The sequence below is a fragment of the Dicentrarchus labrax genome, unplaced genomic scaffold, assembly GCF_905237075.1.
Source record: "Dicentrarchus labrax unplaced genomic scaffold, dlabrax2021, whole genome shotgun sequence".
NCBI lineage: Eukaryota > Metazoa > Chordata > Actinopteri > Moronidae > Dicentrarchus > Dicentrarchus labrax.
Window position 1 is genome coordinate 1 of NW_026136959.1, and position 71,551 is coordinate 71,551.

Genomic DNA, 71,551 nt, shown 5'->3' on the forward strand with positions numbered 1-71,551 from the left:
CGAAATATCTTCAGAGAGTGTTTCACTGAAGGACAAACACAGTTCAGTCAGGACCACTTTTGTCAAAATACCTTATATTCCAAGCAGAATTTTACATTTGGCAGTATGGCTCTGTTCTGGGACCTCCTTGTCCTTGTCCTTGTCTAAGCAGACACTAGTTGAAGTACATGGCTAAGTATACTAGAGATATCCCCAGAAATTTGCTATACATTAATGAATTTAAGCCGGAAATTACAAGGCACTCATTGCTTTTTGAGCATCAAGAATTGCTTGGCCTCAGGCAGGAGATATTGTTCGTAAGCAGATAATGAACATTTACCCATAGCCTTAGCGTCGAGACAGGAGCTACGGATGCTGCATTGTTGCTGCTCCTATGCGAATTGAATGAGGAGTTATTTTAATGTAGATTAGCTAAGCCAGATCGCATATACTGAGCAGCAGATAGCCTGTAGGATTGCATGGTTGTGTTTGTCTAACACGGTTTGAGAAAATGGGGGGCAAGTCAGGCTGGATGGCGCTGCCTCCGGGCACAGCTGGCGAAATTCTGCAATTCAAACTGGGACAAAAATCAGCAAGGTTATCCAAGCATGGAATATGAGATGCTCTAATAATGAATTTACCCAACATAGATAACCAAGTGAGGCGTCTTACAAATCTATTAATGAATGGAACTGAAGAACGCCCTTGTAAATTATGTTGGCAGTTGCCTCAATGTCGCAAAAACATGATTGTTTCCTTGACCAGTCTTTTCCCCACAGAAACATGAAACAATTGGATACGTTTCATTAAAAAAAAAAAAAAAAAAGGTAGAAGAGGCATTTGCTGGCAAGGATGACATATGCCATATGTCTGTGAACCACTGATTATTAAAATACCCCCCAAACCTACGGAAGGGCAGTTATCATACAGGTCAATCATGCCACTTCTACTGTATGTTTGAATTAATTATATCTCCATTATGTCTGTACACAACACCGAAAAATTTGTGGATCCATTGCTCTTCCCTAAATTGCCCCTCATGTCTGCTCCCTGTCTTCTTAGCTCAGCAAAGCTGTTCATTAGTGATCTAGTAGATCATAGCAGTCACACTATTAGACCTTGCTGTTGACATAAAGCGCCTAGGTTGAACTGGCACACAGTGTTCGATTCATTTATATGTACTCAATATGCTGCATCTTTTTATAATTAATGGCAAATGATGATTCTAGCTGCTCATTGTAAAAGAAGGAGATGCCATACCATTATCACACAGAAGAGATCAGGACTGGGGCTCGGATCTGCAGCCCTTCTCCAAGCTGACCATATCATGGAGTTCTCTATAAATCGGAGAGGTCCAGAAGCCTGGATATAAGGGAACTTCCCTGGGGAATAACACACATGCCAATTTAAGATGTCTAAGCAAGGAGAGCAGTTCTCTTTTGGAAATTACTACTGCCTGCTGCTTTCATTACCTCTTTGATGCAATTTGCATCAGTACACTATCTAGAGTGAAGCCTAGAACTCTATAGCCTTCCCATGACGGTAAGCGACAACCGGATGTTGGACAGAGCTGACAAGCAAGACAGGTGGAGCCGGCCGCTGTGCCTCGGACCCGCGCTCCCCTGGAAGGCAGCGCAGCGCTGGAGCCGGAGCCGGAGCCGGAGCCGGAGCCGGGACCGCAGCGGAGCCGCAGGAGCAATTCCTCCCCCCTTCTGTAGACCCCCCAGAACCAGAGCAGCCGGACACAACTGTTGTGCAAAAGCGACACTCTCCCCAACGCCGAGATCGCTGCTGAGACTTCACAATGCAATCGACCCGCCATCATACTCACCGCAGACAGGACAAGTAGAAACAAACGACAAACCACAAGTAACGCACAGAACATCCTGGCAAACAGGCTTGTAGAGGAGCAGCAGAGATAGGCAGGCAGGCTAAAGCAGCTTCAGTAATAAGGCGCCATGTAGATGTTTGCCAATTGGATGCTTGAGGAAATCAGGTAAGCTGTCAGCTGACTGTGTATGGTATCCAATGGGAAGCTTAGAGGAATCAGCTGATGTATGTTTATGACTAGCTGTGCTCGAATGATATAGCTGTAACTGAAAGCTAAGCCTAACTTCGTGCCCTGCCTGAACTAACGCTATGCTCAATTTTATACATTCAGTAAAGACCCATCATGAATCTGATGTATTCAGTCAGCAGTCTATGATTCTATTAAAACATATAAAGTCAGTCTTATAAAGTTTAAGTAAAAGTGAAACTAAAGTGCTGTTTTCTGGAGCTACAGGAGCCAAATGCACTCTGCGGCTCACGTTATCGCAGTCAAATGCAGAGCCGAGTGGAAAGTGAAGCAAAGAGCTTAAAGAGTTCAAATGTGATCTTACCTGCTGATGAAACGTGACAGAAGAGAAGCAACAAAAATAACGTTTTCATCTTGATTTGATAAAGTCGGGTGGGTAAAGGACCGAGCAGCGAGGAGGTGAGAGAGAGATGTGTAGACAGGAGGACTGCCTCCTTCTTCCACAGCGTCAGTATGTGACCTCAGGTACTCAGGAAGTACTGCAAAGCTGTATCACCTGTCAAACTGGTACCAATGTCTCTGTCAGTGTGTCTGTACCCATTATGTTATGTTTAGAGCCCCATACATACACTGCAGAGTAAAAGCTGTGAGAATAAACTGTGTGAACTAAGAATAATCGAATTTTGTTGTGTGTTGTTCGATGCTCCGGACCACATCATGCCAACAATTTCTTCAGAAACTGACCTATAGTTTTAGTTTTACATCATTTTATTATTATGATTTAAAACATATTGCACTTGGATTGTGTTAGGGTTAAAGGCTGTCAATAGTCTACACTGTGTTCCAAATTATTATGCAAATATGATTTCAATTAAAGAAACATTTGAGTTTTTAGTTTTTCAATGAAGGTTTTTGATTCTGCTGCTTTGCATGTCTGTTGAGATCACTGACATCAATCTCAGACAGGTTTGTCTTAATTAGTTTTCCAGGTGAGGCTAATTAATGGGAAACTACTTAAGGACATTGTTCCACATTATTAGGCAAGACACATGTTTCATGCAATATGGGAAAAAGATCTTTCTGCAGATGAAAAGCGTGAATTAGTGCAGTATATTTCAATAGGTAAGAAGCTCCTGGATATTTTACGAAATATTAAGAGAGATCATCGTCCTGGGAAAAGATTTGTGTCTGATTCAGAGTGCAGACGGGTTCGTTCAGATGAAGGCGTGTTAAGGAAAGTTTCTGTAAGGCAAATTCCTCATATTAAGAGAGCTCCTGTGAAAAAGCCACTGATGAGTAGCAAACATGTATTTGAAGCTGCTGGTGCTTCTGGAGTCCCAAAAACCTCTTGATGCAGGATCCTCCAGAGGCTTGCTGATGTGCATAAAGCTGTATTTCGGCCACCCTTAAACAATGCCCACAAGGAGACATGATTGCAGTGGGCTTAAAATACATGAAGACTAATTGTCAACAGTTTTATTCACTGATGAATGCCGTGCTACACTGGAAGGTCCAGATGGATGGAGTTCTGAATGGCCACCATGTGCCAACAAGGCTGCAACGTCAGGTGGAGTGATGTTTCGGGCTGGAAACTTGGGAAGTGAGTTGGTAGGCCCCTTTAAGGTGCCTGAAGGTGTCAGAATGACCTCTAACTACCCATTTCCTACCATGGTATAAAAAAAGACAATACACCATCCCATGCTGCAACAAATAACATTGAGGCCTAAGCTGCTATGGGCATTAAGGGAGAAAAACTTAAGGTGTGGCCACCATCATCTCTTGACCTCAACCTTATTGAGAACCTGTGGAGCATCCTTAAAAGGAAGCTCTATCAGGGTGGGTGGCAGTTTACCACAAAACAGCAGCTCTAGGAGGATATTCTGGCATCCTATAAGGAAATACAGGCAGAAACTGTAAATGGACTAACTTTAGAATTTATCTAAATTGAAAGTTTTGAAACTCTGTTTTGCATAATAATTTGGAACACTGCATTTTGAGTTATTTTGCAAAAAAACTGCCATTGTCATCACTGGTAATTTAGTTTTAAAAAATCCAGATTACAATATAATTGTTGAGGAATAAAAAATCCTATAGACTGCCAATTATAAAAACAGAACAAAACCAGTATATGCATAATAATTTGGAACACAGTGCCTGTAAGAGATCTGGTGTAAATAACACAATGCTCTTTTGAAGGTATTGTAATTTCACACACTAATTCTGCTCTACACAGGAGCTCATGGGCCAAATGAAACTGCTGTAACAGAAAGAACTTAAAGGAAAGCTGTAAAATGTTGTCTTACCTGGAGATAAAAAAAATGACACAAGAGGAGCAACAAAAATAACTTTGTCTTTGTTTGAGAAAGTTTGTTTCCTGGTATATGAGGCATGTTCACCAGTTAATGATTCCTTATAGATGAACTAAAACTGTAATGAGAAGTCAACTTTATTATTACTATTATTACAATTGTTAAAATTATTATTATAAACTCTTATATGTATGGAACCAGAACATTTTTGAAAGGTTATGTGTGTTTAAATGTCAGTTACCTGTTGTTGCTGTATCTGTTATTACTTGTCTGCACTCGTCTGCCAGGTAAAGTCCAAAACACAGTGTGAGAAACAGAATTTGACACATCAGATATGAAGCAACAGCAGGTATAGGGGGAGGGACAGAATTCTTATCAAATAATCTGTTTTTGTTCATCATTCTTCATCTTTCTTTCCTTCCTCTTTAGGAGCAATGCTCTCTTTTAAGAGGAACATCCTGATCACATTCACACAGTTACACAATCATACCTGGAAGCTGCTCAGTACAACCACAGTCTGACCACAGTATAGTCTGTATTGGCCTTACATTGTTGACAATTCTCTTCAGTCAGGTCTACTTTGCCCAGATGAATCCTCTTTTACATAATTATTGAGTGTTCTACATATGTAATTATTAGTGCAAAGCATTGTGGAGCTCCTTTTTTAGGCCAAATGTTTCATTTTTACATGACAGCCAGCTTTGAGGTTGTTAGAATGCACTCTTTACACAGCTATTGGCTCGCTGTTTCCTCCCTAGAATTCATGCTAAGCTAAGCTAACCTTGTCTGGGAGCAAACTTTGTCCTCTGTGAGTATACAGGATGCTGAGCTAATATTTATGTTACTGCAACTACAGTCACAGATGTGGACAAAAAGAGCCAAACTTTTAAACATGAAATTCTGGATTTTATTGTGAAGTGAAACAGAAAGCAGAAAAATAAAAAGCATTACATTTGTTTTTAACATTCATTTGCCAGAAGTTAGGTGAATATTCCTATTGAAGGACAGTATTCATGTTAAATGTTTTCACCTATCATTAGCCCCTGCAGTGGGTATCAAGCTGTGCCGTCATTAATCTACTGACCCCTCTGACCCACATCATTCTCTAACTGACCTAACTTAACTTTAAGCTTTTATATTGTATCTGCTCAGGCTCATTTACATTAGTTGGCCCAACTGACTTGATAAGCAACTACATGTGAATGTGATGGCCCGCTCAGTAATCCAACCACCATCACTGTCTATCTGGTTCCACTAGTCTTACCATAGTTAGAAATCCCTGTGGTATGAGGAACTTTCTATGAATTATGTCCCTCGAGCCAAACAAAAGAACATGGCTTTAATAATCCATCACAAGAGGTGATTTTGAGTATTGTATTCAGTATGTAGTTATTCTAAAACCCATTGTTCAAGGTGTTTGAAAAACGAATGTCTACCTAATTAAAGCCTTTTTGAAAAGTACATTAGCGTGGTTTGCATTCTGTTGTTATGCCCCTGTCTAGGGGGAAGGAGCGCCACATAAATGTGTGATGAAAAATGAACCAATAATCCTACCCCGATTCCCAAACGAACAACTAACACAGTGTTAACAATCAAGTGATGTGATTTATTTTCAAACAGGTGAAACAAAGTGCAACAAAGACTAAACAACAAACTTTGGGGTGAACCAAGGCCAAAACAACAAACAAAACAGGGCTAACTTCCTTAAACAAAAATCCTTACTAATCCCTATGCAATAGAAATAAAATACAGTTATTAAACCTAACTCCCTATCCTAATGAAAAACAGGAGAAAAGCAGTACAAAGAAAATGGCAGCTCACCCTTACGATACTCACTAAACACGATCATACAAAAACACTATCTACTAAGATCGTAACAATTCACTCTATCGCAAAAGCACACACTCTACAACCGAGGACAGAAGGATGCTGCTGCTGAAGGTTCTGTCGGAGAGCTTCGGTGTGGTGCGGCGTTTTGAATCCCCGGCGGATGTTGCGGCTCCCTGGGAGAACCAACCAGCAGGCGACACTCCACCAGCCGAGCCCACGGCATGGACCAGTCAGCGCTGACCTACGGGTTGCCGTCAAAGATCTACAATCGACAGGCTGCACACTCCTGCAGAGGAACAGGGACAAAAACACCAACACACACCACAGACGAACCCAATACCATAACATAATACTAATAATACGGCCACGGCCGTAACATCTGTAAAAGTGGGTCCCGACATTATGACCATGTGAAAATGTGGCTCCCAAGGTGAGACCAGTTGAGAACCCCTGATGTAGTCTGTACTAATTTGATTGAAAATATGGGAAGTTTGGGAATATACACCACTAAAGTAATGAAAAGGAAAACTATGCTTCATTACAACTTGTTTTTATTTTTGTGTCTCTAGTCTGGACATCAGTTCATTTGGTAACATGTGTGATGACCCTACTCACCAAAAGAGATATCAGCAATAGGTTTAGTTTATTGTTTAGATATAGCTATAAATAGATGATAGGTGATGGGGCAATGATTCAGGTTGTAAAAAAGTTGACAATTTTGCCAGATTAACAATAATATAATTTTCAGTGGAGATGAACCATAAAATAAGTGCATCTGTAATGTTTGTAATTAAAGGCTAGTTAGCATGTTGTCATGCTGACATCAGCAATGATTTCCTTACCAGATCAAGGCAGCAGAAGTTTTTGGAGCCAGGTACAACTGTTGTTCTCCAACGACTGAAAAACTTTAGTGCATGATGGGAAATGCCTGTCTGATGTTTGACTACAAACATTATGCATTATAAAAAAATGAAATAACACCTGTACAGACGTCAGTCCAGTTACCTGACAGATCAATGAAGGAAATTAAGGATGTCTTATATTCCAGTTTTTCCTCTCCCTGTGTGTAATTATTCATGGAAGGTTTGAATTTCTTTATCTCAGGATGGGAATGAGTTTATGTTGGATAAGGACAGCAAACGAGTATAACCAGTGGGCGCTTTTGGCAAACCCATGTGATAGTGTCTTGATTATTATTATTATTATTATTATTATTATTAGCCTTTGTTGATAAGAACTAAGATGCAGAACAGTTTAGCAGTAAATATTGAAATATAACATAGAACATACTGTACCTCCACTTTGGTTTAAGCGCTGCTTCAAATAATAAATCGTGGCTTTGAAGTAGTTTGGCTCAATCTCGAAACAGGTTTGAGTGTAGAACTCCAAGTGTTGAGGATCTTTTTCAAATAATCTTTTCATCCATTCTTGTTTTGGTTCTAATATCTGTTTGTTGCTGTCGTAGTAACCCGCCAGAATGTCATCAACCACTAGAGCTCCCATATACTCTGGGAAGTTTGGGACTCCAGAAGATGCAGTTACAAAAAACTTCATGGAGTGTTTCACTGCAGGACAAACATTCAGTATAAATACAATGATCACACTCATTTTACCTTTAAACTTTAATTAGTAGCCCAAGCCTTTATTTGCTTCAATCACTGAACTTAACCTTCCTATATCTGAAACAGATGGGGGGAGGCCTTTAATTCCTTTTGCACAAAACTCTTCCTGAGCAAAGACGGTAAATAGTTTATTTAAACCAGACCAGTATTATTGTAGACCTAGAGAATAATACTTCTATTATTACTTGATCACTTTGGTGATGGTTTCAGTAAAATGAACTGAATAATGGAATTGTGGGCAATCTAACTACACACATCAACAAAAGTTTATATTTGTGTAGAAGGGGTTCAGGTTTTATTCATCCAAAGAGTTTCTATAAAATCCAGAACATGTAGCACACTAGGCTATTAAAGGAGACCTGTGTCTAACTGGGTCTTATCAAGTTGAGGTAAAAGTAAAACTAGATTAGCGTGTTCTGGAGCCGAGCAGGAGCAACATGTAAGGAGCTCAAAACGTTATATATTCTAAATGTAGGACAATGTCTTCGTCTCTTCCTCTACAAGAGACGCTTTATCTGTCTCTTAATTCAACAATCATCATATTACTTTGATTCTGTTCCATCAGGAGGGTTTTCAAGGCCTCCCTTTCACTTTCACGCTTTTTGACCCAGGAGAGGAGGTGAGACTTTGGCGCTGAGAAGTCTCCTGCCAAGGGAGTCTGTTTCTTTTCAGATTCATAGATGGGATCTCTAGGTATCAATCTTCCTATCCTTTTTCACAGAACAATGACTCCTCCACAGATCAGAACGACGCCTCGACACCCAGGTTCTGGATCCAAGCATCTGGAGTTAGGAAACCGTTGTTTTCTTACAAGAGAAGTGTGATCATTTAAATGCCTTTTTAGTTGTAAATCAGGATAGGAGGGCCATGAAATGTGTTTGCATTTCCTTTTGATCTAATAGACTCACCCCAGAAGAGAACAGACCCTGAAATTCACATCTGGCACAGGGACAGACTCCGGTCTCTCTCTCTCTCTCTCTTCTTAAATCTTCTTCCTTCTAAGAGTTTGGATCTACTCTTCGATATTTACTCTTGTTCCTACCTTTAATTTCCGTACTTTACTTCATTTTGTGACTGATGACCCCACCCCCTCTGGTTGGTCTGGGTCTTTTTCCCTTCTCTCCAGGAGACAGAGTGGCAGAGGGTGTGGCCATTAGATGGGGTACAGACTAAAGCCATTAAAATCAGAGAGGTGTTGTAGTACTTTGGCTCCAGTCGTGAAGGGCTGCTGTTGCCACCAGATGTCACTGTGCTGCTGCAAGCCTATCCAGCATTACTGATGATCTCAAAACTAACTGTTTGTCACTGAGGAGCTGTTCAGTAAATGGCTATTAAAGACACCAAAATGTGCCAACAGCAGTTTTCTACAGTACACGCATGATGAACACGCACACATGCTTGCTCAGATTAACCCCTCGGATCCCCCTCTAACATTCACACACAACAGGCCAAGCCTATTTACACATAATAATAATAATAATAATAATAATAATAATAATAATAATAATAATACATTTTATTTGTAAAGCACTTTTCATAAAAGAATCTCAAAGTGCTACAGAAACCAAGAAACATAATAACAAAAAAACACTAAGGGCAATAACACATTAAAATCAGCAACCAATAATAATACAAGTGATAAAATACATTAAGAAAAAACAAAAAAATCTAAGGACAACTTAAGAACGCCTGCCTGAACAAGAAAGTTTTAAGCCCTTTTTTAAAAGTGTCCACAGACTGGGGTTTTCGCAGATGTTCAGGGAGGGAGTTCCAGATGTGAGGGGCAGCGGAGCAGAAGGCTCGGTCTCCCATGGTGCGGAGTCTTGAGCGGGGCTGATGGAGGAGGTTTGTGCTTTGGGACTGGAGGTTACGGGTGGATGAGTGAGGGGTAAGGAGGTCTTTAAGGTATTGCGGGGCGTTGCTGTAGATGCAAAGGTGGGTGATGAGGGCGATCTTGTATTGGATTCTTGAGGTTATGGGGAGCCAGTGGAGGTTCTGAAGAATGGGGGTGATGTGGTCGTATTTGCGGGTTTTCATCAGAGTTCGGGCAGCACAGTTCTGAATGAATTGAAGTTTCTGAAGGTGTTAAAAAAACATAAACGCACAGATGAAACTATAGCAAACAACAAAGTACATCCAGTCCACAACCACAACCAAAACTCATCTTTCTGCCTTGAATCTAAATCAACATCCTAGTCATTATCATCACAAGTCAACACTCATATCAGACTGATGTGCAGAGCCGCACGCGACGCTCACACATGACGTAGTTGATAAACAATGCACACTCATTTCAAATCAAAATGCAGCAGTCAGTGGGAGTGTTTTATCAGTTGGTGAGAGTGAGTGAAGGTGTGTGGTGACTAGTATTGTTTGGCTCATAAAAACACAGATACAACTTAGGCTTTTATTCATATAATGATAATAATAGTTTTTTTCAGAGTACAAAAGTTACCCGGGCCATTGCCCCCCTGGCCTCCCGGTTCCGCGGTCTATGAGTCCTATACAAAAGTGCTTCACATAGCAAAACTGAAACAACACATAAAATATGTATTAAATTAAATAACAACAAATCAATCCTTCCAAGGCAACATTTTTTTGTAGCCTTTACCAAAAAAGTATTAAAATAAAGTAGAAATAAAATAAACAAGAAGGAGAGAAAAAATTTAAAACTTATGATTAAAACTATTTAATCTCATTTGAAAAAATACTATTTTCTGTAAATACTCCAGTAAAAAAAGGGTTTCAGCAAAGATTTTCTTAAAAGCTTACAGTTGTGGAATGGATTAGGAAACAATGTGGCTCTCTTATTTATAATATCAGGTGTTGTTTAACTGCAGATGTGAATAGTTCACGTCACAGAATGAATTGCTTTGCCGTCCCATTTGCAGTAATTCACTGTGTGCACAATGTGTTTGTAAATCAGGTTTCTGGATTCAGTTTCTCAGAGAGCTCGGAGCTGTTGTCAGGAGCTGCAAGGAAAAACACACAGTCAGTCCACTTATCCTGCACTGATCGGCCTTTAATAAACAGCTACTACGACCTGTTGCAGAGGGTGGTTGATCAGATCCACCACAAGGTGTTCAGTCCGAAACAACCTCTGCAACAAGCCCACCTTCTGATGTTTCATCCAGAGCCAAGAGACATGCTTCCTCTGTCAGAATCAAACCCCAACAGCTTCAGACTGACAGAGGCTCAGTGATGTTTAATGACATTTACCCCATTCTGTCTCGTTGAGGAAAGGTTAGTGAAGCTATTCTGATCTACTAAACAACCCATTATGTATGCAGATTCAATAATCTGCTGACACAAGTGTGTGTTAGAGCAGATAAATTAAAATAAAACAAGTTCTACTCACGACATGGAGGGCGTTTAGCTGAAACAAGAAGATTAATAATTTAAGTTGTCACAGTTGTAAATGCCAGAAAATAATTTTCTCCTACTTATGTTAAATAAATATCCTTTACCCCTCTAAAACATTTCTCTATCATCATCATGCTACAGTCTTTCTACTGGTTGCTACATAATAGGAATTGAGGCTTATTTTATCTTTTAAAAGTAAAGTAAAACATTTAATTAGAAAATATATTTCAGTTTGGTCTCTGACTTTTCTCCTTTTTGTGAACTATAAATCCAAACACAGATAACTTTTCCATGTTCCTGTCTTACCTTTCCTCTTTTTGTAAACAATGAATCCAGTAGCAGCCATAAGGACAACAACCAGAGCAGCCACTGCAGCAGTGATGGGAATGGTCGTATCAGAAGGCTTCTCTGTTGATCAGAAACAACCAGATACACAAAGCAGGTTAGAACAGATGTCCACCTATTTATTAATACCTACTTCATTCATCCAGTTAGGACCTAATTACTTGTGATGTTGTTGTGTCCTGTGATAGGTTGCTGCATTGGTATTCAAACAAAACAAAACACTGTCACAGATGATTCCAGTCTTACCTTCATTGGTCCTGATCTCTGCTTTGTCCAGTCTGATAACGATGTTCTTCACACCAGAGAGCTGAAACACACAGTCGTACCTCCTCCAGTCTTCAGGTGTGACTGATGAAAGGTTCAAGTCAACACTCATCTGGAAGGATTCATCGTGGTTGGGGGAGGATCTCTCCGTGGTCCACGTCCTCATGAATCTCCTCTCCATCTTTCCTCCAGATGAGTGTGGCACTGTTAGGGTAGAAACCTGTAGCGTGGCAGCTGACTGGAGAGGAGGGAGTCTTCTGGAGGAGAGACACTGAGGGAAGCTCTGGAGAGAGAGAGAGAGAGAGAGAGAGAGAGAGAGAGAGAGAGAGAGAGAGAGAGAGAGAGAGAGAGAAGCTCCTTATAACAACCACCACATTGTCTCCATATAAAAAAATGGGAGAACCACTGAAGAAACTCACAAGAAGTATCTGCCTTTGTGGTTCACAGCAAAGTACTCAAACACAGCGTCAATATTCAGTGGAACTATTTCTATTTTCATTGATGAAGATGTGTTCATGAAACTAAATCATGTCATGTGATTCTACCTTTTCTCTGAAGAGAGCTGTTGCCATAGTCCAAATACTTCTTGAGGAACCCCGGGAAAATCATAGTGAGGTGATTCTCATTGTATTTTATTCTAGCTTTGTCATTATCCCATCTCAGTTTGGTGGTGACAGCCTGAGGTTTCGGAGCGATCCATGTCAATGTCTTCAGGTCGAAAGATATGAAGTCTTCTCGATCATAACCATACTGCATAAAACCATTAACCTCTCCAGTCTCATCATCCCACTCACAACCAAACATCTCCTGTAAAATGTGGACACCTGAGAGAGAGACAGAGACAGAAACAGAGACAGTAATTAACAATGTACAGAATACAGATGAAATCTCCAGTGGAAAGATGATCTTATAAATATTGTGCATTGTGTGACACTTGTGTCTTGTGGTGTGATCATGATTCAAGAGCAGATAATCAGTGCACTTTATCTGAGTGATGAAACCCAATTTTGTAATAGTAGCTACTGTTGTATGAATTGACAGATGACTGTCAGTGGCAGTATACAAAGTGGGTATGTTGAATTATATGCACATTAAACACTTAAAACAAAGTCACACCTGTGTGACACCTGCAGTCTCAGATGCAGTCCAAGCTCAATTTCATTAAATATAATATACATAAATACTTTACCTTCACTTTGGTTGAGGCGCTGCTTCAAATTCTGAATCCTGACTTTGAATTTGTTTGGCCCTCTCTGAAAACACTCCTGAGTGGCCCACTCAAAGTGCTGAGGATCATCTTCAAATACTTTTTTCATCCAGCCCTGTTTTGGTTCTAATATCTTTTTGTTGCTGTCGCAGTAAATAGCCAGACTTCCATCAACCACAACAGCTGCCACAAGTTCTGATATGTTTGTGACTCCACTTGATCCAGTTATAAAATATTTCAGAGAGTGTTTCACTACAGGACAAACACAGTTTATACATTCATTAAAGACCCATCATGAATCTGATGTATTCAGTCAGCAGCCTATGATTCTATTAAAACATATAAAGTCAGTCTTATGAAGTTTAAGTAATTGTGAAACTAAAGTGCTGTTTTCTGGAGCTACAGGAGCCAAATGCACTCTGCGGCTCAAGTAATCGCAGTCAAATGCAGAGCCGAGTGGAAAGTGAAGCAAAGAGCTTAAAGAGTTCAAATGTGATCTTACCTGCTGATGAAACGTGACAGAAGAGAAGCAACAAAAATAACGTTTTCATCTTGATTTGATAAAGTCGGGTGGGTAAAGGACCGAGCTGGTTGAGCTGTTATGTCCTCTGTCTACTGTTTTGTCTTTGCGGAGCAAAGTGGGAGTGTTCCTGTTATGACTCAACTTTATTACGTAGGGGTGGGGGGTCAATCTCCTGTTCCATTAGATATAAAAGCAAGACCATCCAGCAGTACTAATGTTTTCTCTGGACCTACCTTTGAAAGACATTGCACCACACACCCCCAGTGTCTCAAAACAACCTATTTATGACATTGCTGGCCTGACCAATAAGTGTATAGGGTAGCGGTCACTCTTATGATCATGGCCACAGTCAGCTATGAGGTCACTGAGGTCCAGATCTAGGTCATTATTTCCTAAAAAACTAAATTTGAAGATATGATATATTAATGCATAATTGGGAATAGAAAATGTCTGTTTAAGTGTCTGCCTTTCAGCTGAACACCTCTGTGCACAACTCATTACATTATGTGAAATACATGTGACAACTTGCACATGTCCAACACCGTGCTGTCTCTGTTCACACAGTTTGAGGGGTCGTTAAATCCTTCACTCAACAAAGCAAACAGCAGACACTTTGACAAAACTTCTGGCTGGCCCAACTGGCTTAATAAGCAACGTCATGTGAATGCCATGGTTCAATGCTCAACAGTCAACCACCATCACTGTTTATCTGGTTCCACTCTAGTTAGCAACCCCTGTGGTATGAGGAACCTTTCATGAATTATCTTCCTAAATCTGTTTTACCAAACAGAACTTGGTTTCAATAATCCATCACAAAAGGTGATTTTGAGAACCGTATTCAGTGTCTTTGTGTGTTTACAGAAACCTGTAATTTATGTAGTTATTCTAAACCCATAGCAGTCATTTAAAATAGTCAGAAACTTGGCAAGGAAACACATTATAGCATCAGTGTAACGATACATTAAAAACTCATGAAAGGTTTTCAAAACAGATTTACAATATTATTTGTAACATGAAATAAACTATTAGTCCTACATTTTAGATTTACATATGAAGCACATTAATCACAACTACTACTGCTTCAATTTTGTTTTCACAAATAATTGGTTTATTTAAACCAGACCAGTATTATTCTAGACCTAGAGAATAATGTTTATATTAAAATCATTCATTTGATTTCTTGATCACTTTGGTGATGGTTTCAGTAAAATGAACTGAACAATTGAATTTTGGGCAATCTAACTACATACATTCACACAATTACATTAAATCTGCTAATTTCAGAAATTTTCCAATCACACTGTGACTCATATAAAATGTTACATAAATATCAACACTGAAGGTAAAATACAGGGTCTAAACTACACCAATAGGGTCAATTCATATTTAGTGGCAATTATGAATGAATGTACTGTAACATATTGCACAATAACAAATGTAATAATAACCTAATAATAATAGGCTTCTCTTGTTACATGTATTGTTTGCAGTAACACAATATCAACTAACACATAACCCCACAGTGACACTGGACCTAAACTACATTAGTAAAGTACATTCATATTTGATGTCAGTAACAATATTTATTATGTAGGCTTTTTGGACGATGCATTTATGAATTATTTTACTGTAACATATCACACAAACTGCTACATTTAATGCAGCACTTGAACAACAGTATAACAATTGTAATGATAACACACAGGCTTCTTGGATTTTATTGCTCACCTATGAGACTAAAAGCATTAAAATCAGAGAGGTGTTGTGGTGCTTTGACTCCAGTCGTGAAGGGCTGCTGTTGCCACCAGATGTCACTGTGCTGCTGCATTTGAAGCCCCAAAGCTTCAGACGGCTTCATCCACCTCTCACTAGTTCTGACTTCACTAAGAACGAGCTTTAGTGCCGACCTTTAAGGTACCAGAGAGCCAGGAAGTCCAAAATTGAGGAAACTATAATATTAGCTGTAAACTGCTTCTTCAGTTCCATGTACAGTGATTGCTAATATATATATTCACGTTTGGTATGTAACTCAATGTGGTGATGCTCCTCCCATAACGCACACACACACACACACACACACACACACACACACACACACACACACACACACACACACACACACACACACACACTGAGGCGGAGTCCTGACTAGCAGACACAGATTAAACCTGATCCTGGACTGAACATTAACACCCACTGAGACCCTGCAGCCAGTGGACCAGTCCAACAATATCCTCTTCCTGTGAGAAACTACAGACTGTCCTGAAGCTGCTCTAGAAGCTGTGTTCTCTCCACTGTGTGTGAGTGAAGAACAGCCTCCAGTTAATTCAGTGTGAATAAAATACTATTGATAAAAGAAGGGTGGTGTGTGTTTGCGTGTGTGTGTGTGTGCCCACATACAAGTGTTAATAGTGGAAGCTGCATGTGTAAAGGTAAAACATATAATCAGTAACATTCTTTACAGTTTGGTTTAAAGTATTCTTCAAACTGTAAAATTCTTCTTTGTAGAGTTGCTGGTGCACTGTACAGTCCCCTGTGTACCACTTTCAGTACTTTGGCTCTCTGTCTGTCTGTCCGTCTGAATTTTTCCATACAGTCCTGTTTGGGTAAAGCTGTCTTGATACTTTACACTTTTCTGCTCTACCAAGGAGCTCATGGGCCAGATGAAACTACTGTAACAGCAAAGAGCTTAAAAGGAAGCTTTAGGTGTTTTAAAAAGAGGAGAAACAAAAATAACTTTGTCTTTGTTTAAGAAAGAAGAAGAACCAAAGAGCTTGGTAGAATCAACTGATGTTAACTTTGTCTTCAGTCCAATAATGTTTCCTGGTTCAGGGACTGAGTCTTTGTTCTCTGGAAGATGAGACATGCTCAGTAGTTCATGATTCCTTATAGGTGAACTAAAACCTTACTCTGAATAATAAAAATGTAACTTTATTATTATTATTTGTTTTTTTTATTTATTTATTATATACTCTAACATGTATGGAACCAGAACATTTTTTGAAAGGTTGTGTTTGTTTAAATGTCAGTTACCTGTTGTCGCTGTATCTGTTATTACTTGTCTGCACTCGTCTGCCAGGTAAAGTCCAAAACACAGTGTGAGAAACAGAATGTGACACATCAGATATGAGGCATAGGGGACAGAATACTTATCAAATAATCTTCATTTCTATTCTCTGTCTAAATCTCTCTCTCAACGTTCCTTGTAATCAAAACCTGCTTAACCTGCTTCTGTCTGGATTTTGCTTCACAGAGTAGAGGTGGCATTTGTGTTGTAACATTAAAAAGTTTGCCCCTTATCATCATCTGCCTTTGTTTACTTAAGTTTAAAATCACTTGATGCAGAAATAATTGTAATACTGATATAGTGCATAATGTATAACAATATTACTAATTACTATTTATTATAATTTAAAGAGTATAGTATAGGTCTAAGAATTTTACAGTATTTTGAGAGTAACAGTAATCACTTAGGAAATATGTTGTAGATGAAAATTGTACCGTAGGGAACAGTGTGACATGGGTGTGGGGGTAGCCAGGCAGAGGTGGATTAGAAATGCAGTGATTGCTACATCAACCAAAAATGGCAAGGGAGGAAAGAAGTGTTAGACTTTTATTGGTCAGGTATCTGCACACATACAAGGAATTTGACTCTGGTTTTACGTTGCCCTCAATGTACAAACAAAGACTAAGCATAAATTAACAGCATAACAAGCTTAACGGAATAGGCATATGTACTATGTTGTTATAGTTATATATATATATATAATCAAACAAAAGAAAACAAACAAAATAAATGTGTAAATTGTTCCACAGATTAAAGGAAGTTGTACAGCATTGTTTGGCCTAATGTGTCTTTAAATTAAATATATATCAATACATAATATGCCAGTTAAAATAGAAATCAAATGTAAATATAATTCTTCATTTAAAAGTAAGCTCAGATTTTGAACAAACACACTGTATGACCATACTGTACCTGATGTGTATTGTTACATGTAAAGTAAAGATAAGCCACGCTAACCCTCTCCAACTCCTCTGTGAGAATACTGAATGCTCAGATAATATTTATATCACTGCAACCATATTCACAGATGTGGGCTAAAAAAATATATGTATTGTTAAGTTAAACATCAGCACAATAAGAAAGATATACACATTTGATTTTGACAAACAGCAGATACTTTGCTGTATGACATGGCTTTATATCTACATTGTGTCTGCTCAGGCTAAACTGCAACTTCATGTGAATGCAATGGCCCGCTCAGCAGTCCAACCACCATCACTGTCTATCTATTTACACTAGTCTTACCAATGCATTTAACATTTACATATACAACCATTACCACAGAACTACTACAAGACTTTGTGACAGGAAGGCTCGTTTTAGTCAGTCTAAGTTCTGTAAAGCTAAATAAAGTGACACGTGTTATATGGAGGAACTTCATTGAGTGCGTTTCACAATCAGGTCTCTGGATTCAGTTTCTCAGAGAGCTCCGATCCGTCGTCAGGAGCTGTAAGGTCAGAAACAAACAGCATCAAACAGTGAAAGTCCTCTCATCCTGCACTCAACTTTTATAAACAGTAAATACAGGAAACAGTCTTTAAAAGTTCATCTGCACAATAATGTGAAACCCTATTTAATCTACAGCATAAAGTGTGTGTCAGATCAGTTGAAAATAAATAAAAGCAGGTTTTACTTACGAGATGGAGGGCATTTGGCTGAAATCAAAACAAAAGACAAATCATTTCTTCACCTTATCCCCAGTGAATATGATCTTCTCTTCTACTCACTAAAACTACTCATCACTTCTCTCCCACATCATCTTGGTAAGGTCAAATTATCATGACTCACAGGCTCTGAGCCTGACACTGCTTACTGTTGGTTGCTTTAAATTCTGTGGTGCAGGGAACTGATGCTTGTTTCTGTTGTGCAACCTGGATAAAAGCATCAACTCAAAGACTAAAATATACTGAACTGAAATCTTTCCATTTTCTCTCTCACCTTTCTTCTTTTTGTAAGCCATGAGTCCAACTGCAGTGATGAAGATGAGTACAAGAACAACTGCTGCAGCAGTGATGGGCACGGTCATGTCACTGGACTTCTCTGTTGAACAAGAGAGCAACCAAATAAAAACAAGATCAGTACAGATAAAGGACAGAAGTACATCCATCCATTCATCAGTTTATTAATGCGTATGTATGGGTTTGTTCCTGTGGACTACTAGTATAGTATAAAATGTATAGACTAGTGTATTGATATTGTTATTGATCGTCCTGGGTTCGCCTAACTGTATAAACTTAATAAGGAACCAATAAACAATTTCTAATGTTTCTAAAAAAACTGATTTTCTGAAAATTGGTTCAGAATTTAGCAGTGCCTGAATTGTACAGAAAAAAGTTCCAGTGCCCTAATGCTGCACAACCCTAACCCTGATTCTTCTGGCCTTTTTATCCTTTTCAATAAAGGACATTTTCAGTTACTGTATTGTGATAGAACGTTATAATTCCATATACTGCGGTAGAGGATTTTGGCTATATCACCCACCATTATTGTGAGTCACCACAACCACGAGAGGTCCTTGAGCACACAGTCATACATGTGTACAAAAAATATGAGGCTGAGGTCCACTAGAATGCGAGGTTATCTGTAGATAGATACAAAAACAAACCACCAACAGGCATGCAGTCCCATTCAGCACACTCTAATGTCAGTCTTACCCCAGTTGGTTCTGATCTCTGCTTTGTCCAGTTTGGTGACGATGTCGTTCTTCACACCAGAGAGCTGAAACACACAGTCGTACCTCCTCCAGTCTTCAGGTGTGACTGATGAAAGGTTCAGGTCAACACTCATCTGGAAGGATCCATCGTGGTTGGGGAGGATCTCTCCGTGGTCCACGTCCTCATGAAGCTCCTCTCCATCTTTCCTCCAGATGAGTGTGGCACTGTCAGGGTAGAAACCTGTAGCGTGGCAGCTGACTGGAGAGGAGGAAGTCTTCTGGAGGAGAGACACTGAGGGAAGGTCTGGGAGAGAGAGAGAGAGAGAGAGATGACAGCCCCTCATAACAACCACCACATTGTCTCTATATAGACAAATGAGAGAACCACTGAAGAAACTCACTCCAGTCAGAGAAGAAGGATCTGCCTTTGTGGTTCACAGCAAAGTACTCAAACACAGTGTCAATATTCAGTGGAACTATTTCTATTGTGAAACACTGAAACTCTGTAAACTGATTTAAGTCATACTAAAACACTGACTGTCACAGTATCAGCTTTGATTGAAAGTAACCTCAGAGCACCCAAAAATGTCTCTACTGACTGGTTAGGACTAAATCAAATCTTACTGCACAGAAAACTGCTATAAGGTAATGTCACACTGATTGGAGTAATAATAATAATACAATGGCAGTTCAGTCTGAGCAGATTATAGGAACATTGTTGAGTTCATAAAACTAAATCAGATCATGTGATTCTACCTTTTCTCTGCAGAGAGTTGTTGCCAAAGACCAAATACTTCTTCAGGAACCCAGGGAAAAGCTCAGTGAGGTAAATCTTATTGTATTTTATTCTAGCTTTGTCAATATCCCATCTCAATTTGGTGGTGACAGCCTGAGGTTTCGGAGCGATCCATGTCAATGTCTTCAGGTCAAAAGATATGAAGTCTTCTCCATCATAACCATACTGATTAAAACCATTAACCTCTCCAGTCTCATCATCCCACTCACATCCACTCATCCTCTGTAAAACATGGGCACCTGAGAGAGAGACAGAGACAGAGACTGTAATTAACAATGATGTACAGATGAAGATGATCTCACAGATATTGGGCAGTGTGTGTTGCACTTCTATTTTCATCTTCATCTTGTGGTGTGTTCATGATTCAAGAGCAGATAAGTGTACTTTTTCTTTATATGAGTGATGAAACCCAATTTCTGTTACACATTCTTTTCTTTTGTCAACCATGAACTACAACATCCCTGGTCGGGCCAGCTGAAGACTTTTGTTGTGTCTGTCTCCCCCTCATTGTCTTTATTCCCCTAACTGCTGCTTTCTAATAAAGGCATACAATTAAAATAAAAGTGTCACCTGCTAAAACACCTGCAGCATTGAATGCAGTTGAGTGACCACACAAGACTGACCAGGAACTCATTGAAACATAGTTATTGTGTAACTTCTATTACTAACTGGGAAAGGTGGGAAGCTGCCAAACTTCAGGGAGCCTGAAAGCTCCGGGCTTATTGCAACCCTTGTTGTGTCATCTAGTAGTAAAAGACCTTTTAGAGCCATGTATGACGGTTGCTTTCTACTGACTGCAAAACTTTAGTGCTTGATAAGAATCACCTGACTGGCTAATGTTTAACAAACATTATAAAAACTTTGCATTTTCTAATTCAGTGTAAAGATTTAGTTTTTATTATTATTATTTCGATTTTGTGCTATGAAAGTTATATTTTGTGTGTGATGACGACTTTCATTGGTCTAGAGAGGTGGATAAAGTTAGTTCCAAATGTTCCAGATACAATATCAGAATCTTACGTAGTTAGTATATTATTATTACAACACAAAACTCGAGTGTGAAGGTGTGATTCTTGGACTGAAACCTGTACAGATGGATGTTAAGCCCATTCAATCAAATTATTTAAAGAAATCATGAAGAAAATGGAGGCTGTACTTTTCCTGTTTGTTTGTAATTGTGAGGATATTTTGACTATAGATGGATGTTTTGAATTTCTCAGTATGATGAGTAGTTTGTGTTGGACAGAGCAAACAAGTCTAACCAGGACCTGATTTATGGATTACATGCTGACTGGCAGCTAGTGGTTCCAGGTTTTCAAAGCAATGTGATGGCGGTCTATTTACTTTACAACTAAGATGCAGAACAGTTTAACAGTAAACAGTGAAATATAACATAGTGGGCTACATACTGTACCTCCACTTTGGTTGAAGCGCTGCTTTAAATTATCAAGTGTGGTTTTAAAGAAGTGCGGCTCATGATCTGAACACTTTGTAGTGTACCACTGCAAGTGCTGAGGATCATCTTCAAATAATTTTTTCAACCAGTCCTGTTGTGGTTCTGGTCTCTTTTTGTTGCTGTCGCAGTAACCGGCCAGAATCTCATTAACCTCTAGAACAACCACAAACTCTGGGAAGTCTGGGACTCCAGCAGATGCAGTGAAGATAAACTTCAGGGAGTGTTTCACTGCAGGAAAAACAAGGTTTAATACATTTATACACACACACATAATTTAAATATGATGTAGACTATTCAGTATGATTCACATTCCCAACATATAGTCTTATCAAGTTGAAGTAAAACTGAAACTAAATTCTTGTTTGTCTTTAGCAAAATGCAATAAAATAAATATGTTAAATGTGATCTTACCTGCTGATGAAACGTGACACAAGAGCAGCAACAAAAAGACGTTTTTCATTGTGTTTTTGGTTAAGACTTGTGGGTAAAGAGTGAGCTGGGTCCGCTGTGGTTTCTACTGTAATGTGAGCCACAGAGTGCTGAACCGTGATAAAGGGAGCTGTTGTCAGAATGTTTATTACGGTAGGCGTGGCCTAAAAGATACATATACGCGTTTTATATTATGTACAATTTGGACTTATATTACTGTACTGGTTGTTTGTTTGTTTGTTTGTTTGTTTAGATAATTAAGGGCAATTTTTATTTTACTAATCATGAGTTCCTCATATTGGGACCTAAATTAAATCAGTAAAGTACATTCATATTTTATGCCAGTAAACAGTATTACAAATGTAATGATAACACACAGGCTTCTTGGACTTTTATTGCTCACCTATGAGACTAAAAGCATTAAAATCAGAGAGGTGTTGTGGTGCTTTGGCTCCAGTTGTGAAGGGCTGCTGTTGCCACCAGATGTCACTGTGCTGCTGCATTTGAAGCCCCAAAGCTCCAGACAGCTTCATCCACCTCTCACTAGTTCTGACTTAACTAAGAACGAGTGATATGTATTGGAGCAAGAGCATCCATTACTAATGATCTTAAAACAATCTATTTGTGACAAACTGGTGAAAATACAGCCTCTCTTTTTATCACTCTCAAAGACACCACCTCCCTCAACATGCTAGTTTCCCCTTCAACCATCGTCCCCTTCATGCTACTTCCAACAACAATAACAACAACAACAACAACAAAAATCAGTCATAAAGTCATAAAAAAAAGTATTAAAATAAAAATGATTATTCATTTGTATGATGAATTGTTGTGGAAGAATTCAACAGCCTCACTGCCTGAGGGAAGAAGCTGCTCTGCAGTCTGGTGGTCCGGCAGCAGAAGCTTCTGTACCTCTTCCCAGATGGCAGCAGGGTGTGTCTGGGGTGGGTGCTGTCTTTTAGTATCCTTTGGACTCTGTGCAGGCATCTCACCTCAGCAGTATCACTGATGCTGGGCAGCTGAGTACCAATGATCTTCTGGGTGGTTTTAATCACCCGCTGCAGTGTCCAGAGTGCTGAGTTGACCGAGGGAGAATGTGTTGTTGAATGCTGAGCTGAAGTCATCCTACACCACAAACTGTACAGTGATATCACTCTTCTCAGCTGTCAGTCCTATAAACTGGCATCAGGACATGTGTGTGCTCACATCAACCTTGGACTAAAGAAAACTCGCTGTGCATAACTGATCATAAAGTTCCAAGAAAACAGCCACCGTCAACATGTTTCACACTACGTACAAAGTGAATGTCACATACAAATGGAAATAGTCTCAAACACAAGTTTAACATACTTTAAAGATTTCAACAAAAGCTTTAATTACAGATGAAAATAATATACAAGCAGAATATTTACAATAAGTTTTGATTGTTTTTATATTTGGAAGAAGAAGTTATGAATGAATGGATTATTCTGAGCAAACAGGACTTTGTCTGTTATCACAAATGCAAACACATCTACCTGCATGGTTTGATATCATTAGAGGTCATTTTGTGAACCACAAACCTGAAGAGACGGAGAGAATAATCACATAAAACAGAATTAACTTCATCAGAAATATTTGGAAAGTTCAATTCAACGAAGGTTATAACATTGTATCAGTACCTGAGTATTCTGATTTCAATGAGATCTAAAATATTCACAATTTTACAACATTTTAACAGATGGCTGCTTTTAAAGGATTATTTCTTGACTTTATTTTCTGATGTGAGCATCAATGCCTCATTTAGCTTGTTTTTTCTCTTTATAACCTCACTTATCTTTATCTACTGTTGGTCATAGGAAACCAGCTCTTTGTCAGATATTTTCTTTGCAGCTTTAAAGTGATTCAGAGGTTTTACAGTGAACGACAAAACAATATCAAACTGCTTTAACTGGAGGTGTTAGGTTCACTGTTTTGTTGTCCCACATGATGTCACTGTGTGCAGGGTGGTGTGTTTGCTCGTGATTCAGATTCTCAGAGAGCTCAGAGCTGTTTTCAGGAGCTGCAAGGTCAGAAACACACTGTTAGTCCTCTTCTCCTGCACTGAACTACCTCAGCTCACAATGTAAAGAACGTGTCAGAGACAATAGAATAAAAACAAGTTCTACTTACGACGTGGAGGGCGATTGGCTGAAATAAGAAGAAAAGATCAGAAGAGTTTAAAATGCCAGAAAACCTTTTGTCTCATTTTCCCTTCTGAATGTAATTCTTTCATATAAAGTGAAACTCATTTATATGTTATTAAAGGTTTAACTCGGCTCATTCTAGTCTCTCACCTTTCTTCTTTTTGTAAATGATAAATCCAATCGCAGCAATGAGGACGACAGCAAGAACAACCACTGTAGCAGTAATCGGGATGGTGATGTTACTGGGCTCCTCTGCTCGGCAAAAAACAACACAAATAAACAAAAATGATCACAACATGTGAAGATGAAGCAGGTTAAAAGATCTATCCATCTGTTCATCACACATTCACATTGTGAATAGAGTATAATACAGTAGTCACTGGTGTGTGTGAGCAGAAATATACAGCATTTAAAGGACACAGCTTACTTCATGAATCTCCTCTCCATCTTTCCTCCAGATGAGTGTGGCACTGTCAGGGTAGAAACCTGTAGCATGGCAGCTGACTGGAGAGGAGGGAGTCTTCTGGAGGAGAGACACTGAGGGAAGTTCTGGAGAGAGAGAGAGAGAGAGAGAGAGAGAGAGAGAAAGAGGAATGGAAAAGTGTTAGAGAAAGATGAAAGGGGAGAAGGGAGAACAGGGAAGGGAATAAAACAAGGGAATAGACAGATGAAGAAATTCAAGAGGGAGGAATCAAGATGAGTGAAAGAGAAAATGGGACAGAGATAAGCAATGAAAGACACACTGTATCTGTCTGCATTATGAGTGCATGGTCCTGTACTTGTACAGCGCCTTTCTAGTCTTCCGATCACTCAAAGGGCTTTAACACCACGTGCCACATTCACCCTTTCACACACATTCACTCAGTGATGGTAAAGCCCATCAAACGGAAACCTCGGGAGCAATTCGGGGTTCAGTACCTTGCTCAAGGACACGTTGACATGTGGTGGGAGGAGCCGGGGATCAAATCAACAACCTTCCGATTAGTGGATGACCCACTCTTCTTCTAAGCCACAGCCGCCCAACCAGAAAAATGTTACCCTGATGGTGGTAGAAGATAAGCAGTAATCCACCTCAGGTATGTTAAGCAGCCTAAAATAGTAGTACTGTTAAAATCCTAATGATACCCATCCATACAATCTGTGTAAACTTACTTACCTCATGTCTGGCTATCACAGTATCAGTTTTGATGGAAAGTAATGTAGAGCACCTACAACTGTCAGTCTCTGATTGGTCAGGGCTAAATCAAATAATACCTTCAACAGCCAAAAATAAGATAACGTCAAACTGATTGGAGTAATAATACAATGGCAGTTCAGTCTGAGCAGATTATAGGAACATTGTTGGGACTCATTCTCACAGAATCAGGGGCTATTTCACTGAAGCCAGAATGCCCCTGCGTATGAAAAATCCAACATGGGATGATGATGACAACCAAGGATATCAGGACTCAATAACAGCACTCTGCACAGAGATTCAGACCGCGTTCCCAGTTCCACAAGACATGACCGCTCTGGAACTGATGAATCAGGGCTCAGACGAGGCTGTGGGCGTATTCCTGGCGCGCCTCACTACTGCCTTTGACTGTCATAGCGGCATGCAGCGCCCAAATACAATGGGAGGCTCCCCACTCACAGCTTAAGAATCAGACTTGAAAAGCCTTTTTCTAAGCAGAATGCACCCCTCACTGGCAGATGCCTGTCGCCACTCCTGCATCACCTGGAAATCCTGCAGCTTGGCAGATATTTTGCAACATGCTGAGCATGAAGAAGACATTCAAAAACGTCAGGACGCGCTAAAAAAGAAGAAGAAACAGGAGAAACTGGACGAGGCCAAGCTGACTATGTACAATGCAATGACGAGTGAAGAACAGTAGAACTGTTAGAGAACAAACCACGTGGTTCATCTGTGTACTGTTAAGAAAATTAGGGATGAGGATCAGCCAACATAATGGCGTTTTGTACAAGATTTACAAGCAGTAAATGCTGCAGTGCATCCGCGCACGCCTGAAGTTTCTAACCCACATACCATTCTGTATCTCATCCCACCAGACGCAACTCATTTTCCGGTTGTTGATTTGGCCAATGCATTTTTCTCCGTACCCGTCCATCCTGAAAGTCAATATTGGTTTGCATTCACCTTTCAGGGGTGTAGCTACACCTGGACCAGATGTGCATAAGGGTACTTGGAAAGTCCAACGTATTTTCATCAGCAGCTGAGCCTAAATTTTCAAAATTTAGAATTTCCATCAGGTTCTGTCTTATTAGCTCATGTAGAATACCTTATGGTGGCCAGCCCCTCAGAGGAGGCATGCAAAACAGACACGGTTGCACTATTAACATTTCTGGCTAACAGCGGTCACAAAGCCAGCTTGTCTAAATTGCAGTTTGTTCAGACAAAAGTAACATACCTGGGACATGTGATCACAGCAGAGGGCAAATCCCTCTCTCCCAAACGAATTGCAGGATCCCTAATTATTCAGAGCGAGAGGCACCCCTCTCAGCTATGGTCCATGGCAAAAAATTGACAGCTCATGGCAAAATTACATGGACCCCAGAAGCAGAAAAGGCCTTTGTAGATTTGAAAAGTGCACTCATAAATGCTCCAACACTTGGCTTACCAAATCCAAATAAGCCATTTGTATAGTTCATCGATCAAAAGGGTGGATATGCCACTTCTGTCCTCTGCCAGAAACATGGAGATAAACTCAGACCTGTTGCTTATTTCTCTACAAAGCTGGATCCAGAAGCAACAACAACCCTCCCTGCCTTAGAGCTGTAGCAGCTGCAGAGAAGGCAGTGATAGCCTCTAGAGATTTAGTAGGCTATTCTGAGCTCATACTTATGGTACCACACGCTATAGCTCACATTTTGCACACACAAGATGCTGTCTGCGCAGCGCTGGTTGAGATAACACACCACATTGTTGGAAATGCCTAATGTCACTGTCAAACGATGTTCTACTCTAAATCCTGCTTCTCTCCTCCCAACACAGGAAGATGGCGATGACTCAGAAAACTTTCATGACTGTGTGCAGATTCTGGAGGAAGAGTGTTCACCAAGGGTTGATCTGTCAGACACACCTCTCCCAAACGCTGGCCTTGAGTTGTTTGTAGATGGTTCTGCATCAAGAGACAAAACAGGCGTCAACCAAACATTTTGCTGTTGTCACTCTGCATGCAATTGTAGCATCAGGCAAATTACCATCTAATTTTTCAGCACAAGCTGCAGAGCTAGTAACGCTCAACAAAGCATGCAAACACGCTGAGGGCAAAATAGTGAACATCTACACAGACTCTCATTATGCGTTTGGGGTGGTTCATGACTTTGGCGCCCTTTGGCGACACAGAGGTTTCCTCACCTCCTCTGGAAAACCTGTAGCTAATCACCACCTTGTTTCTGATCTTTTGGGTGCTATAATGTTGCCAGCAACAGTATCTGTGATGAAATGTGATGCTCACACTAATAACTCTGATCCTGTGTCTGTAGGAAATGCTGCTGCAGATGCAGCAGCAAAGGCTGCTGCTGTGAAAAGTGACATGTTTCACATCCTCTTTTCCTCCTCACAGCCTGACGTTAACCCATGTGCTGATCTCCCCACCATCCAACAACTGGCTACCGCCGCAGAGAAGGCGCAATGGTCAAAAGCTGGAGCCACATTTTCTAACAAAATTTGGTTCGGGCCTGATTTAAAACCATGTTGCCACATGCCCTCTTTCCATTCTATGCTAAACTAGCACATGGAAAGGACCATGTGGGCAAAGGGGGAATGAGTATAGCCATAAATGCTAACTGGTATACCAGAGGGTTTTCAACTTTTGCCTCTGATTACTGTAAAAGGTGTGTCACATGTGCAGCACACAATGCTGCGGGAGCTCCTAAGGTTATGCAGCACGGTCATGCTCTTCCCCAAGGCCCTTTTCAATACTGGATGATGGATTTCATAGAACTCTCACCATGTGAAGGAAAGAAATATTGTTTGGTGTTGGTCGACATGTTCAGCAAATGGGTTGAAGTTTTTCCTTCCTCCAAACAGGATGATTAACTTTGGATATCATTAATTTTTGTACCTTTTGCTGTTGCTCAGAGATGCCTATGTCTTCATTTTGTTATGAGATGTTTTCCCTAACGTGACTGATGACGTGGTATCTTAAATCTTGACTTGATATCACTGATGTTTAATTACCTGTGAGTTGTATAACCTTTAGCAGCATATGTTACTTTGATTACTATTGTCACTCTTTCACTAATGTTTATCACAACATTTAAAATGTTATTGCCAGTCACGACCAAAAATCTTTTATTTTTCTCTACTACTTAAGTGATCAGGTATGATCAAAAGAGGGGAGATGTAGAGGAAAAAATATCATTTAGTAAATAACCTTTGTATGAACTGTGATTTACTGTATTATACTGTTCTGTACACAGCATGACCAACTTTATTTCCTGTTGAACTGTACCCGACCTGATTACTATAAATGAATCAAATGAGGCATGACATGATGATAGGTTGAAGTATAGTCCAGCCTACACATGTCATGCTGACCTGCACTGGATGAATACAATAAACACCTGTGTAATGTAAGGTTGGAACATAGCGTGCTCTGGTTGAAATACAGCCAGGCCCAAAAATCTAAACTTTTATCCATTTTTGGTCTAAGACGGAAGCGGGCCTTTGCGGCCTTTATCTAATTGGTAGCGAGGTACTCAGCATCGATTCCTCGGCAGACGCTGACTGTCACTTTGTTGGTGCCGATGCTTCTGCACAGAAGCTGAATAAATATACAAAGACAAATTTCTCTTTGTTTGGTTTTCCTTTATTTTCGGTCAAACTTCCACCACACAATCTCTTAGCCACTTCCCACATAATAATAGCAGTAATGAAATGACTGTTCAGTACTGTTCCTCCTTTGTGGATGGACATCAGTCAAAGTGAACGTTGGGCCATTTCCATGTTAGCAGATTGGAACCCTGAAACACAAATGAAAGATTAGTATTATTATTATTATTATGCTCAGAATTTCAATATATAAAGTGCTATATCGAGCCCTATCACTGGAGATGTCAGAAATGTCATTTAAGACTATCAGAGGCACGTAATTAAAGAGGAAAGTAAAACTTGCATTGTTATGAAAATATTGTTCCTCACTATTATTTTTTCTTCTCCAGATGAAGAATCCACTGATGCCGACCCAACAGAAGCAGTACTACAGCAGATTTGATTAATAAAATACCAACTTGGGAAAGAAAACCTGGAAGTGAAACAACAGAACATTTACACTTGCATTGTTTGAATCTCAACAAGCCATGCTGTCTGGTTCTGAGGGTGGATATTGTTCTCTGTGTGAACTTTAAAGGATAGGTTCAGATTACATACAGATACATTACAGATATTATACTAGGTCCAAACTACAAAGCACAGTCTGATTACTATTGAGATTTTTACATACAATACACTTACAAATTATTACAATTAACATGTGTATTGCATTTGAATCACAATTTATATGATATACAAAAAACAAACTGCTTGTTGTTCTTCAGTGCCACTGCAATTACAGAGTTACAGCTGACTGCATTATTAAAGGATCATTGTTAGATGCACAGTATGTGAGGGAGAACTGCTTGTAATAGAAGGTTTAAGACAGCTATCTGATCAATCCTAGGTTAGGGATTACAATTTAAAGATCAAGGCTGATATAATTAACCTCTGTAGTTATTATCCAGGTCTTTTTTTAATGGACAACATAACTGATACCAGTCTTACCCCATGGAGAACTGCTTGTAATAGAAGGTTTAAGACAGCGAGACAAGACAAAGTGCTAAGCTTAGAACAGGTCGGATAGATGAGAGGAAGTAACACAGCAGTGTAGCACAAGACAAGAGGAAGTAAGACCATTGCTTAGCACAGCTGTGTGGCACTAACAACAGAATAAGGAGACGTTTTACAGCTACTGTTGGGTCAAAGAAGTGTGCAGAAATGCAATTGCTCCTATTATCGTATGGAAAGAACATGTAACTAGTGTAGCTGTAAGTATAAAGTAAGATTGTATGATCTTGTCCAGGCAGTCCAGAGGAATCCAGATAACCAGGAAGAGTAGGCAGAATTCTTAACACACCCATAAAAAGATGGCCCAGTGCAATGCATAGTGCGCCAAAGGAAACCACAGTTTCTGTTTAAACCAGAGTGAGAACACATCACAACAGTTTACCACGGTGACAGTAGAGAAAGTGAATTCTATGGGAATTAAAAAATGTCAATGTTACTGACAAACCTGAAGAAATGAAGACGGTCACATCAGGTCAACAAAAGTTAAATGCATGTGCAGCATATCGAGTAAAATAAACTAAATGTGGATTCCCACCGTCAATACTTCTGATCCCAGTTTTGCCCCAGTTGGTCCTGATCTCTGCTTTGTCCAGTTTGGTGATGATGTCGTTCTTCTCACCAAAGAGCTGAAACACACAGTCGTACCTCCTCCAGTCTTCAGGTGTGACTGATGAAAGGTTCAGGTCAACACTCATCTGGAAGGATCCATCGTGGTTGAGGAGGATCTCTCCGTGGTCCACGTCCTCATGAAGCTCCTCTCCATCTTTCCTCCAGATGAGTGTGGCACTGTCAGGGTAGAAACCTGTAGCGTGGCAGCTGACTGGAGAGGAGGGAGTCTTCTGGAGGAGAGACACTGAGGGAAGGTCTGGAGAGTAAACAGAGAGACAGTTTATAGACAGTATTTAGACTGTATTAACTTATATTAACATTATAATTCCTCTTTGATGTAATGTATTTTAAAGGTTTTAGTAACAAACACACAATATATACAGGCATGCAACACTATACACCGATCAGCCATAATGAGAATAATAGTTAATAGCCATCACAACTTGGCCTTTGTCAAAGTCGCTCAAATCCTCACGCTGTCCATTTTTCCTGCTTCTAACACATCAACTTTAAGGACAAAATATTATATCCCTATATGCCTAAAATATCCCACCCACTGACAGGAGCCATGATAACCAGATAATCAGTGGCATTCACTTCACCTGTCAGTGCTCTATTGTTATGAAGTGTAATTGAGAAAAAGCGGGAAGGACAGAGGAGAAAAAGACAGATGAAGAGAGGTCAGATCGATTACAAAGGGAGGAATGGGGGGACAGTGAGTGTGAGACAGACAGAGAGAAAGAGAAAATGGAGGTCAAGACATAGAGAGGTGAGAGAGAATGAGAGAAAGAGCAATGTGTGTAAAGTGAGACAGAGTGAGTCTCTGTATGTTGGTGATATTTATTGTGATGTTACTGTTGGTTAGAAACTGAAGAGAAAGATGAAGATTGTTGTGTCCATTAAACTACATCAGGTCATGTGATTCTACCTGTTCTCAGCAGAGAGCTCCTCCCATAGTCCACATACTTCTTCAACCAGTCAATGCACTCCCGGATGAGGTAGTTCTTATAAAGTGCTATCTCAGCTTTATTATTATCCCACTTGTGTTTGGTGATGACAGCCTGTGGAACTGGAGCAGTCCATGTCTCTGTCTTCAGGTCAAAAGCTATGAAGTCTTCTCCATCATAACCCCACTGATCATAACCATTAACCTCTCCAGTGTCATCATCCCACTCACAGCCGTACATCCTCTGGGCAACGTGGACACCTGAGAGAGACAGACAGAAACAGTATTAAACCAGAGTGAGATCACAGCACAGTCTTCTATCATAAGTTGATATCACATCTTTACCACAGAGACACACTGATCCACAGACACCAACACAGAGGATCTACACCTCCTGCTGTTATTGGCTCGATGGAAGACACTCACAGACAATCATCATCTGGACTTCATAGTTTAATCTACGTGAATAAAACACATGAAGAACTCAATGAAATAAACAAACCTCCAGTTTGGTTGAAGCGCTGCTTCGCAGTTTCAATATTGGCTTTGAAGGCCTGCTGTTTACCCAGACAGGCCTGAGTCTCCCTCTCCCAGTACTGAGGATCCTCTGCTGTGACTCTGCTCATCCAGTCCTGTTTGGGTTCTGCTCTCCTGGTGTTACTGTCATAGTGAACTGTCTGAAATTCATCAACCAACCCAACAGTAACAAACTCTGGGAAGTTTGGGACTCCAGAAGACGCAGTGAAGATATACTTCAGAGAGTGAGTCACTGTAAGAAAACATTAATGTAACATTTCACTTTTATAAATCACGTGCAGGACATTTATTGTCCTGCACACAGAATCGAAAAGAACTACAGTACATTTAAAACATCCTAATAATCTCTGTTGTGCAGTAAATAAACGCTATATATATATATATATATATATATATATGTAACAGAGACAATAAAACAGAAAAAAAATATAGTATTAAAAAAAAACAAAAAATGTTTTAAAAAAAAAAAAAACAAAAACCCCCCCCCCAAAAAAAAAAAAGAAAAATTTAAAAAAAAATTTTTTTTCCCCACCCCTCTCGGTTTTGGGGCCCCCCCAAAAAAAAATTTTCCCCTTTCCCCTTCCCCTTTTTTTTTTTTTTTTTGGGGGAGGGGGAGGGGAGGGGGGGAAAAAAAAAAAAAAAATATTTTCTGTTAAATTACACTTATAAGTTTGGTTCGCTAATATATTTATATATATATATTTTTATATTGTTATAAAAAAAAATATATATACTTAGTTCCTGCAGTCGTGTGTCTGACCTTCATTGACAGAAAGAACGTTTGTAAAAACAGTCGTCCTTCTTTCTGGTGCTGATATCTCGATGTGAAGTGAAACTACAGTTTAGTTTCCAGTTAGTGTTAGTCATTATCGTATTAGTTTGACTGACTCACCTGCTGCTGCGCCTTGTGGACTGATTCCCAGGAGAGCCAGAAACATCAGGGTCTTCATGCTGAATTCAGACATTTTGATAAATGTCTTTAATGTGTATTCATACTGATAAAGAGTCACTGTGGTTCCAGTTCGAGCACCAAGGTTTAAGTGAAACAGAGTAGTTGGTACTGTAGCAGTGGTCTGCAGGAAGGCGGTGCCGGATGATCTATACTACCGGTGCATGTCATTATAAATTATATGGTACCAATGTCCACTGAACAATTTATAAACCTTACAGTATCCATGTAAATTGTTTAACATATTAATGTTAATTACAGTTGTTGATTTTAATCATTTAATATTCCTTTTAACACTAAAATCTAGTGTAAAATAAAAAAGCACTTCTTTGTGTGATGCTCCAACACTTTGAGATGAAATGATCCTGTAAATTATTTTAATCACACACACAATATCACAGCGCATTATACTGCGTCTCACTATGTAGGTCTATGTGCTACTCCGCCACACACAAACAGAACCACAGCTGAGGTTGAAACTGAAAGTAAAAGGATCTTATTTTAGCCTGTGTGGGCAGACATGTAGGCAGGGCTTTATTCTGGTGTTTCAACTTCATATGAAAGGAGAATTAAATCTTCTGCTGCTCAGATTGTGTACAATGTTTTGTAGGTTAATGTGATGTAATGTGCAGAAATGTGTTATTCTCTGGGAGGTCAGAGGTCACTGTCAGCTACAGATCAGACACTCTGCAGTTTGTGTGGATGCAGCAGGGTCTTATTGCTGTTTCAGAGCTCCCTCCAGTGATGTGGAGCAGTACAGTTTCTCTGGACTGTTATTATCTGTTATTTAAACACTTTTGTGTTCAATCACACCATCTGGTTATTAAATGAGACGGAGGAGAACATATTGTATCCTTATTGGAGTCCATATGTAATAAGGTATTTTATTTATGTGTTAGTATGTTTCAGTTCAGGTCTACTCACTGGTCTTGGCACAGAATAGAGGACGACTATCAGAACAGACAGTATGATCAAACACACAATAGTTTATGTAAAGGTTGAGGTGCAAGTCAAACTAATTTCCAAGGGATAGTTTACCACTATGTTATAATTATTAAATTTAAAAGTTAATCTGCTGTTAAAACAAAAGGCTGAAATAAAATGTTCCCTTATCTGAAGATGCAATGTGACAAAAGTAGCTTGATCACATTTGAGCTGATCTTAAGTTGAACTTCAGTTTTAAGTGAGCCACGTGTTCAGTTTTGAATGAATGGATAGATGTCATGAGCTATCAGCTGAGAGATCTGATGGGCAGAGAAAGCGACTTCTTGTATTTCTTTTGCCATTATGTGATATTCAGATATAATCTCTCTGGGCAGATCACAGTCAGACAGGTAGCAACAAATAGGAAGACAAGAGCTGAGTGTGTGACACTTTTCTTCATCACTATTTGGACACATGCACTGAGTGACAACTGTGTGTTTATTTTATTTTGATGTAGTTGTTTTCACCAACTTTGGTGAATTGAAATATAAGGACACAGAACTAATGGTTAAACTAATGATTTATTGGCATATTTGTAACATATCTGCAAATATGATCACACTAGAGCTCCATATACTACACTATAAACTTACTCAGATTACATTGATATAAGTTAAACAACCCTAACTATCACCAGTTCAAGATAGAATGTGATTCATTCTAGTAACATACATAATAATCACCCCTTCATCCTTCCTCCATCATCATCTCATTTAATACACTCACTTAAATTCTGAAGGTGTGGAAACTCCTGACAACAGATTTTCTTCAGCAAATTCATTTCTGGTTCAGTTTTCAAGCTTATGTTGCTCTCTAGTGGAAGGTTACAGAAACACACATCTGGTCGGTGTGTAATGATGAATGAGTGATTCTATTTATGTGACACAGAGTACATAAGGTCATGTGATTCTACCTGTTCTCTGCAGTGTTTTTCTAATAGTCCACATACTCAATTTCAAAAATGTACTTAAAACCTTCTTCTTATGTCTTTACGTTGTTTTTGTCATTTTCCTCATTATGTCGGTCATGTGTGATATGCAGCGGTTTTGATGCAAAAAATAAATAAAAATCCATAATTCACCTTAAATGAATTAAAATTAAAGTAACAACTGTTTTTAAATTTTAAGCCATATGAAGTACAGATCTTTGGTTCAAATGTAAGGGGGGAATAAATACTCAAGTAAAGTGCAGATACATGAAAACACTACTTAAGCACATTGACAAAGTATTTGTATTTCATTACTTTGCACCACTGGATATTGGTCATATTACAATGTTTAAGCACTAAAAATATAAATGACCTTCAGTTTGGTTGAACTGAATCAAACTGTCAATAGTGGAACTGAAGAAGTGTTGATTAACACGACACTCGTCAGTGTACCAGTCCCTGTGTCCTGGATCATCTTCCATTAGTCTCTTCATCCAGTCCTGTTTGGGTTCAGCTCTCTTGATGTTGCTGTCGTAGTGAACAACCTCAACTCCATCAACCATCACAGCACCAATGAACTCTGGGAAGTTTGTCACTCCAGAAACTCCAATGAAGAAGAACTTCAGGGAGTGTTCCTCTGTAGGGGAAATAGGGTTTCAGCTTTCGAAATACACTTTTTATATTCTGTGTGTATGATTATCTAAAAGGAAGAATACACATTCATTTATGAGTTTGGTAATATTTATTCAAGGCTCATCATTTGGAGTTTGAACCAATTATTTACCCACAGTAAATGAGTAAATATATTATTTACTTTGAATCGGGTGCTCATTTATTGTGAACGGGTGAAAACTGTAGCAGGAAACCTATGTTCTGTATCTGCACTTTCTCTTTTGCGTGCAGATTGATTGATTGTGAAAAGGACAGTTTTCTGTTCCCAGCCACCCCAACACATCAGCAGTGAATAGTGCTTTTACTGAGCTGATTTCATTTACTGTAAACTTTAGTTAACCCTTACAAACTGTTCATATGCAGTGCCTTCACAGTATGGTCCAGGTCAAATGTGACCCGGTCCAAGAAAGTCCTATGGTATATGTCTACACCATATTTTGAACTACAGATCTATTTAGAATATGTAAATAGCTGATCTTACATTAATAAATTAATTATTAATCCTTAATTTATGCTTTAAGATAGCATGAGAGTGTATTTTTTAGGTCCTAGACCACTCGTTTTTGGAGAAAAAAACATCTATATCACATTATATCATGTCCTGTTTTACATAAGACATGAAAACATAAAAGGAAATTTTGCACTCTCAGCTTCTTCATCGTGGAAGATCTGATCAAGGACCTCTTGAAGAGTGAGTCTTGCTGCCATGACCTCTGTACCTCTGCCACTGAAAGGGCAGCTCTGGTACCTTTTATAATCTTAACACACGCACACACACACACACACACACACACACACACACACACACACACACACACACACACACACACACACACATTGATTTGATTCTAATTTGTCTATTTTCAGATTATATTGTTATATTGCAGGTGCAGTAGCAGGTGCAGATGCAGATGCAGATGCAGGTGCAAGTCTCTGTGTCAAGGCACCCTCTGACCTCTTTATGAACTTTGTTTCTCATGTGCACCATATATGATCACTCCTATGCTGTTTTACTATTTCACTGTTTCAAGGTTCCCCCATGGCCCCCAAAGACCAGCAGGGGCCTGTCCCTGCGGGAACCTTGGTAAACAGTTATTGTGACAGTGTCAAGGTCCTCCCCCCAACCCTGTCACCACTGTCCCATAAAAATACACACAGACATAGAATATATATCAAATGTCTGTGTAAAGATAAACACCAGGGAGACTAATTATATAAAAAACTAAGATTACAGTTTTTTCCAATTGCTAACACACTAAAATGACATGCATAGCACAATTATTTAAAGTGACACACAGAGAGCAAAACCTCTTCTCAAGTCTCCAAAACACATTTTCTGCTTTACACACATTTTTAAATGCACTGAATGTATATAACATACTCCAAAGTAAAAGCCAGATTAAAAAGATCAAAGATTAAAAGTTTTTAATTTCCTTTTAAAGATACAGAGAAAGCAGTGGAGGAACTTTAAACTCAATTCTAACAGAGACAGGCAGCCGGTGTCTTCAGCAGAGGAGTCATCCATTTTCCTGGTTCTAGTTTAGACTTGAGTCGCAGGGTTCTGAACTAGCTGTAGCTTTCTGATGGACTGTTTAGGGAATCCAGTAAAAAGCAAATTAATCTATACGACTGGTAATAAAAGAGTCAGTGAGTATTTCAGCATCTTTCCAACTTAAAAAAGGTCTGACTTTGGCAATATTCCTAAAAACAATATCAAACTACTTTAACTGGAGGTGTTAGGTTCTCTGTTTTGTTGTCCCACATGACGTCACTGTGTGCAGGGTGGTGTGTTTGCTCGTGATGTTTCTGGATTCAGTTTCTCAGAGAGCTCAGAGCTGTTTTCAGGAGCTGCAAGGTCAGAAACACACTGTTAGTCCTCTTCTCCTGCACTGAACTACCTCAGCTCACAATGTAAAGAACGTGTCAGAGACAATAGAATAAAAACAAGTTCTACTTACGACGTGGAGGGCAAATGGCTGAAATAAGAAGAAAAGATAAATAATTGAATTTGTCACAAATGCCAGAAGATCTTTATTTTGCCCTCTGAATCTCATTCTCTCATATAAACTGAGAAATAAATCCCCCTTTCCTCTCTGTTTAGATTATGTGTATTATTCTGTAGATTATTCTTATAATATATCTGAGCCTTACTCTGCTACTGTTGGTTACTTCAGATTTTGGTGCACTATGAAATGTTACTTAAGTTTTTCAGTCTGCAGAGCATCAACTCATTTCAATCGAGTCACTCACCTTTCATTATTATATGAATGATAAATTTAATCACATAAAAGAGGACAACAGCAATAGCAACCACTGCAGCAGTAATCTTGATGTTGATGTCAATGGGCATCTCTGCTCAACAAAAAACAACACAAATATACAAAAATCACACAATGTGTGGAGGTTAGAAAAGATCCATCCATCTGTTCATCAAGGTTACAAGGTTTGTGCAAATATTGAGTTTTATGTTTCATTCTTTCATTCAAGAGGCTGTGTTTGCATCTTTTCAATGAAAGAAATCACCAAAACGTGTTATTTGTCAAAGGATGGCAAAACTGTTCACATAATGAATACAGTGTAATACAGTAGTCACTGGTGTGTGTGAGCAGAAATATAGACTAGTTCAGTGGCACCATGTCAGTTAAGCAAAGTGCTACATGTTTCTGACTTTTAATCAGAGGTATTTAAAGGGAAGACAAGCAGCAAGCAAATCCTGCATACTGCAAACTGGTGGAGTGAAGTTTGATAGATGTGAGCATTTACAATAAAGTTCTGATCAGCAGTGCATGGCATGGCAAGGCGCTACATAAGTATAATCCGGGGGGGGGAGTTATACTTCAGAGAGTGAGTCAATGTAAGAAAACATTGATAGAACATTTCAGTTTTATAAATCACTGAACAATGTTATTGTCCTGCACACAGAATCAAAAAGAACTACAGTACATTCAAACCATCCTAATAATCTCTGTTGTGCAGTCAATAAACACAGAAATACATTTATAGATGAAGATTTTGTTCCAGAAACTCTTTACTTTTAATATTTCTGATGAATCTGTCTTGTAAAATGTTATTTATGCGGAAATAAAATGTCAAACGGGTCAAATATTTAGTGCAGGGGCGCCAGCTCTACCAGGTGAGCTATCCGGGCGCCCGTATATATATTTATTTAGTCTGCTGTGTGAATACATGTTGATCTCATTTATGTGTTAAGCTGCACTTTCAGAATTCTGCACTGCAAATACCAAAAATGTTTAACAAATCTGTCAGAGAATAAATCAATATATATCACACATCATATAAATATATATTTATATGCTAAAATATTGCTATAATATTTTTAGGCAAATACTGATATTGATGTTTCTAGATGATGGTTATAGAAATCAAATGTGATATTTAGGTATGTATAGACATTTAACTGTAAAACTTTTTTGTGACCTTTTGTGGCATTTTTGAACTTTTTCCAGTTACTTATTGACATGTACACAGATACAGGAACTAAACATCACAGGCCATCAACTGACTCACCTGCTGCTGCCCCTTGTAGACTGATTTCCAGGAGAGCCAGAAACATCAGGGTCTTCATGCTGAATTCAGACATTTTGATAAATGTCTTTAATGTGTATTCATACTGATAAAGAGTCACTGTGGTTCCAGTTCGAGCACCAAGGTTTAAGTGAAACAGAGTAGTTGGTAGTGTAGCAGTGGTCTGCAGGAAGGCGGGACCGGATGGTCTATACTACCGGTGCATGTCATTATAAATTATATGGTACCAATGTCCACAGAACAATTTCTAACCCTTACAGTATCCATGTAAATTGTTTAACATATTAATGTTTATTACTGTTGTTGATTTTAATAATTTAATATTCCTTTAAATCTTCTCATTAATGTACGGATCAGTCACACAACGTCACAGTGCATTATACTGCGTCTCACTATGAAGGCATACATGCTACTCCACCACACACAAACAGAACCACAGCTGAGGTTGAAACTGAAAGTGTGGGTGAGAGAAGAGGGGGGGCATGTAGGCATTTTGGTGTTTCAAGGTTGCTCACATATGAAAGGAGAATTAAACCTTCTGCTGCTCAGAGCTTGTACAATGTTCTGTAAGTTAATGTGATGTAACATGCAGAAATGTATCATTCTCTGGAGGTCAATTCAATTCAATTAAATGTTATTTGTATAGTGCCAATAACAGAAGTTATCTCAGCACACTTTTCAAATAGAGTAGGTTTAGACCGAACTCTTTATAAAAGGATTTACAGAGACCCAACAGTTCCCACCATGAGCAAGCACTTGATGTTACTGTCAGCTACAGATCAGACACTCTGCAGTTTGTGTGGATGCAGCAGTGTCTTATTGCTGTTTCAGAGCTCCCTCCAGTGATGTGGAGCAGTACAGTTTCTCAGTGTGGACTGTTATTATCTGTTATTTAAACACATCTGTGTGCAACAGACCATCTGGTTATTAAATGAGATGGAGGGGAACAGTTCAGGTCTACTCACTGGTCTTGGCACAGAATAGAGGACGACTATCAGAACAGACAGTATGATCAAACACAATAGTTTATGTAAGGGTTGAGGTGCAAGTAAAACTTCATTTTTATTGACTTAAAGTTAATATGCTGTTACAACAAAAGGCTGAAATAAAATGAGAGTGTATACTATTTGAAACATATCTGCAAATATGATCACACTAGAGCTCCATATACTACATCAATTTACATTGAAATAAGATAAACAACCCTAACCATCACCAATTCAAAATAGAATTTAGAAGAAATGATCACACCCTTTCATTCTTCCTCCATCTCACCAAATATACTCACTTAACACTCACACTGAAGGTGTGAAAACAACTTCCTGACAACTTGTTTCTCTATAGCAAATGAATTTCTGCTTCAGTTTTCAAGTGTATGTTGCACTCCAGTGGAAGGTTACAGAAACACACATCTGGTCAGTGTGTAAGTGAAACAGACAATAACACGATAACCAAAGAAATTGCAGGAGTCAGAGTGGAACTGACAAAAAGGATTTATTTACAGCTTACTGATGCTTGCAATCATACAACAGTATATAGAGAGGGTGGGACAAGGTGGGTGTGCTTAACAAATAGAAAAAAAAATACTAACTACATACTAAATAACTACAAATATACAAAAGACTAATCCTGTATACCTCTAAAAAAACTAAAAGACAATCAAAATACTCAACTTATCTTAAAACTAATGTAAAAAAAAAAAACAATACACAGAGTGTAAGTGTAAGTATGAAAGTCTGCTCTCTATGTAAAATATAAAGTGTGTAAACTTACCTAAAGTCCTCAACCTCTCACCACATACCCTTTTCTATTAGTTTTAACAAGTTTGCTCACAGAGTGCAAAAACAAAAGCTGATCAAAAGATTAATGTGCCGTGCTGAAAGTGTGATGGAACCAATGAGCAGCAAGAGCAGACTGCACAGGTGGAAGCACACTGAACACACTGAAATACAGCAAAACAAGCACAAATGGAAACAAACCAAGACATGTTCTAAGAGTTTCAAAGATTTTCTTTCCTTATTGCTCAAAAGTGAATAAATAAATAAATAAAAAATGTCACATCAGTGAATGAATAACAATTATTGATTGTGTGTATAGAAGCCAAATTCACATTGTGCTCAAAGACAACAACCCTATTTCCAGTTAGGGTGAGTTATTACATTATCATTATGACTCTTAAATAAGGTTAAACCAGTGAATCCAGTACACCCCAAACATTATTTTACAGTTTGTTGTTTGTTTGTTATCACTGATACTATGTATTTATCAAAAATATCTGACTAAATATTAAATATGGTAAGTATGACCTCAACACATGAGCACATGGCAGAGACAAGGATGTGAGGTTTGGTCTTAAATAAGATTGTTAGGACAGGACGGCGAGAGAGGCAAAAAGTTTCAGCCATTTAAGTCATAAAATAATGTTTTAAACAAGTTTTTTATTAAATTTCAGTTGTTTTTATGTCCTTTGAATTCTTATTTTCTGTGTCTGCACATCCTGGTACTTCCAGTGATTCTGCAGAGTTAGCCGGTTCTGTGGTTGACTCCACCATCTCTTCTCCATGTTTGCATGTCCACAATCCAACACAACAAGTTTGTATTTGAGCCTGTATGTGTATAAAATAAAAAACAGTGAAAAGAAGAATTTCTCCAATTGGGGATTATTAAAGTATATGTCAATCTATCACTAGAGAGGTTAAAAGTATTATCAAATACAATACTCACATTGGGGGTCTGTCCAGCATGACATTTCTTCCGCCAGATAATGATGAAAGCCACAACTACGAAAACCGCTGCAGCAACACCTCCAATGCCACCACCATAAGAGGATGCTGGAGAAGGAACTGGAACTTAACCAACAGAACACACTTTTATCACAAGCCCATTTATACTTTTGCAGCCTGCAGAAAGCCTGCGTGGTTCTGAAAGAGTTTAATAACAGCTAATTTCTGATTATGCTCAAAACATAATTATAACCCTGCTCAGAAAGAGATAACATAGTATAGTTTGACATTTGGGGAAATAAGCTTTTAGAGGTAGAGGAGAATATTGATACCACTCTCATATGTTAAACATTAGACTAAAGCCAGCAGCTTAACTTAGCCCAAGGAATGGAGACAGGGGAAACAGCTAGCTCTGTCTGAAGGTAACAAAATGTACCTACCAGCATCTTTAAATGTTTAACTAATGAACATGTCATGTTTCATTAATTTAATCTGTGCAAAAACTGATATGTAAAAACGACAGGTGGTGAACTAAAAGGATTGGTTAAACTGCAAAAACAGGGCTCAAAGTGTCGGCCACAACTGAACTCATTGTCTCCACAGCAACATCTTACTTTCATCAACCACAGCATGGTGGGAAATGTAGCTCTACAACTCACCACGTTACTTTCAGGCTTACCCCAGTTGGTCCTGATCACTGCTTTGTCCAGTTTGATGACGATGTTGTTCTTCACACCAGAGAGCTGAAACACACAGTCGTACCTCCTCCAGTCTTCAGGTGTGACTGATGAAAGGTTCAGGTCAACACTCATCTGGAAGGATCCATCGTGGTTGGGGAGGATCTCTCCGTGGTCCACGTCCTCATGAATCTCCTCTCCATCTTTCCTCCAGAACATCAAGGCACTGTCAGGGTAGAAACCTGTAGCGTGGCAGCTGACTGGAGAGGAGGGAGTCTTCTGGAGGAGAGACACTGAGGGAAGGTCTGGAGAGAGAAAGAGGCAAAAACAGATAGGGGGTAGAGAAAGACAAAAAAGGAGAACAGGGAAGGAAATAAAACAGGGGAATAGACAGATGAAGAAATTCAAGAGGGATGAATCAAGATGAGTGAAAGGGAAAATTGGACAGAGATAAGCAATGAAAGACACACTGTATCTATCTGTATTATGAGTAACTTTAAATTATAAAAAGTAAACTGCTCAGATAAAATGTTTCCCTCATGGTAGCTACAGTCCTGAGAACATGCAACACATAACCAGACAAATGTTACCCTGATGGTGGTAGAAGATAAGCAGTAATCCACCTCAGGTATGTTAAGCAGCCTATGCTAGCAGCTTAGAGCACACACAGAGTTAACTAAACCAATGATGAACTGTGATGACATGTTCAGCTGCATGTCGTTCTTCCACCGATGGCTCAAGGTGGGGTCCAGAAAATGATGTGGGCTTCGTAGGCAATCGGCTGACTTTCTGGGGAAAATCTGGTCTGATTAGGAGAGACGGCATCCATCCCACTTTGGACAGAGCAGCTCTCTTATATACAAATCTGACTGTTTATTACTGAACCTAAAACCTGACAACCCAGAGTTGAGAGCAGGAGGCAGAGCTGCAGTCCTACACGCTTCTCTGCACTTTAGTTAGAGCAGATACCCACCCAGAACCCCACAGAGACTGTGTCCCCTGACCACTTCAATTATTTAAAGAGGAAGTAAAGGGAAGAGGAGTTAAACACGTGAATGATTTTGATTTATTTAGTCTTAGTGAAAAAATAAAAATTGTTGTGTGAGTCAGGTCATGTGATTCTACCTTTTCTCTGCAGAGAGCTGTTGCCATAGTCCACATACTTCTTCAGTAACTCGGGAGAAGACTTAGTGATGAAATTCTCATTGTCTTTTATTCCAGCTTTGTCAGTATTCCACATCAGTTTGATGGGTACAGCCTGAGGTTTCAGAGCGATCCATGTCAATGTCTTCAGGTTAAGAGATATGAAGTCTTCTCCATTATAACCAAACTGCATAAAACTATTAACCTCTCCAGTCACATCATCCCACTCACATCCAAACATCTCCTGTAAAATGTGGACACCTGAGAGAGAGACAGAGACAGAAACAGAGACAGTAATCAACAATGTACAGAATACAGATGAAATCAGTGGAAAGATGATCTTTCATTTCCACAGCTAAAAGTTACAATAGTAGCTACTGTTGTATGAAGTGACAGATGACTGTCAGTGGCAGTATACAAAGTGGGTATGTTGAATTATATGCACATTAAACTCTTATTAAAACAAAGTCACACCTGTGTGACACCTGCAGTCTCAGATGCAGTCCAAGCTCAAATTCATTAGTATGCACATGTTAGCTATCCTATATCTGTGTGTCAAACAACAAACCAGGCTGCAAATCATTTTAGTAGTAAAAAGTATAAATATAATACGTACAAAAATACTTTACCTCCACTTTGATTGAGGCGCTGCTTCAAATCCTGAACCACCACCACGAAGTTTGGCACTCTCTGAAAACACTCCTGAGCGCACCACTCAAAGTGCTGAGGATAATCTTCAAATATCTTTTTCATCCAGTCTTGTTTTGGTTCTACTATATTTTTGTTGCTGTCGCAGTAAATGGCCAGACTTCCATCAACCTCTTGAGCTGCCACATACTCTGATATGTTTGGGTCTCCACTGGATCCAGTTACAAAAAACGTAAGAGAGTGTATCACTGCAGGACAAACACAGTTTATACATTCAGAATCTGATGTATTCAGTCAGCAGCCTATGATTCTATTAAAACATTTAAAGTCAGTCTTGTAAAGTTTAAGTAAAAGTTAAACTAAAGTGCTGTTTTCTGGAGCTACAGGAGCCAAATGCACTCTGCGGCTCACGTTATCGCAGTCAAATGCAGAGCCGAGTGGAAAGTGAAGCAAAGAGCTTAAAGAGTTCAAATGTGATCTTACCTGCTGATGAAACGTGACAGAAGAGAAGCAACAAAAATAACACTACGTTCTCTGAATGCTGGGCTACTTGTGGTTCCTATAGTCTCTAAAAGTAGAACAGGAGCCAGAGCCTTCAGTTACCAAGCTCCTCTCCTGTGGAACCAGCTTCCAGTTGTGGTTCGGGAGGCAGACACCCTCACCACATTCAAGAGTAGGCTTAAGACATTCCTCTTTGATAAAGCTTATAGTTAGGGCTGGATCAGGTGAGTCCTGAACCATCCCTTGGTTATGCTGCTATAGGCCTAGACTATCGGGGGATTTCCCATGATGCACTGAGCTCCTCTCTTCCTCTCTCTCTCTCTTTCTGCACTCATTCATGTCCCATTAATGCATGTTACTAACTTCACTTCTTCCCTGGAGTTCTTGTGCTTTCTCGTCTCGCAGGTTCTCATGGATCCTGGTGGAGCCTCCTGCCATGGTCCTGCTTGACTGCCATTGCTAATATCACTGATATTACTGTTATTATTATTATTACTATTATTATTACTACAGTTACTATTATTACTATTGTCACTGCTCATTGTCCCCCATCGTTGTTGTCGTCATCATCTCCTTCATGTTCATCATCATCAGTCACTATTAGTGTAGTTTTTGCTACTTTTGTTGCCTCTCTCTCTCTCTCTCTCTCTCTCTCTCTCTCTCTCTCTCTCTCTCTCACCCCAACTGATCGAGACAGACAACCACCCACCTAGAGTTGAAGGGTCTGTCCTAGGTTGTGTTTGTTTAAATGTCAGTTGCCTGTTGTTGCTGTATCTGTTATTACTTGTCTGCACTCGTCTGTCAGGTAAAGTCCAGAACACAGTGTGACACACAGAATTTGACACATCAGATGTTAATTAAATTCTGCTTAACCTGCTTCTGTTTTTATTTAGCTTTTGTTTTGGCCCCATAGATTTAAGATGGAGTTTGTGTTGAGTCTGTTAAGTTTGACTTATGAAGTTTAAAATCTTTTGATACAGAAATAGTTGGAACACTGACTTTCTCTGACTGACCTCCTTCTGCATTATTACACAACAAAGCATCAAGCATTTTTTCAGGGGTGATATAAATGATATAGGGTAAAGAGGTTAGAGAATGATGAGAACCATATTTACTTGGTAACAGTCTTCTTCTTCTACTTCAATGCCTTTCTTGGCATATTACCATTATATGCTAAAGGATGCTTCCTTGTGTATGTGCACAAGATACAAACAATCAGGAATCTACTTGTAAACAGAAATCTCAATAGTACTACTAGTGGTCAAAAACTCCTTAGAGTACCTTTAAGTGAACTAAAGACACAACAAATACATTAAACTCACAACATGTAAAATACTTGTCTTTCAGGTAAATGCACTACATGTACAGGTCCATACAACCATCTTAGAAACTATAAAAACATATGATAGTGCTACATAATACCCCATTTTTCTACACAACTTCCACATTGGCTGTATATAAACACAAAAGAGAACTACACCACCACTGAAGAAACTCACTACCTGTTTTTATGGTTCTCAGTAAAGTTCTCAATCACAGTGTCAATGTTGAGTGGAAATATTTCAGTGTGTAGGATTTAGTGACATTTAGTTACATTCAATTATTTGAATACATCATAGTCATCATGGTGACCCTATCTACAGCGAGTGTATGGTTTGTCTATTCTGGGTTACTGTAGAAACAGAGACTATAGCATTAGGATAGAGACAATGGAGGAAGAGGGAGTAAGAGAGGGAGAGGGGTGTAGAGAAAGATGAGAAGGGGCAAAGAGGAAAGAAATGAAAACGAAGTTGTGGCTGACGAGGACTTTAACACTGGACCAAGATCCAGATTCAAACTAACTGCTTTTTCCCCTTGACAGCTTCAGCAAATTAAGCTGCAACATTTTTTCTTAATCTTTCAGAAAACAAATATCATATGGGATATTTTGACTCATATTCTAAACTAAATTAACCTCATTTTTCTAAACAAATTTGAACAGAATATTTTTTAACAAAGCTGTGACAGCTGTTGTATTTTAGCATTACACACACCTCCAACCAACTGCAGTGCACTGTCTAAACCTCATGGGGGTTTTGTATGCCTAAATTGTCTTTGTTACTCTTGTTCACTTTTGGCAAAAGTGGAGTTCATTTCATTATTTTATAACGGTCCGAGAGGAGTGTTTGTGGGAACACACCTGAGATTAGATTAGATTAAACTGTAAAATAGGCCACTACAACTATGCACAATGTCAATTTGAATTTTGGACATTTGTTTTATCAGCCTTGTGTGTTTTTTTGAGAATGTCTAAACAATCCTTAACAGATAATAAAATGACTATGAACTCAAAAATGAACAAATAAAAAAACAGGAATTTAGTTTCCTTCACATTTTTATTAGTTTGTGGGAACCATAACCATATATGGATTGACAGGAGGGATGTAAAGCCCAACTTCATATCCACAAACACAGATTTTAAGGTGCAGTAATTCAGAAAAGAACGGATCCTAAAACAGTGAAAAGCAATAAAATGTATCAAATGTAACAGCAGATAAATATAGCTAGATAAAAAATTGGTGTGTATACATACCAGAATTTAAAAAGCAGTTCCACAAGACCTCAGAGGCCCAACAGTTTCATATTGTACAAGCAGCTCAGTGATACATGTTGGGGCTAAGCCATTAGTGCTTATTTATATATGAGGACTAAGATTTTATTGTTTGATTTTCTGACACAATAGAGAGACAATATTTTACAACAGGGTTAAGTGAAAAGTCTTCTTTAGTGTGTTTCAAAAGTAGAAACATGAAACTTACTACTAATCAACAAAGAATGATAAGTAGTGCCTCATAATCTAAACTAGATAAGGTCCAGGACCTCCTTTTTGGTAGCTGGACAGCAGCATCACTCCAGATGTTGTTACTCCTGGAGGATTTCCTCGACAGTAATGCTTCTGTCAGCTCTGACTGACACCTAAATAATCTTCTTTGGTGAGTAAAGGAATTCATACTTGTTCTGACAGGGTCTCTGACTTCTCATCTCAATGTTCCAAATATTTTCCTAAATAAATATGTCTTCTGTAAATGAGAATAAAGTGTTCTCTGGAAAAGAAAGAACGGTTTGGATGCCACGGTAACGTCATTGGAGTTCTCTTGTATCTTCAGTGGGAACCTGTAAAAACAGATTCATAAATGAAAAGTTGAATAACTGATTAGAAACTTATCAGAGTTCATGAACATTATTAACATACTTTATGTCAGTGATTATCTGTTTCTGACAAAGGTGAAACTTGCTTTTTTATTTTATGCTACTTTATACTTCTATTCCCTTTACAGGGGACTCAACCCCTAAACTGGGAACCACTGGACCAGAGTACCTAACTGTATATAAAGCAGTAAAAACTAGCTCCACCTGTAATATTATAGCACTCACAGAAGACATTCTTTTACTTTTGATATGTAAGTACATTGTGCTGATAGCACTATTAGACTTTTGAATGCAGGACTTTGACGATAACAGAGTATTGTCACATTGTTGTGTTGGTACATGTACTTAAGTAAAGAATCTGAATACTTCTTCCACTTTTGATTTCTGGAGTAGTATCATAAAACCCCAGAGCCATCTGCTTCCTGTAGTTATAATGGATGGACTGAGAAAATGTTTTCTCTTGCAGAACTTTTTTGTGAATTAGAAATATCAGCTGCATGTAATGCAGCCGGGAAGAATATTGTACATTATGTCAGTGTACATAGTATTTGCACAGCCTTGTTGAAACAATGACATACTCACTGTGATCAGTCAGGAGCTGAATTTCTGTCTGACAGCGATGCTGAAGAGTCTGAAGCTAGAAGCAGAAATTAAGTTCAGAGATGATTCAATTTGAAATCATATAATTATATAAGACAGGACTGGACATGATTTATTGATTACTAATGCTCAGGAGCACATAAAATTCTTCAATAAAAAAATATATAAATGTATATATTGTATAAAGCTAAACTTACTGTTTGCAGGTCTGAATCCTGAAATACAGATGAGACATTACAGTATTAGAAGTTATTCAGAATGTATGACAGGACACAAAATAAAATACATTTATAGGAAGAAATTCCTCATGAATGTCACAGATCTCTGCTCTGAATAAAAATGTAGGAGAGCAACTCTTTCACTTAGTATATACAGTACGTCTGCTGAGGACCTCTGGGTTCTTTTGGCAGTAAAGTTACTGAACAGTGGAGTAAAAATGGCTTAACTCACCATTTTTGTTCCTTCTCCAGATGAAGAGTCCAGTGATGCAGAGTGCCAGCAGCAGCAGTCCTACAACAACTCCAATAACAGCACCAGCAGGAAACTCTGAGGGAGAAACTGGAGCCAAAACAGAACATTCACACTTTGTCTCTCCCACTGGAAGGAGATAAATATGTTTAGTTTACAGGATTCACTTTAGTATTGAAGTATGAGGAGCAGATTGTGTGAATAAGACAGTAAAGTGAGAAACAGAATGTATTTCAGTCACATGAAAAGTATAGTTCTGGATTCCTTTGACACTTACATGTGTTTGAGAGCTCAGAGCTAAGAATCTTGTTTCCCACTTACATGCTTGTGTGTTGTACTGATGTCACTGTGTCCCCAGATATTATTGAGGACTTTGAAGAGTACAACGCTGTCATAACTGATAAAAATGACGGCCAAAACTATGGAAATATGACTCAAATTGTAAACCAGATTAATACTTAATCTGAGGATTAAGATGTAAAGTTAAAGCGAAGAGTTAACATCCGATCAACCCTTCTACAGTTGACAACAGCTACATAACAGTGGAGTTGACAACACAAGTTTTAGGACATAACCTTTGTAGTTATGATGGAGGTCTAGCTTTAGTGGATGAACAAAACTATTTCCAGTCTTACCCCAGTTGGTCCTGATCTCTGCTTTGTCCAGTCTGATGACAATGTCGTTTTTCACACCAGAGAGCTGAAACACACAGTCGTACCTCCTCCAGTCTTCAGGTGTGACTGATGAAAGGTTCAGGTCAACACTCATCTGGAAGGATCCATCGTGGTTGAGGAGGATCTCTCCGTGGTCCACGTCCTCATGAATCTCCTCTCCATCTTTCCTCCAGATGAGTGTGGCTCTGTCAGGGTAGAAACCTGTAGCGTGGCAGCTGACTGGAGAGGAGGGAGTCTTCTGGAGGAGAGACACTGAGGGAATGTCTGGACAGAGAGAGAGAGAGAGAGAGAGAGAGAGAGAGAGATAGGGGGGTAGAGAAATATGAAAAAGGGAGAACAGGGAAGGGAATAGACAGATGAAGATGAGATGGCATCCATCCCACTTTGGACAGAGCAGCTCTCTTATTATGAGCAGTATTGATAATAGTAGTACTGTTAAAACCTTAATGATACCCATCCATACAATCTGTGTAAACTTACTTACTTCATGCTAGTGGTGCACTGTCTGGCTATCACAGTATCAGCTTTGATGGGAAGTAATGTAGAACACCTACAACTGTCAGTCTCTACTGATTGTTCAGGGCTAAATCAAATAATACCTTCAACAGCCAAAAATAAGATAATGTCAAACTGATTGGAGTAATAATACAATGGCAGTTCAGTCTGAGCAGATTATAGGAACATTGTTGTGTTCATCAAACTAAATCAGGTCATGTAATTCTACCTTTTCTCTGCAGAGAGCTGTTTCCATAGGCCACATACTTCTTCAGTAACTCAGGGAAAATCTTAGTGAGGTCAATTTCCTTGACTTTTATTCTAGCTTTGTCAGTGTCCCACATCAGTTTGATGGGGACAGCCTGAGGTTTCAGAGCGATCCATGTCAATGTCTTCAGGTCAAGAGATATAAAGTCTTCTCCATCATAACCTAACTGATTAAAACCATTAACCTCTCCAGTCTCATCATCCCACTCACATCCATACATCTCCTGTAAAATGTGGACACCTGAGAGAGAGACAGAGACAGAAACAGAGACTGTAATTAACAATGTACAGAATACAGATGAAATCTCCAGTGGAAAGATGATCTTATAAATATTGTGCATTGTGTGACACTTGTGTCTTGTGGTGTGATCATGATTCAAGAGCAGATAATCAGTGCACTTTATCTGAGTGATGAAACCCAATTTATTTTCCACAGCTAAAAGTTACAATAGTAACTACTGTTGTATGAATTGACAGATGACTGTCAGTGGCAGTATACAAAGTGGGTATGTTGAATTATATGCACATTAAACTCTTATTAAAACAAAGTCACACCTGTGTGACACCTGCAGTCTCAGATGCAGTCCAAGCTCAAATTCATTAATATGCACATGTTAGCTATCCTATATCTGTGTGTCAAACAACAAACCAGGCTGCAAATCATTTTAGTAGTAAAAGTAAAATATAATATATATAAATACTTTACCTTCAGTTTGGTTGAGGCGCTGCTTCAAATTCTGAATCCTGACTTTGAATATGTTTGGCCCTCTCTGAAAACACTGCTTAGTGGCCCACTCTAAGTGCTGAGGATCATCTTCAATTAGTTTTTTTCATCCAGTCCTGTTTTGGTTTTATTATCTTTTTGTTGCCGTCGCAGTAACCGACCAGACTTCCATCAACCTCTAGAGATCCTACAAACTCTGATAAGTTTGGGACTCCACTGGATCCAGTTAGAAAATACTTCAGAGAGTGTTTCACTGCAGGACAAACACAGTTTATACATTCAGTAAAGACCCATCATGAATCTGATGTATTAAGTTAGTAGCCTATGATTCAATTAAAATATACACTGATCAGCCATAATATGACCAACTGGACACCCTGGTGGTCATAATGTTATTCCAACACACTGTGTGTTCTGACCCCTTTCTATCAGAACCAGCATTAATTGTTTCAGCAGTTTGAGTTACAGTAGCTCGTCTGTTGGATCGATCCAACGTTGACTTGAGGACAAAATGTTCACTTGCTGCCTGATATATCCCACCCGCTGACTGGGGCAGTGGTGTGAATACCAATGGTGCAGCCTGGGCTCAGCTGTTTATAAGGGCCCAGGAGGGACAGCACCAATTGTGTCTGTGTGTGGGCCCTTTCACGTCTTCACATACGGAGTCCAGCAGTGACTAGTAGCTCGAGCAGCATGGGACAAGAAAGACTCAGTGGATTGGCTTTACTCTTAATAGAGAATAGCAGAGCGAGGAATTTGGACTTGAGCAGTGTTGTTAATGACTTTGCTGAGTGAAAGGTCCGTAGGATGACTTTAAATGAGTCGGTGTCTGTTATGGAGTGGGGTCAGGGATTTAAATTACCTCTCAAATATCAGAAAATGCTGACTGTAATCTGTGTGTGTGATAACAGGCTGCTGTGTCATTGATGATGAATGAATTGTTTCTTCATTAATTGTGTGCTCAGATCTAATTATCCATTAATTCATACTGTGTAGGCCTATGAAGCGTTGCTGTGCTTTTCTTGATCGCTATTTGCTCTGTGGTTATGTAACTCTGATTTGCGTTGATAGGCCCGTGTGTACACGAGCGTGCTATTTGGGGCGGGGGCCACAAGAAAAACATTTGCACCGGGTCCAATCACAAATATGTTACGCTGCTGGACAGGTGCCATGATAACGAGAGAATCAGTGTTACTTCACCTGTCAGTGGTCATCCTGTAACGGCTGATCGGTGTATAACGGTCTTATGAAGTAAAAGTGAAACTAAAGTGCTGTTGTTTACTGGAGCTACAGGAGCCAAATGCACTCTGTGGCTCACGTTATCGCAGTCAAATGCAGAGCCGAGTGGAAAGTGAAGCAAAGAGCTTAAAGAGTTCAAATTTGATCTTACCTGCTGATGAAACGTGACAGAAGAGAAGCAACAAAAATAACGTTTTCATCTTGATTTGATAAAGTCGGGTGGGTAAAGGACCGAGCTGCGGCTTCCTCCTTGCGGACGGATGTGGGAGTCTTTCTGTTGGTAGGGGCTGTACGAGAGTTATTGAGGTAGGGAGGAGGGATGATGAATCATTTTAATATTAAAATATATGTTATACACAAAGTATAACATACTTGGATTAGATTTCAGCCAACCTTTTTTTTTTATCACAGATAAAAGGACAAGCAAAATATTCATTCAAAGTTTTAAACAATTTTATATTTAGAAGGAGTAACAAATGAAAACTGACCATATGACAAAGCTAAAGAGACAGAGAGAATAATCATATAAAACAAAATAAACTCAGCTCAGCTTTATTCATTTTCACCTTTTCTCTCTGCTTTTCCTTCCTTGGAGCGCTATCTGTAGTTACTGACCACTGCAGACCGGGAACACCCCACTGGAGCTGCAGATTTGGAGACAAACCCTGAAATCCTTACAAGGCACACCCTCATTATGGTTTTCCTGATATTTGAACTCACTCACACACTTACAGCACTTACAAGTCAAGTCAAATTTGATATTCATATAGATATATTTATATATTATATTTATAATCTGTGCAACTCAACACACTCTCTTTAATGAATAAATAAAAGAAACATCAATAAGATTACCAAAGGAGTTTTATTAGTTCATCAAAAGTAGAATAAATAACATCTGGATTAACAGGAGGGATTTAAAACACACACACACACACACACACACACACACACACACACACACACACAGAGAAAACAGACTTACCCTAACCATAACCCATAACGCACAAAATGTAAGGTGCAGTACTTCATGCAAGAACAGATAATAAAAAACAGTAAACATGAAACAAATAACCATAAAATGATCTGTGATATATACACATTCAGAGTGTTAAAAAGCAGTTCCAGAAGATCTCAGAGGCCCCACAGTTTGATATTGCACAAGCAGCTCAGTGGTATATGTTGGGGCTAAGACATTCAGATTGATAGATTTGATTTTGTGACACAGTTGAAAGACAGTAGTTTACAATGGAGTTTAATGCAGACAGAGGATTCATTAGTGTGTTTCCAAAGTGGAAACATCAAACAGAAATCCATCATGTGATAACTAAAGGGCTGAACATGACTGTGTCTCTCTCTACATTAATGCTTCTGTCAGCTCTGACTGACACTTAAAAAAAGACTTTTACAAATTAGAAACAAGTACTCTGTAGAAAATAAAAGGTTTTGATGCCGCAGTAACATCACTGGAGTCCTCTTTTAATCTTCACTCTTTTAATCTGTCAAATCAAATTAAACAATGAAAAGTTAAAAAAATATTAGAAACTTATTAGAGTTCATATTGGACATTATTCATTTTAATTTAAGTAAAGTCATTCATCTGTTTCTGGCAGCAGTGAAATTTGACTATCTTATGGTACTTTATATTTGACTTGTGTCTTGAAATGAATACAATATGTGTGTATAAGAACTAGATTTTTTCTCCTTTAACACTCCCAACCTAGGGTTCCCGGCCCCCACTAGGGGTCACCAAAGCTTCACAGGGGTTGCAACACCTTCAAGTTCAATCAGTGACCACCTGTATTGTGTATCTTAACACATGTTGACATATTGGACCTACTAGTATTTGTTTGATTGTAATGAGGAAAATGAAGCTCTGATACAGGAAGAGCCTTTAAGATCCATGGCCCTTTCCTACACAAGTCTTATTTCAACAGACCTGACCCAACAATCCATAATGTAATGATGCTGCATTACGTATTTGCTCAATAAAATGCAATCAGTTTTTCTCCATTATGTAATAACACGCACATTTAAACAGCTTGAACACAATATGTAATAATTTCCCCCACATTTTATAATAATGATTATATATTGCAGTTGTTATTACAAAATGCAGGAGCTGCACTTTTTTATGATGCAATGTAATAATACGTTGCATTACTGGATGTATTCCTCAGTACACATTTTATATTTTTAACATAAACTTTCCCCTGTTGGGATGTACTTGTTGTGCCAGTTGTTAAAACTTAGAATTAATCCCACCTGCGTATAGTCATTGTGAAATTGCCTGAATGCACGCTGAAGAAGGACATATTGCCCAAAGCATCTGTGTGGCAATGTTAAAGAGTTAGATGGGAGTGCTGTCCTTCATAACATACATTTCTCAAATACCTATATATACATATGACCTGTGGCACCCCGTTTGGCTTTACAGTTGACTCTGATGTTAGTCTAAATAGCCACATAAAGACAAGACCAGCTTTTTATCATCTTACAAATACAGACAAACTCAGGGACTTCAGACCATCAGAAAGCTTCAGCTTATTCAAAATGCAGTAGAGTTCTTACGGGGGCCGAGGTTAGACCACATCATCCTAGTTGTTAAGTCAGGTTTGTCAGCTGCACAGACAAAGATGAGCAGTGGCCATAGTCAAGGTACAGACTAACAAAAGCTGTTTATTGTACTATTTTTTTAAATCTCCATCAGTTCAGATCACTGATTTCCTTGTAAAAAGTTAAACCTGATTGACGTACTTCTATTTATTCACATTTGATGTCCTTATACAGTAGACTGTAAGATGAAACTGTTGCAAATGAACATCTCATTCCCATATATCATTAAAGGATCGTGAGAAATTTCTAATTCTAGGAGGCGCTTAATACTGTTTCCTGAGGTCGGGTTCAGGGGTCCCAGAGATGTTCAGGGGTTGTGGGGAGTAACACATTTATAAAAATGACCAGGGGAGAAAGAACCAAAGACAGTTTACTTAAATCCAAATAATGATTTTTATTATCAGTTAACAGAAAATTGATACTTACAACAATAAAACGGTTGGAGTAAGCCATTTGTTCCTCGTAAACTCAGATCAAGAAATGTTTCCATCACATTCAGAGATTAAATTCTTGTCATTGACGTCAATACAACATTTAAAATGACTATTTTTGTCAGCACCATCATCAGGGACAGAAGCAGTCTGTTAAAAAGTATTTAAGGAGTTACCCAAAAACAAACACTGTATCAAGATCCTAAATTAACATCATTTTACTAAACATAGTATTTCAACACACCTGTGAGCGCTGCTGTCTTTTAGCATTATACTGTACATCACAATGAGTCGCTCACTTGAGTGCACTGTCTAAACCTCATGGAGGTTTTGTAAAATCCCATGAAACAAATATTGTGATCAATCAACTGTGTGCATGCATGTGTAGGCCTACGTGTTACATACTGTACAAGCAAGTCAGTGATATATGTTGGGACTAAGCCATTCAGTGATCTTTATACACTGAGATTTTGTGACACAACTGGAAGACAACAGGGGTTCAGTTCAGTCATTAGTAGTGCAGTGTTTTATAAGAAGCATTGAAAGAAACATCATACAGTCCATGATGTGAGAAATAAAGGGTTGGATATGACTGTGTCTCCCATGACTGGACTTCTTCCTAATTACCAAAGAAAGATGAGTTCTAGTACCTAATAATATAAACTATACTATAATATAAAAAAGTCTTCTACAAATGAGAATAAAGTGCTCTCTGGAAAAGAAATGGTTTGGATGCCACGGTAACGTCATTGGAGTTCTCTTTTATCTTCAGTGGGAACCTGTAAAAACAGATTAATAAATGAAAAGAGAAATCAAAGTTCATGCTAAGTTTATACTAAGTGATTATCTGTTTCTGACAGTGGTGGAACTTCATTTTATTTTTATTTTATGCTACTTTATACTTCTATATATAAACTGTACATAAAGCAGTAAAAACTAGCTCCACCTGTAATATTGTATCATTTTTCATCATAACAAATACTTTTAATACAGTAGGATTTTGAATGCAGGACTTTGACTTGTAACAGAGTATTCTTACATTGTTGTGTTGGTACATGTACTTAAGAAAAGGATCTGAAAACTTTTTCCACTTTTGATTTCTGGAGTAGTATCATAAAACCCCAGAGCCATCTGCTTCCTGTAGTTATAATGGATGGACTGAGAAAATTCTTTCTCATGCAGAATGTTTTTGTGAATTAGAAACATCAGCTGCATGTAATTCAGGTGGGAAGAATATTGTACATTATGTCAGTGAACATAATATGTGCACAGCCTTGTTGAAACAATGACATACTCACTGTGATCAGTCAGGAGCTGGAGTTTTGTCCAATGGCAATGAGGAATCTGAAGCTAGAAGCAAAAAGTGAAATAAATTTAAATTATATAATTATAAATGAGAGACAGGAATGTATGAAGATGAATGATTGATTATTAATACTCAGGAGTAAATAATGACAGTCACATTAAAGTCTTCATAATAAAATAATAAAACAAATATATTTTGTTTTTCATAAAAAAAAACTTACTGTTTGCAGCTCTGAATCCTGAAATACAGATGAGAGATTAACAAAGTTAAATCAGAATGTATGACAGGACACAAAATAAAACACATTTATAGGAAGAAATTCCTCATGAATATCACAGATCTCTGCTCTGAATAAAAATGTAGGAGAGCAACTCTTTCACGTAGTATATACAGTATAGTAAAGTACATAACATGTTCAATCCAGTGGAGTAAAAATGGCTTCACTCACCATTATTGTTCCTTCTCCAGATGAAGAGTCCAGTGATGCAGAGTGCCAGCAGCAGCAGTCCTACAACAACTCCAATAACAGCACCAGCAGGAAACTCTGAGGGAGAAACTGGAGCCAAAACAGAACATTCACACTTTGTCTCTCCCACTGGAAGGAGATAAATATGTTTAGTTTACAGGATTCATTTTAGTATTGAAGTATGAGGAGCAGATTGTGTGAATAAGACAGTAAAGTGAGAAACAGAATGTATTTCAGTCACATGAAAAGTATAGTTCTGGATTCCTTTGACACTTACATGTGTTTGAGAGCTCAGACCTTAGAATCTTGTTTCCCACTTACATGCTTGTGTGTTGTACTGATGTCATTGTGTCTCCAGATATTATTGAGGACTTTGATGAGTATAACGTTTTCATAACTGATAAAAATGACGGCCAAAACTATGAAAATATGACTCAAGTTGTAAACCAGATTAATGCCCAATCTGAGGATTAAGATGTAAAATTAGAGTAAAGAGTAAACATCCGATCAACCCTTCTACAGTTGACAACAGCTACATAACAGTGGAGTTGACAACACAAGTTTTAGAACATAACCTTTGTAGTTATGATGGAGGTCTAGCTTTAGTGGACAGACAAAACTATTTCCAGTCTTACCCCAGTTGGTCCTGATCTCTGCTTTGTCCAGTTTGGTGACGATGTCGTTCTTCACACCAGAGAGCTGAAACACACAGTCGTACCTCCTCCAGTCTTCAGGTGTGACTGATGAAAGGTTCAGGTCAACACTCATCTGGAAGGATCCATCGTGGTTTGGGAGGATCTCTCCGTGGTCCACGTCCTTATGAAGCTGCTCTCCATCTTTCCTCCAGAACATCAAGGCTCTGTCAGGGTAGAAACCTGTAGCGTGGCAGCTGACTGGAGAGGAGGGAGTCTTCTGGAGGAGAGACACTGAGGGAAGGTCTGGAGAGAGAGAGAGAGAATGTGGCAGCAAAGTACTCAAACACAGTGTCAATATTCAGTGGAACTATTTCTATTTTGAAACACTGAAACTCTGTAAACTGATTTAAGTCATACTAAAACACTGACTGTCACAGTATCAGCTTTGATTGAAAGTAACCTCAGAGCACCCAAAAATGTCTCTACTGACTGGTTAGGACTAAATCAAATCTTACTGCACAGAAAACTGTCATAAGGTAATGTCACACTGATTGATGTGATCATACAATGGCAGTTCAGTCTGAGCAGATTATAGGAACATTGTTGAGTTCATGAAACTAAATCAGGTCATGTGATTCTACCTTTTCTCTGCAGAGAGCTGTTTCCATAGGCCACATACTTCTTCAACCACTCAGGGAAAATCTCAGTGAGGTAATTCTCATTGTATTTTATTCTAGCTTTGTCAGTATCCCATCTCAGTTTGGTGGTGACAGCCTGAGGTTTCAGATTGATCCATGTCAATGTCTTCAGGTCAAAAGATATGAAGTCTTCTCCATCATAACCATACTTATTAAAGCCATTAACCTCTCCAGTCTCATCATCCCACTCACATCCACTCATCCTCTGTAAAACATGGACACCTGAGAGAGAGACAGAGACAGAGACTGTAATTAACAACGATGTACAGATGAAGATGATCTCACAGATATTGGGCAGTGTGTGTTGCACTTCTATTTTCATCTTCATCTCGTGGTGTGTTCATGATTCAAGAGCAGATAAGTGTACTTTTTCTTTATATGAGTGATGAAACCCAATTTCTGTTACACATTCTTTTCTTTTGTCGACCATGAACTACAACATCCCTGGTCGGGCCAGCTGAAGACTTTTGTTGTGTCTGTCTCCCCCTCATTTTCCTTATTCCCTTAACTGCTGCTTTCTAATGAAGGCATACAATTAAAATAAAATGTCACCTGCTAAAACACCTGCAGCATTGGATGCAGTTGAGTGACCACACAAGACTGACCAGGAACTCATTGAAACATAGTTATTGTGTAACTTCTATTACTAACTGGGAAAGGTGGGAAGCTGCCAAACTTCAGGGAGCCTGAAAGCTCCGGGCTTATTGCAACCCTTGTTGTGTCATCTAGTAGTAAAAGGCCTTTTAGAGCCAGGTATGACGGTTGCTTTCTACTGACTGCAAAACTTTAGTGCTTGATGAGAAACACCGGACTGGCTACTTTCATTAGTCTAGAGAGGTGGATAAAGTTAGTTCCAAATGTTCCAGATACAATATCAGAATCGTACGTAGTTAGTATGTTATTATTACAACACAAAACTCGAGTGTGAAGGTGTGATTCTTGGACTGAAACCTGTACAGATGGATGTTAAGCCCCTTCAGTCAAATTATTTGAAGAAATCAATGAAGAAAGTGAAGGCTGTACTTTTTCTGTGTGTGTTTGTAATCGTGAGGATATTTTGACTATAGATGGATGTTTTGAATTTCTCAGTATGATGAGTAGTTTGTGTTGGACAGAGCAAACAAGTCAAACCAGGACCTGAGTTATGGATTACATGCTGACTGGCAGCTAGTGGTTCCAGGTTTTCAAAGCAATGTGATGGCGGTCTATTTACTTTACAACTAAGATGCAGAACAGTTTAACAGTAAACAGTGAAATATAACATAGTGGGCTACATACTGTACCTCCACTTTGGTTGAAGCGCTGCTTCAAATTATTAATTCTGGCTTTGAAGAAGAGTGGCTTCTCTGAACACTCTGTAGTGTACAACTCGAAGTGCTGAGGATCATCTTCAAATAATCTGTTCACCCAGTCCTGTTTTGGTTCTACTATCTTTTTGTTGCTGTCGCAGTAACCCGACAGAATATCATCAACCACTCCAGCAGCCACAAACTCTGGGAAGTCTGGGACTCCAGAAGATGCAGTGAAGATAAACTTCAGGGAGTGTTTCACTGCAGGACAAACAAGGTTTAATACATTTATACACACACACATAATTTAAATATGATGTATGCTATTCAGAATGATTCACATTCCCAACATACAGTCTTATCAAGTTGAAGTGAAAGTGAAACTAAATTCTTGTTTGTCTTTAGCAAAATGCAATAAAATAAATATGTTAAATGTGATCTTACCTGCTGATGAAACGTGACACAAGAGAATCAACAAAAAGACGTGTTTCATTGTGTTTTTGGTTAAGACTTGTGGGTAAAGAGGAAGCTGGGTCGCTGTGGTTTCTACTGTTCATTTCCTCCCGTCTAGATAACTGTAACTCCTCTCTAAACGTGCCTCAGTCAAGCTTCGTTAAATCGTTTACAGTTAGTCCAAAATGCAGCCGCCACACTTTTAACCAGAACCAGCCGTCGGTCCCACATTACTCCTGGTCTCACATTCCTTCATTGGCTTCCGGTAGAATTTAGAATCAACAATAAGATCTTACTTATTACATATAAGGCACTTCATGACCTTTCCCCCAGTTACACTTCTCTCTTGTCTTGTCTTCCTTTGTTTGTATTTACATGCTCCCTATGCTTGTTTGATTGGTTATGGTTATACCCTTATGTATATGTCTTGTTTGTAAAGCACTTTGGATCTCTGTTTCAAAAAGGTGCTATATAAATATAGCTTTACTTACTTACTTACTTACATACTGTAATGTGAGCCGTAGAGTGCGGAACCGTGGTAAAGGGAGCCGCTGTCAGAATGTCGTTGCGCCTAAAGGTTTATTACGGTAAGTGAGGCCAAAAAGATGCATATACGCGTTTTCTGTCATGTCGCAAACCATATGTACAATTTGAGCTTATTTTACTGTACTGTTTTTGTTTGTTTGTTTGTTTGTTGGTTTGTTTAGATAATTAAGGGAAATTTTTGTTTTACTAATCATCATGAATTCCTCATATTGGGACTTAAACTACATCAGTAAACTTAAAAAAAAATTAGTAAACTACATTAGTAAAGCACATTCATATTTGATGTCAGTAACAATATTTATTATCTAGGCTTTTTGGACAAAGTATTTATGAATTATTTTACTGTAACATATCACACAAATTATTAATTTTTTAATGCAGCACTTGAACAACAGTATTACAAATGTAATGATAACACACAGGCTTCTTGGACTTTTATTGCACACCTATGAGACTAAAAGCATTAAAATCAGAGAGGTGTTGTGGTGCTTTGGCTCCAGTCGTGAAGGGCTGCTGTTGCCACCAGATGTCACTGTGCTGCTGCATTTGAAGCCCCAAAGCTCCAGACAGCTTCATCCACCTCTCATTAGTTCTGACTTCACTAAGAACGAGTGATATGTATTGGAGCAAGAGCATCCATTACTAATGATCTTAAAACAATCTATTTGTGACAAACTGGTGAAAATACAGCCTCTCTTTTTATCACTCTCAAAGACACCACCTCCCTCAACAAGCTAGTTTCCCCTTCAACCATCGTCCCCTTTGTGCTACTTCCAACAACAACAACAACAACAACAACAACAACAACAACAACAACAACAACAACAGCAATGACAACAAAAGTTAGTGAGTGATAAAATGTTTCATAAATAAAAAGGACTAATCTTCATGAAGAATTGTTGTGGAAGAATTCAACAGCCTCACTGCCTGAGGGAAGAAGCTGCTCTGCAGTCTGGTGGTCCGGCAGCAGAAGCTTCTGTACCTCTTCCCAGATGGCAGCAGGGTGTGTCTGGGGTGGGTGCTGTCTTTTAGTATCCTTTGGACTCTGTGCAGGCATCTCACCTCAGCAGTATCACTGATGCTGGGCAGCTGAGTACCAATGATCTTCTGGGTGGTTTTAATCACCCGCTGCAGTGTCCAGAGTGCTGAGTTGACCGAGGGAGAATGTGTTGTTGAATGCTGAGCTGAAGTCATCCTACACCACAAACTGTACAGTGATATCACTCTTCTCAGCTGTCAGTCCTATAAACTGGCATCAGGACGTGTGTGCTCACATCAACCTTGGACTAAAGAAAACTCGCTGTGCATAACTGATAATAAAGTTCCAAGAAAACAGCCACAGTCAACATGTTTCACACTACGTACAAAGTGAGTGTATGAACCACAAACCTGAAGAGACGGAGAGAATAATCACATAAAACAGAATTAACTTCATCAGAAATATTTGGAAAGTTCAATTCAACGAAGGTTATAACATTGTATCAGTACCTGAGGTTTCTGATTTCAATGAGATCTAAAATATTCACAATCTTACAACATTTTAACAGAGGGCTGATTTTAAAGGAATATTTCTTCCTTTTATTTTCTGATGTGAGCATCAATGCCCTATTTAGCTTGTTTTCCTCTTTATAATCTCACTTATCTTTATCTACCGTTGGTCATAGGAAACCAGCTCTTTGTCAGATATTTTCTTTGCAGCTATAAAGTGATTCAGAGGTTTTACAGTGAACGACAAAACAATATTAAACTGCTTTAACTGGAGGTGTTAGGTTCACTGTTTTGTTGTCCCACATGACGTCACTGTGTGCAGGGTGGTGTGTTTGCTCGTGATGTTTCTGGATTCAGTTTCTCAGAGAGCTCAGAGCTGTTTTCAGGAGCTGCAAGGTCAGAAACACACTGTTAGTCCTCTTCTCCTGCACTGAACTACCTCAGCTCAAAATGTAAAGAATGTGTCAGAGACAATAGAATAAAAACAAGTTCTACTTACGACGTGGAGGGCGATTGGCTGAAATAAGAAGAAAAGATCAGAAGAGTTTAAAATGCCAGAATACCTTTTGTCTCATTTTCCCTTCTGAATGTAATTCTTTCATATAAAGTGAAACTCTTTAGATTCATATGTTATTAAAGGTTTCAACTCGGCTCATTCTAGTCTCTCACCTTTCTTCTTTTTGTAAACGATAAATCCAATCACAGCAATGAGGACGACAGCAAGAACAACCACTGTAGCAGTAATCAGGATGGTGATGTTACTGGGCTCCTCTGCTCAGCAAAAAACAACACAAATAAACAAAAATGATCATAACATGTGAAGATGAAGCAGGTTAAAAGATCTATCCATCTGTTCATCACACATTCACATTGTGAATAGAGTATAATACAGTAGTCACTGGTGTGTGTGAGCAGCAATATACAGCATTTAAAGGACACAGCTTACTTCAGTTTAGCAAAGAAGATACAGTATATGTTATTATCTTGGCAGCATTAAAGAAACCTGCCACTCTGTGCATTGTATGCAACTTCCCAGGTAACAGTAAAGTGACATTTAGTAATTGGTTAATAAAATAATCTCCACTGTGCATCAATTTATTTTCACTGTGAATCAGAAAAGGGTCGGCGGGCAACCTGGCACCCTATCACAGGGCAGATATGGTATCAATGTACTAGACAGTAAAGGCACTACTGGGTTACATTATGGGAAATGTAGGATCCAGTGTTCTGGGGACTAAAAGTCAGAATATGTCAGCCACTGGTGCTATGTCTCTTGCAAGACAGCCAGCCTTAAGAAAGTGCAGAACAAAGTTGCTGGAATGTTCCTTTAAGATAAGTTTAAACTTTCTGTGACTTTAATATATAAATGTTAAAAATATGATTTTATAAATAAAGGAATAAAGATAAATGTGTCGCTGATCTTTGTCTTAAAATAATTAATAAGACTATCATTATTCCCACAGTTGGAACGGATGACAAAAGTTAAAAACAAACAATAAGAAAATTAAGTATAAATAATTTTTTTTAAATCTGTGTTCCTCACCTTTGTCAATTTCGTACCCAGTTTTGCCGAAGTTGGTCCTGATCTTTGCTTTGTCCAGTTTGGTGACGATGTAGGTCTTCACACCAGAGAGCTGAAACACACAGTCGTACCTCCTCCAGTCTTCAGGTGTGACTGATGAAAGGTTCAGGTCAACACTCATCTGGAAGGATCCATCGTGGTTGAGGAGGATCTCTCCGTGGTCCACGTCCTCATGAAGCTCCTCTCCATCTTTCCTCCAGATGAGTGTGGCACTGTTAGGGTAGAAACCTGTAGCGTGGCAGCTGACTGGAGAGGAGGAAGTCTTCTGGAGGAGAGACACTGAGGGAAGGTCTGCAGAGAGAGAGAGAGAGAGAGAGAGAGAGAGAGAGAGAGAGAGAGAGAGAGAGAGAGAGAGAGAGAGAGAGAGATGACAGCCCCTCATAACAACCACCACATTGTCTCTATATAGACAAATGAGAGAACCACTGAAGAAACTCACTCCAGTCAGAGAAGAAGGATCTGCCTTTGTGGTTCACAGCAAAGTACTCAAACACAGCGTCAATATTCAGTGGAACTATTTCTATTTTGAAACACTGAAACTCTGTAAACTGATTTAAGTTATACTAAAACACTGACTGTCACAGTATCAGCTTTGATTGAAAGTAACCTCAGAGCACCCAAAAATGTCTCTACTGACTGGTTAGGACTAAATCAAATCTTACTGCACAGGAAACTGCCATAAGGTAATGTCACACTGATTGGAGTAATAATAATAATACAATGGCAGTTCAGTCTGAGCAGATTATAGGAACATTGTTGAGTTCATAAAACTAAATCAGGTCATGTGATTCTACCTTTTTGATCGGTTAGATCCCATTATCCCATCTCAGTTTGGTGGTGACAGCCTGAGGTTTCGGAGCGATCCACGTCAATGTCTTCAGGTCAAAAGATATGAAGTCTTCTCCATCATAACCATACTGATTAAAACCATTAACCTCTCCAGTCTCATCATCCCACTCACAGCCAGTCATCCTCTGTAAAACATGGGCACCTGAGAGAGAGACAGAGACAGAGACTGTAATTAACAACGATGTACAGATGAAGATGATCTCACAGATATTGGGCAGTGTGTGATGCACTTCTATTTTCATCTTCATCTCGTGGTGTGTTCATGATTCAAGAGCAGATAAGTGTACTTTTTCTTTATATGAGTGATGAAACCCAAATTCTGTTACACATTCTTTTCTTTTGTCGACCATGAACTACAACATCCCTGGTCGGGCCAGCTGAAGACTTTTGTTGTGTCTGTCTCCCCCTCATTTTCCTTATTCCCTTAACTGCTGCTTACTAACAAAGGCATACAATTAAAATAAAATGTCACCTGCTAAAACACGTGCAGCATTGGATGCAGTTGAGTGACCACATAAGTCTGACCAGGAACTCATTGAAACATAGTTATTGTGTAACTTCTATTACTAACTGGGAAAGGTGGGAAGCTGCCAAACTTCAGGGAGCCTGAAAGCTCCGGGCTTATTGCAACCCTTGTTGTGTCATCTAGTAGTAAAAGGCCTTTTAGAGCCAGGTATGACGGTTGCGGTTCTACTGACTGCAAAACTTTAGTGCTTGATGAGAAACACCTGACCTGCTAATGTTTAACAACCATTATAAAAACTTTGCATTTTCTAATTCAGTGTAAAGATTTAGTTTTTATTATTATAATTTAGATTTTGTGCTATGAAAGTTATATTTTGTGTGTGATGAAGACTTTCATTAGTCTAGAGAGGTGGATAAAGTTAGTTCCAAATGTTCCAGATACTATATAAGAATCTTACGTAGTTAGTATGTTATTATTACAACACAAAACTCGAGTGTGAAGGTGTGATTCTTGGACTGAAACCTGTACAGATGGATGTTAAGCCCCTTCAATCAAATTATTTAAAGAAATCAATGAAGAAAATGGAGGCTGTACTTTTCCTGTGTGTTTGTAATTGTGAGGATATTTTGACTATAGATGGATGTTTTGAATTTCTCAGTATGATGAGTAGTTTGTGTTGGACAGAGCAAACAAGTCTAACCAGGACCTGAGTTATGGATTACATGCTGACTGGCAGCTAGTGGTTCCAGGTTTTCAAAGCAATGTGATGGCGGTCTATTTATTTTACAACTAAGATGCTGATGAAACGTGACACAAGAGAATCAACAAAAAGACGTTTTTCATTGTGTTTTTGGTTAAGACTTGTGGGTAAAGAGCGAGCTGGGTCCGCTGTGGTTTCTACTGTAATGTGAGCCACAGAGTGCTGAACCGTGGTAAAGGGAGCCGCTGTCAGACTGTTTATTACGGTAGGCGAGGCCTAAAAGAAACATACACGTGTTTTCTGTCAAGTCCCAAACTATATGTACAATATGGACTTATTTTACTGTTTGTTTGTTTGTTTGTTTGTTTAGATAATTAAGGGCAAATTTCCTTATATGAGTTTCTCATATTGGGACCTAAAGTACATTAGTCAAGGACATTCATATTTGATGTCAGTAACAATATTTATTATCTAGGCTTTTTGGACAATGTATTTATAAATTATTTTACTGTAACATATCACACAAACTGTTACATTTAATGCAGCACTTGAACAACAGTATTACAGATGTAATGATAACACACAGGCTTCTTGGACTTTTATTGCACACCTATGAGACTAAAATCAGAGAGGTGTTGTGGTGCTTTGGCTCCAGTCGTGAAGGGCTGCTGTTGCCACCAGATGTCACTGTGCTGCTGCATTTGAAGCCCCAAAGCTCCAGACGGCTTCATCCACCTCTCACTAGTTCTGACTTCACTAAGAACGAGTGATATGTATTGGAGCAAGAGCTTCTTTTTTTTTTTGTTAAAAATAAAAGTGATTATATATTTGTATGATGAGTAATTGTGGAAGAATTCAACAGCCTCACTGCCTGAGGGAAGAAGCTGCTCTGCAGTCTGGTGGTCCGGCAGCAGAAGCTTCTGTACCTCTTCCCAGATGGCAGCAGGGTGTGTCTGGGGTGGGTGCTGTCTTTTAGTATCCTTTAAGGCTCTGTGCAGGCATCTCACCTCAGCAGTATCACTGATGCTGGGCAGCTGAGTACCAATGATCTTCTGGGTGGTTTTAATCACCCGCTGCAGTGTCCAGAGTGCTGAGTTGACCGAGGGAGAATGTGTTGTTGAATGCTGAGCTGAAGTCATCCTACACCACAAACTGTACAGTGATATTACTCTTCTCAGCTGTCAGTCCTATAAACTGGCATCAGGACATGTGTGCTCACATCAACCTTGGACTAAAGAAAACTCGCTGTGCATAACTGATCATAAAGTTCTAAGAAAACAGCCACCGTCAACATGTTTCACACTACGTACAAAGTGAATGTCACATATAAATGGAAATAGTCTCAAACACAAGGTTTAACATACTTTAAAGATTTCAACAAAAGCTTTAATTACAGATGAAAATAATATACAAGCAGAATATTTATAAGTTTTGATCGTTTTTATATTTAGAAGAAGGAGTTATGAATGAATGGATTATTCTGAGCAAACAGGACTTTGTCTCTGGAAAGATGAAAATTAGTTTAAAATGTATTCAATATTTGAACACCCCTAATCGTATTTGAGTGTAAGCCAAATTCTGATATCACAAATGCAAATGCAAACACATCTACCTGCATGGTTTGATATCATGAGAGGTCATTTTTTGAACCACAAACCTGAAGAGACAGAGAGAATAATCACATAAAACAGAATTAACTTCATCAGAAATATTTGGAAAGTTCAGTTCAACTAAGGTTATAACATTGTATCAGTACCTGAGTATTCTGATTTCAATGAGATCTAAAATATTCACAATCTTACAACATTTTAACAGATGGCTGCTTTTAAAGGATTATTTCTTGACTTTATTTTCTGATGTGAGCATCAATGCCTTATTTAGCTTGTTTTCCTCTTTATAATTTAACTTATCTTTATCTACCGTTGGTCATAGGAAACCAGCTCTTTGTCAGATATTTTCTTTGCAGCTATAAAGTGATTCAGAGGTTTTACAGTGAACGACAAAACAATATTAAACTGCTTTAACTGGAGGTGTTAGGTTCACTGTTTTGTTGTCCTACATGACGTCACTGTGTGCAGGGTGGTGTGTTTGCTCATGATGTTTCTGGATTCAGTTTCTCAGAGAGCTCAGAGCTGTTTTCAGGAGCTGCAAGGTCAGAAACACACTGTTAGTCCTCTTCTCCTGCACTGAACTACCTCAGCTCAAAATGTAAAGAACGTGTCAGAGACAATAGAATAAAAATAAGTTCTACTTACGACGTGGAGGGCGATTGGCTGAAATAAGAAGAAAAGATCAGAAGAGTTTAAAATGCCAGAATACCTTTTGTCTCATTTTCCCTTCTGAATGTAATTCTTTCATATAAAGTGAAACTCTTTAGATTCATATGTTATTAAAGGTTTCAACTCGGCTCATTCTAGTCTCTCACCTTTCTTCTTTTTGTAAACGATAAATCCAATCGCAGCAATGAGGACGACAGCAAGAACAACCACTGTAGCAGTAATCAGGATGGTGATGTTACTGGGCTCCTCTGCTCAGCAGAAAACAACACAAATAAACAAAAATGATCACAACATGTGAAGATGAAGCAGGTTAGAAAAGATCTATACATCTGTTCATCACACATTCACATTGTGAATAGAGTATAATACAGTAGTCACTGGTGTGTGTGAGCAGAAATATACAGCATTTAAAGGACACAGCTTACTTCAGTTTAGCAAAGAAGATACAGTATATGTTATTAAGTTGACAGCATTAAAGGAACCTGCCACTCTGTGCATTGTATGCAACTTCCCAGGTAACAGTAAAGTGACATTATTGAACATTTACTAATTGGTAAACAAAAGAATCTCCACTGTGCATCAATTTATTTTCACTGTGAATCAGAAAAGGGTCGGTGGGCGACCTGGCACCCTATCACAGGGCAGATATGGTATCACTGTACTAGACAGTAAAGGCACTACTGGGTTACATTATGGGAAATGTAGGATCCAGTGTTCTGGGAACTAAAAGTCAGAATATGTCAGCCACTAAATAATTAATAAGACTGATTATTCACACAGTAGGAACGGATGACAAAAGTTAAAAACAAACAATGAGAAAAGTAAGCATAAATAATTTTTTTTTAATCTGTGTTTCTCACCTTTGTCAATTTCGTACCCAGTTTTGCCCCAGTTGGTCCTGATCTTTGCTTTGTCCAGTTTGGTGACGATGTCGTTCTTCACACCAGAGAGCTGAAACACACAGTCGTACCTCCTCCAGTCTTCAGGTGTGACTGATGAAAGGTTCAGGTCAACACTCATCTGGAAGGATCCATCGTGGTTGAGGAGGATCTCTCCGTGGTCCACGTCCTCATGAATCTCCTCTCCATCTTTCCTCCAGATGAGTGTGGCACTGTCAGGGTAGAAACCTGTAGCGTGGCAGCTGACTGGAGAGGAGGAAGTCTTCTGGAGGAGAGACACTGAGGGACGGTCTGGAGAAGAAAGAGAAAAAGAGAGAAAGAGGGATTGAGAAGGTGAAAAAACGTGAAAGGGATAGAGAAAGACAAAAAAGAGAGAACAGGGAAGGAAATAAAACAAAGGAATAGATGGATGAAGAAATTCAAGAGGGTGGAATCAAGATGAGTGAAAGAGAAAATGGGACAGAGATAAGCAATGAAAGACACACTGTATCTGTCTGCTTTATGAGTGGATGGTCCTGTATTTGTACAGCGCCTTTCTAGTCTTCCGACCACTCAAAGGGCTTTAACACTATGTGCCACATTCACCCTTTCACACACATTCACTCAGTGATGGTAAAGGTAAACATCGGGAGCAATTCGGGGTTCAGTATCTTGTTCAAGGATACTTTGACATGTGGCGGGAGGAGCTGGGGATCGAACCAAAAACCTTCTGATTAGTGGTGGTAAAAGACAGCATATGCTAGCAGCTTAGAGCACACACAGAGTTAACTAAACCAATGATGAAATGTGATGACATGTTTAAAAATAAGTTTTACCCTTAGTTGGCACTTCTTTACCAGATATGATCAAAGGTCTTAAGGACATAAAAACCTGGATGACCTGAAATTGTCTGATGTTAAATTTGGACAAAATCAAAATTCTATCCATCTATTTATATATATAATGAAAAATAAAAGAACTGATCAGAGTACCAGTAAAGTAATGGATCAATAAGCAGTATTGATAATAGTAGTACTGTTAAAACCTTAATGATACCCATCCATACAATCTGTGTAAACTTACTTACCTCATGCTAGTGGTGCACTGTCTGGCTATCACAGTATCAGCTTTGATGGAAAGTAATGTAGAACACCTACAACTGTCAGTCTCTACTGATTGGTCAGGGCTAAATCAAATAATATCTTCAACAGCCAAAAATAAGATAACGTGAAACTGATTGGAGTAATAATACAATGGCAGTTCAGTCTGAGCAGATTATAGGAACATTGTTGTGTTCATCAAACTAAATCAGGTCATGTGATTTTACCTTTTCTCAGCAGAGAGCTGATGTCATAGTCCACATACTTCTTCAGGAAGCCAGGGAAAATCTCAGTGATTGTTTTCTTAACATCTTCTATTCTAGCTTTCTCAGCATCCCATCTCAGTTTGGTGGTGACAGCCTGAGGTTTCAGAGCGATCCATGTCAATGTCTTCAGGTCAAGAGATATGAAGTCTTCTCCATTATAACCAAACTGATTAAAACCATTAACCTCTCCAGTCTCATCATCCCACTCACATCCTAACATCTCCTGTAAAATGTGGACACCTGAGAGAGAGACAGAGACAGAAACAGAGACTGTAATTAACAATGTGCAGAATACAGATGAAATCTCCAGTGGAAAGATGATCTTATAAATATTGTGCATTGTGTGACACTTGTGTCTTGTGGTGTGCTCATGATTCAAGAGCAGATAATCAGTGCACTTTATCTGAGTGATGAACCCCAATTTATTTTCCACAGCTAAAAGTTACAATAGTAGCTACTGTTGTATGAATTGACAGATGACTGTCAGTGGCAGTATACAAAGTGGGTATGTTGAATTATATGCACATTAAACTCTTATTAAAACAAAGTCACACCTGTGTGACACCTGCAGTCTCAGATGCAGTCCAAGCTCAAATTCATTAAATATAATATACGTAAATACTTTACCTCCACTTTGGTTGAGGCGCTGCTTCAAATTCTGAATCCTGACTTTGTATATGTTTGGCCCTTTTTGAAAACACTCCTGAGTGGCCCACTCAAAGGACTGATGATCATATCGTAATACTTTTTTCATCCAGTCCTGTTTTGGTTCTAAAATCTTTTTGTTGCTGTCGCAGTAAATGGCCGGACTTCCATCAAACTCTAGAGCTGACACAAACTCTGATAAGTTTGGGACTCCACTGGATCCAGTTAGAAAAATCGTCACTGAGTGTTTCACTGCAGGACAAACAAAGTTTATACATTCAGTAAAGACCCATCATGAATCTGATGTATTCAGTCAGCAGCCTATGATTCTATTAAAACATATAAAGTCAGTCTTATAAAGTTTAAGTAAAAGTGAAACTAAAGTGCTGTTTTCTGGAGCTACAGGAGCCAAATGCACTCTGTGGCTCACGTTATCGCAGTCAAATGCAGAGCCGAGTGGAAAGTGAAGCAAAGAGCTTAAAGAGTT

The 71,551-nt window shown here is 38.9% G+C and overlaps 4 protein-coding genes, 1 long non-coding RNA gene and 1 pseudogene across 9 annotated transcripts in view; all 6 read right to left on the reverse strand.

Moving 5' to 3' along the window:
• On the reverse strand, positions 1-4,777 carry LOC127360863 (uncharacterized). 2 transcript variants are annotated; one of them, XR_007883949.1, is made up of 4 exons: positions 4,547-4,777; positions 1,452-2,552; positions 320-1,361; positions 1-25 (listed from the first exon to the last, which is right to left on the reverse strand). It is a non-coding gene; the product is annotated as an uncharacterized LOC127360863 (long non-coding RNA). The 2 variants fall into 2 exon arrangements; XR_007883948.1 differs by lacking the exon at positions 1-25 and having other exon boundaries at positions 40-1,361; positions 4,547-4,776.
• Positions 4,778-10,679: 5,902 nt separating this feature from the next.
• LOC127360867 (major histocompatibility complex class I-related gene protein-like) lies at positions 10,680-16,543 on the reverse strand. The gene is made up of 5 exons (XM_051395289.1): positions 16,493-16,543; positions 12,919-13,188; positions 12,275-12,553; positions 11,427-11,528; positions 10,680-10,729 (listed from the first exon to the last, which is right to left on the reverse strand). The coding sequence occupies exons 2-5, from the start codon at positions 13,043-13,045 to the stop codon at positions 10,680-10,682; spliced, it is 558 nt and encodes a 185-aa protein (XP_051251249.1). The 5' UTR covers positions 13,046-13,188; positions 16,493-16,543.
• A 513-nt stretch (positions 16,544-17,056) lies between these two features.
• Positions 17,057-32,924, reverse strand: LOC127360857 (major histocompatibility complex class I-related gene protein-like). 3 transcript variants are annotated; one of them, XM_051395280.1, is made up of 8 exons: positions 32,837-32,924; positions 31,910-32,176; positions 31,390-31,668; positions 30,498-30,717; positions 19,181-19,263; positions 18,465-18,566; positions 18,164-18,181; positions 17,057-17,973 (listed from the first exon to the last, which is right to left on the reverse strand). In XM_051395280.1, the coding sequence occupies exons 1-8, from the start codon at positions 32,907-32,909 to the stop codon at positions 17,924-17,926; spliced, it is 1,092 nt and encodes a 363-aa protein (XP_051251240.1). In that variant the 5' UTR covers positions 32,910-32,924; the 3' UTR covers positions 17,057-17,923. The 3 variants fall into 3 exon arrangements, with proteins under 3 accessions (XP_051251240.1, XP_051251238.1, XP_051251241.1); XM_051395278.1 differs by lacking the exon at positions 30,498-30,717 and having other exon boundaries at positions 19,181-19,483; XM_051395281.1 differs by lacking the exons at positions 30,498-30,717; positions 31,390-31,668; positions 31,910-32,176; positions 32,837-32,924 and adding exons at positions 19,936-20,214; positions 21,390-21,659; positions 21,843-21,975 and having other exon boundaries at positions 19,181-19,483.
• Positions 32,925-47,094: 14,170 nt separating this feature from the next.
• On the reverse strand, positions 47,095-52,658 carry LOC127360859 (major histocompatibility complex class I-related gene protein-like; annotated as a pseudogene).
• A 2,698-nt stretch (positions 52,659-55,356) lies between these two features.
• On the reverse strand, positions 55,357-60,728 carry LOC127360862 (mamu class I histocompatibility antigen, alpha chain F-like). The gene is made up of 7 exons (XM_051395288.1): positions 60,257-60,728; positions 59,807-60,073; positions 57,826-58,128; positions 57,173-57,280; positions 56,945-56,962; positions 56,717-56,768; positions 55,357-56,197 (listed from the first exon to the last, which is right to left on the reverse strand). The coding sequence occupies exons 1-6, from the start codon at positions 60,303-60,305 to the stop codon at positions 56,722-56,724; spliced, it is 792 nt and encodes a 263-aa protein (XP_051251248.1). The 5' UTR covers positions 60,306-60,728; the 3' UTR covers positions 55,357-56,197; positions 56,717-56,721.
• Positions 60,729-61,089: 361 nt separating this feature from the next.
• Positions 61,090-71,551, reverse strand: part of LOC127360852 (major histocompatibility complex class I-related gene protein) — a 52,845-nt gene continuing 42,383 nt past the window's right edge. Inside the window, exons 2-7 of one of the 2 annotated variants that reach the window (XM_051395269.1) lie at positions 71,047-71,316; positions 70,381-70,659; positions 69,036-69,365; positions 68,322-68,423; positions 68,152-68,169; positions 61,090-62,688 (exon numbers count right to left, since the gene is read on the reverse strand). In XM_051395269.1, the coding sequence (XP_051251229.1) occupies positions 62,609-62,688; positions 68,152-68,169; positions 68,322-68,423; positions 69,036-69,365; positions 70,381-70,659; positions 71,047-71,316 (1,079 nt within the window). In that variant the 3' untranslated portion in view covers positions 61,090-62,608. Of the gene's footprint in view, positions 62,689-66,340; positions 67,554-67,955; positions 68,042-68,151; positions 68,170-68,321; positions 68,424-69,035; positions 69,366-70,380; positions 70,660-71,046; positions 71,317-71,551 lie in introns of those variants that run through there. The other variant, XM_051395268.1, reaches the window with a different exon arrangement.

Bases quoted from the DNA above. Each gene is read 5' to 3' on its own strand.
- LOC127360857 (XM_051395278.1), bottom strand. From the start codon at position 32,909: ATGTCTGAATTCAGCATGAAGACCCTGATGTTTCTGGCTCTCCTGGGA. The intron at 31,669-31,909 runs GTTTGTTTATTT...TGTCTCTCTCAG, and splicing joins GCGCTTCAACCAAACTGGAG to GTGTCCACGTTGCCCAGAGG. The intron at 19,484-31,389 runs GTAGAATCACAT...TCTCTCTCCCAG, and splicing joins GAGCTCTCTGCTGAGAACAG to ACCTTCCCTCAGTGTCTCTC.
- LOC127360862 (XM_051395288.1), bottom strand. From the start codon at position 60,305: ATGAAACACGTCTTTTTGTTGATTCTCTTGTGTCACGTTTCATCAGCA. The intron at 60,074-60,256 runs GTAAGATCACAT...TTTGTCCTGCAG, and splicing joins GTGTCACGTTTCATCAGCAG to TGAAACACTCCCTGAAGTTT. The intron at 58,129-59,806 runs GTACAGTATGTA...CTCTCTCTCCAG, and splicing joins GCGCTTCAACCAAAGTGGAG to ACCTTCCCTCAGTGTCTCTC.
- LOC127360867 (XM_051395289.1), bottom strand. From the start codon at position 13,045: ATGAAAAAAGTATTTGAAGATGATCCTCAGCACTTTGAGTGGGCCACT. The intron at 12,554-12,918 runs GTAAAGTATTTA...TCTCTCTCTCAG, and splicing joins GCGCCTCAACCAAAGTGAAG to GTGTCCACATTTTACAGGAG. The intron at 11,529-12,274 runs GTAGAATCACAT...TCTGATCAACAG, and splicing joins CAGCTCTCTTCAGAGAAAAG to AGAAGCCTTCTGATACGACC.